The 71,774-nt window shown below is 41.3% G+C and overlaps 1 protein-coding gene across 3 annotated transcripts; it reads left to right on the top strand.

The window, feature by feature from the left end:
- The first annotated feature begins 32,872 nt into the window (after positions 1 to 32,872).
- SP3 (Sp3 transcription factor) lies at positions 32,873 to 68,427 on the top strand. Of its 3 annotated transcripts, XM_062004625.1 has the most exons (8): positions 32,873 to 33,160; positions 33,498 to 33,622; positions 33,801 to 33,917; positions 44,276 to 44,366; positions 44,472 to 45,638; positions 57,554 to 57,746; positions 64,419 to 64,615; positions 66,686 to 68,427. In XM_062004625.1, exons 1-8 carry the CDS (start codon positions 33,154 to 33,156, stop codon positions 67,000 to 67,002), a joined length of 2,214 nt encoding a protein of 737 aa, XP_061860609.1. In that variant the 5' UTR covers positions 32,873 to 33,153; the 3' UTR covers positions 67,003 to 68,427. The 3 variants fall into 3 exon arrangements, with proteins under 3 accessions (XP_061860609.1, XP_061860608.1, XP_061860610.1); XM_062004624.1 differs by having other exon boundaries at positions 44,276 to 45,638; XM_062004626.1 differs by lacking the exons at positions 32,873 to 33,160; positions 33,498 to 33,622; positions 33,801 to 33,917 and adding an exon at positions 44,035 to 44,073 and having other exon boundaries at positions 44,276 to 45,638.
- The last annotated feature ends 3,347 nt before the right edge of the window (positions 68,428 to 71,774 follow it).

The raw sequence follows: 71,774 nt of genomic DNA, 5'->3' as shown, positions 1-71,774 counted from the left end.
GCCATTTGGGTCTTAAATAGGCTTCACCTTGTCTGTCTGTGGAGTGTGGTGATGGGGGAAGGGGGGTGGGAATCCTTCTGGAGAAAGGCTGGGAAGCCTGTTGCAGTTTTTAGACTTTTTCACATAGACACCTTGCATCCCATGACTGAGGAACCAAATGCAATAGTCTGCAATGGCTATGCAAACAGGTACACCATGAAGTAAGCAAGGATAGAGACTGATGAACCTTAAAATTATTTTTGAAGTCCCTCTTGTCATATTAGGGCGAAAAAGTTTATACGAAGATGTTTCTACTTTGTGACTGGCAGACAAACCCTGACATCTCCTTTGCTCACCAGTCTTCAGGCAGGTCCCTGGGTGGTGACGTCCAACTTCTGGTCCCCCAGTGGGTCATGGGGCTGATCCCTCAGGGCTGCCCGGACTCTGGGGTCATGCCTTCGAAGTGCCTGAGAGCAGCAGAGTGTCCTGCAGAGACCACAAGGAGGACTGTTCTCTGTAGGGAACAGTGTCTGTATTTCCCCTCCTGCCAGCCATGGCTCCCATCCCTCCTCCCACAGCCTGGGAGCATGTAGCAGGTGAGAGAGCCACGAGGATGCTCGGGAAAAGGGAACTGAAAGTCTGTGCAAGGCATAAGTAGGGTTTTCAAGTTCCTACTAAGGGATGGCTGCTATTTAAGCCCAACTGTTGACATCTTTCTATTTTTCATAAATAACAGTGAGATCCTACCCTTAATGTTTGGGGAGATTTTTACAGAGCTTGTCAGTTCTTCCCCAAGATGGGTTCCCTCACTCATCGAGAGGACTAATGGTGCACTAGTTTTCATCCAAAGATATATAGAAGAGATGGAAACATAACTGGTATAAAATGCTATGCGTGAGTTACGTCTTCTGCATTAAGCATCGCCGCCTGCATGCAATATCTCTCTCTCTTTGCAGGCAGCTTGGCTTTTGAAGGCTTGTTTGAGTTTTCTGCAGTTCCTGCCACCAACCCGGTGCTATGGTCACCCTGTGCTCAAGAACTTGCTACCAGGTAAGGATGCTCCTCCCATTGCAGACTGCCTTGTGACTGCTGTGCTGGAGGGAACCCTTTACCTTGGGAAGGTTCCTCTCTAAACCCAGTGTGCTGGTTTAGGACCCAAGGCTAGAAAGTGCTCGAGGCCAGCCCCAGCTTCTGGCTGATGATGTTCTGGGAAAGGAAGAGAAATGTTTAATTTATATTTACTATTAAGGAAAAAAAGCTGTAAGTGTGCTCTTTTATTCCAAAATAAAAATGCATTAATGATTGGAGTGTTTAGCCCATTGGGGATGTCATTGTTTTCAATTACTTGCCATTCTGATGGGAGAGCACAGATTCTTGGGCTGAATGGAGATGTGTGCTGCAGCTATTTGTGCCTTTTAAAACATTTTTCTTTACTACTTTAAGAGAAAACTGTAAAACGGCAATAATGACATATTATTACAAGTAAATTACACTGTAAAATAGCATTAATATTGCAGTTGAAACCTAGAATTTGAAATAAGATGGAAATGTTCATTTCCACACAGCTTTTGTTCTTATCAAAAGCGATTTGGATTAGGAGTGAGATTTACATAGTGCTTGCACTCGCGGGTGAGCTAATGCTCAGTCACCTGCCTGTGGCACAGGCTGTCAGGCTCATCTGTCGTGGGCTGCCAGAGCAGCCTTAGGCAAAGCCTGGCACACCCCGTGCTGGCACAGAGCACCTCACGCCTGTTGGTCTGTCTGTCCATCCCAGGGGAAGTGGAGATGCTGCAAATGCAGCTGGGCAAGGCCTGGCCTGTGCAGCAGCGCCTGGGGCTGGTGCGAGGGGAGTGAGCTGGGTAGCCACAGCTCCCGCTGGGGCAGGGGTGGCTTCTGCTGTGTCCTTGTGGCAGAGGTGGATCTGTGGCGCAGCGTGTGATACCCACTCTGCTCCCATCTGATGAGCAAAGGCTAATAGGAATTAGAAATTAATACAAAGTAGGTGTGGGATAGCAATTGGGGACCTTGTGCTCAGGCACAAGTAGAGTATTGAGCTCTGAACTCAACTCTACTCTACTTCAACTCTATTAAGCTGAACTGCTCAATACTCTACTTCATGGAAATTTTCCCTTGAATTTGACAAGCCCGTTCTCTAAAGGTCAAGGATTTTGGTCTTATTTTTCCCCTCTTCCCTTCACCCATGGACAACTGTCAAACTCTTAAAGAGTCACTTCTGTACAGAGAAATTTTGCACTGGTGAGGTCTGCAGAAACACTCCTCCAGAGAGCTAGTAGGGACTCTGAGTGTATTCTTTTCTGCTCTGTGTTGATATTAAAGAGTAAGGAAGCAGAGAAACAACTAGCCTCTTTAAGTAGACTGCTCTGATAGTAGACCTGCATTTCCAAAGGCCTTTGCTTGCCTCTTACATATCCTGCAGCAATGTTTACCTCTATTCATCACCTACCTTTCAAGTAGGACATGCTGTGGTACATTTAATTGAGACCACCAGCAAGGTCCTATGAACTCTCTGTGGCAATAGGCCTTAAATCCTCCCTCTTCTCCAAACAGAAGGAACCTCTCCTTCCTCCAATCTCAGGCAGGGCAGACAGCTCACAGTTTGATGGTCCCAGGGTTAAAGGGGAAATCACCTTTTTATTGCAACTTTTATTAATCTGTATTCCCATGAGGACAAAAGAAAAGAGAGTAACAATTGTACAACTGAACCTTCAGGCGTCTTCAGTTCAATGATACCCTTCTAGCACTTCTTATCTCTGCCACACTGAGTGTTTCAACGGAAGCACAAAATCTCTATATGTGAAATGGAGAGTCTCCAGTATTTCAATGCTTCTTTGCAGCAGTGACATGTCTCTGTTTTCTGTCTTTGCAGTAATTTTGCTGTGGTGCAGAGAAAATGAACTATCAGTTACTGAATGCTGTCTTATGCCTCTCATGACCCCATATAGGGGGTTTGGGCCACTTGCAGTGTCCAAGGGAAATAGAGGATGGCAGAGCAGGCCTGAAAGCATTGCAGTGCTACTGGCTCTGAAAGGAAAGACCCAGGTAAACTTCCTTCTCTACTGGATAAGTGGAGCTGTAGGGAGGCCTGTGCTGTGGCTGCCAGACTGTTTCTGCAAACAGTCTGTTTTCTCCTGACGCATAAGGGGAGCTGGGATAAACCAGTGTATCCTCATTGGAAACACTCTCATTCAGTAATTCCTAGGCTATGAAGAAGTTCATTTGGTAAAGGATGGGGAAGCACTTTGGCTAGCAACCTCTTGTAGCTGCATCCCAGTCCCCAGCCCAATGTCTGGATAGGAACTATGAGCATGGTGCATCTGTACTCCTTCCTACCTCCCCCCTTCTGCAGTGAGGAGGAGGTGTTCCCGTGACAAATCAGGCAGTATTAGCTTTTAGCATGAGTTTTAGAAGACAGGAGCACCTTGAAATTACATCTGAGACATTAAAAAAACCCCACAAAACCATAAAAGAAAATAGGAGAGGGATGGGAGCTGGAGAAAGCAATCTGAAGGGTTGCCTACAGCTGCTCAGGGAGCTTGCAGGGTGCTCCTGCTGCTGTGGCATTGCCTTCCTCCCTGGATACTGGCATCAGCTGTGCTAAACTTGCTGTGAGTATCCTGAGTGCTCCTGGGAGCACAGTCCCAGTGCCAACAGATTAGCAAAGTGAGGCTCAGCCGTGCATGTACTTGGCTGCTGAGCCACTGTTCCCGCAGGATCAGGTGTGTTTCTGATGGGCAAACTCTGCATTTTGAGACATTTTTCATCTGTTTTATGAGGAATAACATGAGATATCATGTAAGACAGCCTCATAAAACATGTTTGTTTCCTAAGTGAGCTCCTGGAGTGGTTTGGAAGGGAATTGGCATTGTGGCCCCTCTGGGGTAGGTATATTCACTCTGAAATTATCAGTTTTATTTTTCAAAGGCAATGGGGGACTATTTGCATGACTCTTGTGTTTTAATATTATGTCAAATTCTATCTTAGAAGTATTCACATATTATATCTAGTGACTGGTAAAAGAATACACATGATTTGTATTCTACTTGATGCCTTTACTTGGAAGGAAATATCTTTATGTACATTAGAAATAAAGATGTATCATACCCCTGAGAGCCAAAATGGGCACCTTTTAAATAAGAAAGTACAACTCTTTCTGGGGCCCAAAGACCAGTCCATGAGCCCAAAGGCATTTGGTGCCTGAACCTGGCTGTGGGCCCTAGTGTCTTCCCAAGTCTGTTGTTCCCACCAAGCATCCACACCTGGAAAACATCTATCTCTGTTTTCTTGTTTTTATACATGACCTAGTGAGCAGAAACACCCATCAGTCACACTGTTGGTTTCACATGTCTCCCTTGGATGTAGGAAGTGTCAACTGGGAATTGATTTGGGTGTGTGGGGTGTAAGAATAAGTGTCCTTCATTTGATGCTATTGGAAAAAACTCAGACCTCATCTAGTTAGTCAGTTTTTGACAATGTCTCTCATTTTAAAGCACTTTGACAAAGTTACCTCATTATAACAATGAGCAAATAAGGAAAAACAAGGAAGAGAGGTCCTGAGGTAGCAGAGAGAAAAGTCTGTCTGGGTCTTCCATGCCAACAGAAGAGTTTTTATGCTTCATATCTGAAATAATTGAAAAGGAAGGAAATGTCACAGACTGGTTCTGTTACAGTTTGCAGGCAAATGCAACTTTAACCATAATAATGCCACTGTATTCAGGGAAACTGCTCTGTGCTTAGAATTACAGTTGCACCTAAGTCTTTGCCTAAAGACTAATGTGTTTTTAATAAGCAAATGAAGGATATTGATGCTTTAAATCTTGGTTGTCCTGGTTAGTTAAATTGCTTTTCTGGGTCAGAATCAGAATAGACACGTATCTTAATTACTTAAATATATCTTAAACAATTCAATATTTACCAGTGGCCAAACAATGAGTGGTTCTGTGGGAAATGCAGTGAAACAGTCAAACATTTGTGACACATTCTTGCATATTTAAAGGTGTAGGGGTTTTGTTCATCAGCTGGGTTTATGAGCCTGCAGTACCAACTGTGCATTTGTGCTTTCACTTCTTCATAAATCCATGGAAACTTTTCAGAAAAGTTTTAACTACAATGTGTCAATGAACTACAAAGAAAAGGTTTATTTTGTATATACCCTCTTTACCTGAGGTCCGTGGTTAGACTCTGCATTAGAGCTTCTGGCTGTCATGTGCTCAGTTTGTGCTTTTGATCATGTCACTCTTTGCACAAAGCTGAGAGAATTTCTACTTCATAAAGAGGAAAATACAGACACGTTTTGATGTCTATAGAAATGCATGTTTGCTCTTATTTTTGAGGCAGGGGAACTTAGGGTTTAACATCTCTGCAGTTCTTCCTAGGTCTCTATGCAATCAAAGTTTCCAAGGAGGGCTGAATAGCGAACAGAAATCATTTGGTTGTGGTGGTGATGGTGTTCTTGATACATTTTCCTTTAAAGGTTGTACACTGATAAAAATAGTAAGTAACCTAGTCTACTCAAAACTGCTTCATCTTTAAGTTCATGCAAGTTTAGGGAGCTGTAAGTGACTAAAAAGATGAGTGGCTTAAGATTCACTGAGTGATACTACAAATACAAGGACTGAAATACCAAAGGAGTAAAGGATGTATAGACCTTTGCCCATTACATCAAGAAAATGAAAAAGTTAGGAAGGGGGAGGGGGGATTCCTATGCTACATTTTTCAAGTCCTACTCCAAAAGGGGTAACCAGCCTATTAGTATAGGTGCCAGGAAGCTCGCTTTTGTGACATCTCACCAAACACACCTACTTTCACTGGACCATAGAAAGATCAATCCTGTCTGAAAACCACCCATTACCTAAGACACCTAATTTATATTAGAAGCTCACTAAAAGGCACTGTCTGGCCCCCAACCTTCACTTCCAATGATAAAGAGGATGTTTTACACCGTATGTGACACTTAATCAAAACCGATATTCTTTAACAAACCCTTAACCTCTAGCTCACAGGAGTCATATGAGGCCAAGGGACAAGACACAGATCCAGCTCAGGGTGGCATATCCTTTGATTAAGATGATACAGATTTCCTATTTTTATCAGGGTTACAGATTCTGGATATATCCCTTTTTGATTTGTCAGCATTAAATTTCAGTAGAGGTTCAAGCCAGAGAGACCAAGACTAGTTCTGTCTTCAACTGCATATTAGGAGATAATTTCTCCGAATCCTCTGCAGTAATGATCCTCAGATCTTCTGATCTTTCTGTAAGCAAGTTTTCCTGGGAACCTGGATTTAAACTATGGCACAAACCTTGCTTGCATCTGGGTCCTTTCTTAAGGAGGAGTATCTAAATACACTTATTCTGCGAGCCCTGAAATGGACCTTTTTTCCTTTCCTCAGGTCTTTTTCAAAGAGGCAAACCTTCAAGTGAGTTCTTTCACCCTCCCTTGGATTTCTGGGGCAGGAGGTTTTACTTATGGAGTATACAGTACTTTAGACAAGGCTTGCAAACTTCAGGGGGTTAGACAATTTTCGCTGCCTGCAGTACATTGGAATCTCAGTATAGTTGACTTTACTCCTGGGCGATTTCCTCCCCCTCACCTCACTTTTTTAGGTAACCCCTTGTTCTAGCATTTGTATGTGGCTGATTTGGACATGAGAAAGTCTCTCAAATTCCCCAACACAGGTGGAAGTTTTCCATCTTTTTAGTAAAATTTTTAAGTTGGAGGTTTAGATTTTGTTAGGTACAGGTTTCTGCAGAAGTTACTTCTAGTCATTATTCCTTGAAAATAACACGCAGGTTGATTATTAGTGTGTAAAGAAGATCTTCAGAAGAGTTTTGGTTTTCAGTGGTATGTTTTTAAGCAGCAAAATGGCAAATCTGCTCCATGAGGCTCTGTGTCCGACTGGAGAGAGGCTGGTAAGGGCTCACCTCTGCCGAGTGCATGATACCTTCATTCACTACGCAGAAATGTTTCTTATTTAGACTGTTTTAATTTTTATGTTCATTACTAAAACAGTTACAAGACAAGCTCTTTGTGAGGAACTGCCCCTCTCCTACTTTTCCATAGGAGCAAAGAAGCCCCTCTTCCCTTGCGGAGAATCACGGATCATCTACAAATTTCTCTAACAAAAAAGGGAAGGACAAGATTTTGCATGACTTCAAGATGCCAGGAAAACAAAACAAGGAGGAAGAAGTATTGGCTCTCAAACCTTTCAGGCACATTTTTTTCTTAAAAAAAAACCAAACCCAAAACACTCTAAAGAAAGAAGGAGCAATGCATATAGGTTACTTTTAAGAGAGAGCTTTAGTCACAGAGAGAGACCTGTAATCATGTTACATTATCTTTAATGCAACTTCTGTTTAGTAAATGCAGAGCTGACAAGCAAAAATCTGGAGGGCTGGTTCTAGTTTATGGCATATCACATACATCAAAGGTCAGCCTTTTACTCTCCTGTACCTTTGTTTTTAAAACTTCATTAATAAACAGAAGCATGATCAAGGAAAAAGACTGGCAACTCAGCTGCTGCTCTCAGTTCCTTACTCATCTTGACTTCTTAATCAGAAAATTAATTGAGCCTTGAAATCTTATTTTCTCTTAAATATCTTCAGACTTAATCAGAGTGTTCTGCTGGAAGCAATCTTTCACTTAAGATTTCATAGCAGTATAGCTCGAGAAACCATGTCATTTCCTGCATCGAATACATCAAAGTTGTGTGTGCTGGGTTTTTTTAACTAAGTACGTCCCATACTCTGGTTTTAGTCTCTTTGCTCTAAGGAATGAGTATGTTTTATTCCTTATTTCTACTGGGTATAAATAGATACTCTAATAATAATAAATTATTATTTATAGATAGTCTAATAATAATAAATTCTCTACTGTAGTAGAGAATCTGCTCTACTACAATGTGGTCTAAAGTTAATCAGTTCCCAGAGAAGAAGGAGCAGAGCCCCCCTTCTGTGCAGTGTGCTTGGATGGGAGCTGAGAGCAGTATCAAGGATGCTTTCTACAACCAATGTCTTTTCTGTTGCATGTGATACCAAGAAGAGCCTCTTCATATTGGCATCTCATCAAAAAGGCAGACTCTGCCCTGACAGAGTGCTATCGCTAGTAACTAACAACACTTTCTGAACGTGAGTGCTTTATGGGAGAAAGGAAGTTTGTGAGGAGCTTGAGCTGGGCTCAGTTTTACCTGAGGTGGAGAGATGAGGTACGATCATGTAGCAAAGCTCAGCTGGTTTGATATGGTCCTCCTGCAAGGAAGGCTGCAGAGACACGTAGTCTGCCTTATCGCTAACTTGGGCATTTGGTTTATACCTTGTTGTGCCTTGGCAAATACATTTATTCTCTAATGAGATGGAAGGATAGTGAATGTTTCCAGACTTAAAGCTTTCTGTGGCGGAGATTTGGTTCCGGAGTTCACTGGAGGCACTCTCTCCAGTGGATGCAAGAGTTGAACTCTACATGCGGTGTGCAGTGCCCATTAAAAGCTGTGCAGTCCTGAGGCAAGGTGCCAGGTTTGTGCTTCATTTTAAAATGAAGCTTTTTAAAGATGCTCACAAGGAGTTTTCTTTTTGGCTTTGTTTTAAACCCAAGATTTGGCCCCAAAGTTAAAGGCACGTGAGGAGAGAAATCTTGCTTGGCTTCACTGCATGGGTACAAACCCCAGTTCCCACCCCTCCCCATGCTGTGATTGCTGACCCACAACTCAGTGGGGTGGGGGGCAGGGAACCAAGGGGAGCTCCTGGAGGCATTGTTCCTCTGAGACTTTGTTAACCCTGATTTCAACCCAGCTGAGTATATATGGGTGTGCTGAGGGTCCCAGGGTATCCACACCCAGGGGAGTGCCTCTTGCAATTAACCTCCTGTCCTTTTATGTGCTGGCTGATGGCCCCAGGGGCTAGTGGCTCTGAAATGTACCCTAGATAAGAGAAGACTGAGGGGAGACATCATCAACACTTGTAAGTACCTAAAGAGTGGATGTCAAGAGGATGGGGTAACATTTTATTCTGTAGCATTTAGTGACAGGATTAGAGGTAATGGGCACAAGCTGGAACACAAAAAGTTCCACTTAAACACAAGGAAAAGCTTCTTTGCTGTGAGGGTGAGGGAGCCCTGGCTCAGTCTGCCCAGGGAGGATGTAGAGTCTCCTTCTCTGCGGGTTTTAAAAACCCGCCTGAATATGTTCCTGTGTGACCTGAACCTTCTTTAGCAGGGGATTGGACTAGGTGATTTCTAGAGTTCCTTTTGAACCCCTATCATTCTGTGATTCTTTGTGGGGCATCACCATTTTTGGGGCATCCACTTCACCCCAACTGCCTTTATCCTGTGCCTGAAGGAAGCGCTGGGTACTGAGTGGCTGGAAGTCACCCTGTGCTCTGTGACTGCAGAGCTGCTGTGAGATAGATGTTTGGACTCGAGCCCCCTTTCTCTGCTCTTGCCCCAACAGGAGCTGGCAGCTGCTGCCCTTTTGTTCTTTGCAGCTTCTCTCCTTGCTGACTTTATGAACCCCTCTGCTACTGGAATACTCAAATTCCTGCATGTGCCCTCTGCTTTGCAAGGCACAAATTAGGAAATAAGTAAAACACCGCCTGTCTGTTCCAGTGATCACAATAGCATCCACAAAGCATGGACTTTTGTCCATGTTCACAAATACTAATAAAAAAGCCCTCTTTCATATTTGCCCAGAAAGCAAGCTGGAGATCATTATAGCTGCATGCTTTATGGGAGCTTTAGAAGTGGTGAGTACAAGATACCTGGTAAAATTTTAACAATTAGATCTGAGTTGCCTATTTTCTGGAAAAAGATACTGAATTATTTGCCAGTTTTGGCCCTGGGATTAAGCTGTAATACAAAATGCTGTGAGTTTCAGAAAATTCAGCAATGAAAACACAAAACAGCTTGACACAAACTAATAGAAGGGAAAAAAAATCTATCTTAAATGCTGGTGGCAGGCCAGCATTAGTATTTTGAAATGAAATCCCAAATCTGATTTGTGGACTAGCAATGGTTTGTGATGAGTGCTGCTGGAGGCGAAGGGCGGCTCTGGGGTCCCTGCAGGGTCCTGACTCTCTGCCAGCTATGTAGGTGCCCTCCATGGGCTGTCTCTGCCAGCAACTGCCCCAGTACTGTGGGCCAGGCAGGGGAGCTCAAGGAGGGCTACTCTGCCCTCTTTGCTCCAAACCTCCCTGCAGACTAGACAAATGGTGAGAAAACCAAGAAAAGCGTGTCCATGCAGCTACAGCTCTGTTTTCCGAGGGGCTGAGGCCCTGCTCCAAGGGCTGCACCTCGCTCCATGGCTAGCGGGCACGCAGGCCCACAGGCTTCCGTGCATCAGAGGAGGATGAAGACCTTGGGTCTTGTAAAATCGACATGGAAAACAATTTAGAGCACTCCTGAAATGTACCCTGAGCCCATCTGTGGCTGGTTGACAGGTACAAATACTGAGAGGACAGCTGTCTCGTTCCGTGCTAGAGATGGGCTGCAGCAGATGTCGGGCTGTGAAGGACAGAGTGGCCATGGCAGTGCCCAGTGGGCCCAGCACACCTGCCCGCCCGCAGGCCCAGGCTGCCACATTCCCTGACTCTCCATCACACGTCTCCTTTCACTTCCACCGCTAATTGGCACTTTTTACCCATTTTTTGCATGTGGAGTGTGTTAGTGCAGGATAGGATTATTATCAAATTAATTAGGAGCTCCCTCCAATTATTCCTGCTGTGCCTGACGGGCTCTCCCTGTTCCCCCCGATGGGCTGATTGGCTACTATAAACTCTCTGGCTTTAAACGATGACTATAAACTCTCGGTCTTTTGATGGGGAGCAGTGCCTCTGGCTCCTTCTTGATGCTGCCTCACTGTACTGCCCCAGCCCATCCCTGCTGGCTTGTCTCACTGGTGCCAGTGGCGTGCCCGGGACCCAGTGAGCCCCAGAGCCCAACTCCAGTTCAGATGCTGCTCCAACAGGTGTGGGCAGCTGCCCTGGCACAGTCCTGGGGAGCTCAGGGATGGCACCGGCCAGTGAGTGACCCTTCTCCTGGCCCAGAAAAGCATGGGTCTTCAGAGTGGTCCTGCAGGACTACTGGCAGGGCAGGGCAGGGCTGGCTGAGCAGCACAGCTTTAGATAGGGGATGCGCTGGAAGGGATGGCAGGAGACAAGCGGAGCAGAGAGGTTTCTCCTAGCACCAGCATCAATGCCAGTAAGGGCAAAGCTGCAGTACCTGCTGTCAGAAGCAGCCAGCTGAGGCTCTTGGGCAGCAGACAGGGATTTATATACTGCATCTTGCAATGTAGGAAACCACAACAGCAGCTCAAGCCAACCAGGGTGTGGAGATTTGCTTAATTGAGAAATAAGCACATAGTTGTGGGTCAGTGATTACACAGCTGATTGGCTGAGACTATTTTATTTTGGAATAATTTACAGTTGTTAAATGGATTTGGAAAAGCCTTAATAGTGGTTATTAAACTATTGACTTAGCCTGACGTGTTCAGTGTAGTAATCCATGTTTGTGTTTGTCGCTGTGCCGAGGCTGTGGGAGCCCAGAAAGGTACTGGAGTGTGGTCAGCCCCAGGCAGGGCACCGGGCAGCTCTTGGGCCAGGTCTGCTGAACTCCTCCTGCCAGCCAGGGAGGGCACTGGCAAAGCACATCAGACTTTGCTGGGGTCAGAAGCCATGCTTTGCTTCCCAGCAGTTGCAAATTTATTATGTGCATCTTCATCTTCCTCTACTGAACCTAATTTAATGTCTAAAAACCCTCCCATACAGAGAGTGATTTGTTTGGTTTTCTTTTTTCAGAAGCAGACTCATTTTAACTCTTTGCAATGAGTAACTTTAAGTGCAGTACTTGTCAAGTGGCCTTCTGCCCAATTCACAATGTTACACATTCCTTTATACCTCTCATCAGGATATGTTAACTAAAGACTACAGCCCACAATGTGGTTTACAATGCACAGAAGAAATCCCTGCAAATGAACTAAATATCTCCAATTCAGCATGTCTGTTGTTCACAGGTGATTTACAGAGCAATTCCTATTTTCTTTTTCTTGTTTTCTTTCCAATAACGATTAAAAAGGCAGTGGACAGATATTTAAAAAACAAATCCCCCCCTTTTTTTTGGCTTTGTTTAGTAAATGTTGGTCTTGCCTGAAGCACCATTCTGGGGCCTGGCAGCTGTGTGTTTAGTAGAAAGGCTTTGCTAGGAGGAGTGGAGCTCTTGGATGTTTGAAACACAGCTTGTTACTCCAAAATGTCAGTTGATAACTGAACTCCAGTAGATGTTAACTAGGAAGGAAGAATGCTAAGCAGTCAGATTAGAAACAAAAAAGAAATTATAAAAGCATTTTCCCCTCTAGACTTTCACTCCCTCTTCTCAGGCAATATTATTGTTTCGTTAGTAGCCAGAACACCTTCTGGGAGGGACTGGAACTACATTTTGAAAGGAAAAGAAACAAATAAACAAACCATCCTGCAGAACCTCTCATCTATCCCTGCTTGTTTTAAAGAAAAAAAAAATCAAGACTCCTTTAAAATATGACAAAAGGGCAGGAGGAGGGTCAGAGGCTCGCAGGATGCCTTTGGAGGTCACCTTTGATGGCTGCTGTGCTCCAGCCGAGGGCTGCAATGTTTTTGTTCTCTGTCCTCTCATAAGGTCACTGCTTTGGAAATGCACCTTCAGTGGGAATGACTCACTGGACTGAAAGGGGATTTTTAGGTTGCACGGGAGAAGGCTAAAAAACACCTCCTTAGTAACAATTACAGAAATGGTGTGAAGTCCATTATCATGAGCACTGGTGTGAAGTGCCTGTATATGGCATGTTTCCAGCTTCAGCAAACCCTGACCAGCAGTGGGAGCAATGGGAAATGCCCTATGGTGGCCCACGTACAGTCAGGATTCCTACATCAGCCTAGGCTGCCTGGCTTACTTGTTGGCATACCAGCAATCACGTTCCTGCTATTCCAGCCATTTCATAGCTGCAAGGTCAGATCAAAAGGCTCCTTTTTGGTGGTGTTCCCAAGCTTTTGCCTGTGCTTAGTGATGCAAACTTGAGTAACAGCAGCAGTGAAGCTGGCCACATCCCCACCTGGCTGTTACACCTAAGGGAGCAAGGTCTCCATATCATAGAATCATGGAATGGTAGGGGTTGGAACGGACCTTTGGAGATCATCTAGTCCAACCCCCCTGCAGAAGCAGGTTCACCTAGATCAGGTCGCACAGAAACATGTCCAGGTGGGTCTTGAAGACCTCCAAGGAAGGAGACTCCACAACCCCTCTGGGCAGCCTGTGCCAGGGCTCCGTCACCCTCACAGTGAAATAGTTTTTTCTTATGTTTAAGTGGAACTTTTTGTGTTCCAGCTTCATCCCATTACCCCTTGTCCTGTTACTATCTACTATATAAAAGAGGGATGTCCCAACCTCCTGACACCCACCCTTTAGATATTTACAAATGTTAATAAGATCTCCCCTCAGTCTCCTCTTCTCCAGACTAAACAGCCCCAGTTCCCGCAGCCTTTTCTCGTATGAAAGATGTTCTATACCCTTGATCATCTTGGTGGCCCTGCACTGCACTCTCTCCAGCAGTTCTCTGTCCCTCTTGAGATGAGGAGCCCAGAACTGGACACAGTACTCCAGATGAGGCCTCACCAGGGCAGAGGAGAGGGGGAGAAGAACCTCCCTTAACCTGCTGGCCACACTATTCTTGATGCATCCCAGGATGCCATTGGCCTTCTTGGCCACAAGGGCCCATTGCTGGCTCATATTTAGCTTATTATCAATCAGCACTCCCAGGACTCTCTCTGTAGAGCTGCTCTCCAGCAGTTCGACCCCCAGCCTGTCCTGGTGCATGGGGTTGTTCCTTCCCAGATGCAGGACTCTGCACTTGCCCTTGCTGAACCTCATGAGGTTCCTCTCTGCCCAACTCTCAAGCCGGTTGAGATAACACTGAATGGCAGCACAGCCTTCTGGTGAATCAGCCAGTTCTCCCAGTTTGGTGTCATCAGCAAACTTGCTGAGGGTACACTCTGCCCCCTCATCCAGGTTGTTGATGAAGATGTTGAACAAGAGTGGCCCCAGAACCGATCCCTGTGGGACCCCACTGGCCTCCAACTCGACTCTGTGCCATTGATCACCACCCTCTGGGCTCTGTCATTCAGCCAGTTCTGAATCCACCTCACTGTCCACTCATCCAAGCCACACTGCCTGAGCTTTCTGATGAGGATGTTATGGGAGACAGTGTTAGAAGCCTTGCTGAAGTCAAGGTAGATGACATCTGCTGCTCTCCCCTCATCTAGCCAGCCAGTTATACACTCATAGAAGGCGATCAGGTTGGTCAAACAGGATTTCCCCTTGGTGAAACCATGTTGACTTCCCCTGATAACCATCTTTTCCTTCATACGTTCAGCAATAACAACATTGAGGATGAGTTTTTCTGTCACCTTTCCAGGGATAGAGGTGAGGTTGACTGGCCTGTAGTTTCCTGGGTTGTCCTTCCTGCCCTTTTTGAAAACTGGTGTGACATTGGCCTTTCTCCAGTCCTCAGGCACTTTGCCTGTCCTCCATGATTGTTCAAAAATGATGGAGAGAGGCTGAGCAATCACATCAGCCAGCTCTCTCAGCACTCTGGGATGCATCCCGTTAGGACCCATTGGCTTATGAGCCTTAAGCTTGGCCAACAAATCTTTAACCTCTTCCTATACTACCCAGGGCAAGTCCTCTACTGTCCAGGCCATCCTGTTATCCTTGCCAGACTGGGCTTCCTGAGGGTCAGCCTTAGCTGTAAAGACTGAAGCAAAGAAGACATTCAGTACTTTGGCCTTCTCTGCATCCTCAGACACCAGGGCACCCTCAGCATTTAGCAGGGGGCCCACATTACCCCTCACCATCCTTCTGCTGCTGATGTACTTGAAAAGTGGCTTATTGCTGTCCTTAACATCCCTGGCTAAATTTAATTCTCGAAGGGCTCTAGTCTTCCTAGTTGCACCCCTGCATGCCCTGGCAATGTTCCTATACTCTTCCCATGCTCTGGGGATGCAGGAGCACACCTGCCACGTGCAGCCAGGTAAGAGCTGGGCACTTTCTGCAGTAGTTTCTGGAACATCAACATTTCTTGAGCAGCAAAAAAAGTGAGGAAAAGGTGTTTAGTTAGTTGGCAGCAAAAGCATGCATTTCTTCAGCTCACGTCCTCTCTTTTCTTAGTTATCTTCTGATAGCTTAGATGAGAACTGAAACTGTGGGCTTTGTGAATGGAGCCAATCAAACTTTGGTTTTGTTTTGGGTTTTTTTTTAATGTATCTTGACAGTTTTAATTCCTTTTGCCTCACTAGTCATTCGTATTTCTACTTTAAAAAGGCCTTGCTCTCATTTAAATTACTCTATAATCGTGTTTTAGTTTTTGAGTTGAAAGATATTTGTGGATTTTATATCTATATCCTATATACATAGACAACTACACTCTATAGACTCCTGTAAATGGGAGTTGCTGCTTTTCATACATATTTAGCTGTTTAATAGTGAAGAGCAACGTGACTGTTTTCTCTTATGAAAAGGAAAACACAGACAAATTTAGGGGCTCCATGTATTTCAGAGCTGTGTAATGTCATTGTAACTACCATCAAGTACTCTGTGAAGTATCCCCTGTGAGGGCACTAATCTAGATAGTTTACTTAAGATTGGAAATTCAGTTTTGGAAACAAACCTTTGCAACTCTAGGAACAGCTGGAGAGGCTCAGGTCTACTCATCCTGCTCAGAATGGACATGAGGAATTTGGATTAGATGCAGATGGAGTGGGGATTTTGTTAATGACAGAAAAAGGAGCAAACGTGTTGAGGCACAACTGCCTGAATACAAATGTGTAATATCTGTGTATGTATTTCTGACTTGAAACTACAAACACCATAAATATGCTATCATGCAAGAGGCAAAGCATATGCAAACGTAACAATATCCCATTATCTCTCCAGCAAAAAAGAATTTTCATAACTCATTCATACCCCATTGAATAAATGCTAAGATTCACTGCTGGCTCTTAATTATCCTCTACAAAGACCTGGATATTGTGTTCAATCTTAGTAAAAGCGCGGTTGTTATTGTAGTTTACATAGAGGAAATGGTACCTGAGGGAATGGGGAGGAAATATGCTTGTGCAGAATTTTAACAAGGAGAGCTCTGTTGCACAGAAGGGATTCATAGGTTGGGATTTTGATATATGCTTCAGGAAATTAAGCTTTTTCAAGACAAAAAAATCTTGCTGTGACTCTTCAAATACATGATATCACTTGGTATTTGAAAAACACCAGTCACTTTAAAATTGCTTGCTGTTAATAAAAGGAATTTCTAAGACTACTTTGATTGAAGAGGTAGAAGGGAGGAACTGGTTCTGTGTTTCTCCTGAAGTCTATGACCCCATAATCATATCAAGTTAGATGTATGCAAAAGCTCACAAGGCTTATTCACCTCCCTGGTGTTTTTGAGGAACACATGGAGACTACTGGCTAATGTCAGCATCCTGCTTGCCCCATGCCAGCATGATGGAGGAACTGGGACCTCACATGGGAGCTCTTCCCCACGGGTCCTCCACCATCTGAATGTCAGGCAGGAGGAGGTAAAGCCCTGTGACATCTGTGTTGCTCAAGGCATTGCTTTCGGTGTGAAGTGGGTAGGCTGATGTGGGAGGACTAGCATTGCTCAGAGGCAGCACAGCAGCTGCAAGGAAGTCAACCTCTCCCCCTATTTCTTTTTCTCACTTCTACTCCTTCTTTTCTCATTCTTTTTCTTGTTCTCCTCAGTTCCGAAGGGACAAGTACAGAGCTCACACAGCCATGCTGCTTGTTCCAAACGTGCATGCTGAGTGAACAAAGCATGTAGCTCCAAGTGGAAATACTGAGAACAACAAAGAAATAGAATAAACAAAGCTGAAGAAGAGAAAAGTAAAATTTCTATAAATACCAAGCATAGCTAAGGATAAAGTGAACGGAAAAAAAGATCTTGTAGGTCAGGAAAGTAAAGCAAGAACTTTGGGGAGAAACCATCACATGATGATCCACTGTTGGTCCAGTTTACTGTGATGCTGGCTATAGCACAGCCCCTTTGCAGTGCCCTTCTCTGAGAGGCCATTTGGATATGACTCTGACAGTCCTGCCATTGTCTGCTTGACCAGACTTGAACAGAATGGGACACTTTCCTTTGTAGTCCCTAGTTAGCTAATCCAATATAGCAGTTAAAAAAGCAATGCCACAGTTCCCTTAGGAGATACTTGGGTCTTGGCCTTGCATTGAAAAGCAGAGACCTGTGTAGGCTTCCCCAGAATTCCAAACTTCATTTGACTGTAACAATGAAATAGATTGATTATATCTTTTGCTCATCTGTTACCACTACAATCATCATTAAATCCTCTCTGACCTTTAAGCAGATACTGGTTTTCTTTGTGCCACTGTAGTTGAGAAGACTAGTCCATGCTCAGAGACTTCCAACTTACAGCAGCTAGAAAGAGTCATCAGCTAGAAACAGATTATTAATAAGAGTCTAGAGAGTGTGATGTTGTTTTATTTGCTTAAGCTCTTTTAGACTAAGCTGGGTGATGCCTGCTGCTGGATGGCAGCAGGAGCTGTGGAGCATCTCTCCTATGGTGAGACCTGACATTTAAACCTGACGTTCACTGCTGAAATGGAATTATGTGAACAAGCAGGATCTCAATGCATTTCCACTATTCACAGCTTGGGAAATGTTGCAAGATAATTTTGTCTGTAAGTCTTCTTGTTATCAGATTTTTTTTTGGGTTTTTTTTTTCATTTTGGCACACTACTGAGCTCGAAGGGAAGATGGTAAACACTTTGGGGTTTTTAACATTACTGCAAACCGTGTAGTATTCCTACAGCTCCTTCCAAAGTTCTTGTTTATTTTGGAGTCACTTGTATCACATCTGTATCACTTTTAATGTTTAATATTAAAACATATTGAGAGGGTTTTACAGATTTTTTTTCTTCTGTTGCTTTTTGTGATGAGTCAGAAAATAGTTTTGATGCCCCTTCTGCCTCTGATTTTCTTGACCCCCAGCTGTTGTCCTGCAGCTGTTAGAGATGCACATCACACCTCCTGGAGTGTCACTGGCAGCACAGGGGGAAATAGCCCTCAGCAAAATTCCATGCGAGGTGCGCAGTGCTCCATGTGTAAAGCTGGTGGATCAAAGATGAAACAGGGGTAAGGCTTGCCTTAACTAGATTTACCTTCTAGGACTGCAGTGTCGGTGTGGAAGAATTCTGGGCCTTCCCTCTTCCTCAATATCTGGATTGTATTTAGCCGTATAATAAAAGGATACTGAAATTAATATGCAGAGCACTGCAAGGTGGAAGCGATCAGTTGACCAGAATCTAAGGGATATATTTGTATTCATGTCTTGGAGGCACAAGTGTGATAATGTTCAGGTGTTCAAGCAGAGCAACAGAGCGGACAGACTATCAGGGCTCCGACCCAAGGAACAGTGACAGTTTGCTTTCCCTCCTCCCCTCGATTTTTTTCCTTCATTCAACCAAGCAGCATAACCACCTAGTGCTGCAGCGTTAACTGCTGTTTTGCAACAGATACAGACAACCCAGAGCCCAGGCTTCTCCAGTATATACACTGAGTCTTGTTATTGTGACCCTCCTAATCTATTTCAAAGTGTGTTACTCCTAGTGAATGGTTGCCATTTTCTTAAAGCTCAACTCATATCATGGTTAAATGTTACACAGCAGATGAACAGTTGATTTGGTTCCATAACCTTCAGTTCTTAGCCTGAATAGTGGCTTACATATTGTTAGTGTTTACATGTGAGGGAAATGATCATCAAGGCAAATGTTGTCTGCGAGTTTGAGAGCTGCTGAGAGGAACTGGGTTCTCTGTTCAACAAAATGTGCGTCAAAATGCAGAATACTTTATGGAAATGGCATTTGTGATCTTGCTTTACACACCCTGTGTTGCAACAGCAGAGAGTATTTGCTTGGGGGCTGCTGTTTCCTGGTCAATGTGTGCCTCAACATGATTCAGGGCAGCACTGGTGGGAAGGATCAGAGTAGTCCTGCTAGGACTGCCAGTTCTGAAGGGTTTGAGTCCCCACAGCAAAGCCTGGATCTGTCCAAAACACCTGGCTCTGCTCCCAGAGGAGGCTGGAAGAAAAGCTAGAAGGAACTGTAGAAGATGAAAGGGTGCTGATGACACACCTGAAAAAAGCCTAAGCATGGCCAACACACAAGGTAGGTGACCGCAGCTTCGGGCACCTTATATGCAGCTGGTTTGTGCTGTGTTAACAGAGCTCACTTGGGACTTCAACATGGCTGTGAATGCCTCTGGAAAATGTGTGTCACATACACAGGTGATGGATGGAGTGAGTAATCTCACAAGATGTGTGAGAAAAACATGGAGATGACATCAGCCAAAGGGGAAGTACAGCAGAGACTGGGTAAAAGCAGGAAAGAAACAAAGGGAAAGAGTGTTATCCCTCCTTTTTAAACAGTTTTGGGGACTAAACCAGCTATCCATGTAAGCACTGCAATAGAGTATTTTTTAGATCAAGAGCTGCTACTAAAACGCGAATCCGCTTCTCAGAATGGAAAAAGGAAACTTACACTGCAAGAAGGTTAAAAAGTAGCGGGAGGAAGAACTTCATCCTTCTCCTGCTCATCCTTAACCTTTTCCTGGGAACTACCTTTCCTGATGGAAGGATACGTCATATAAACATGCAAGTCAGCTTTTTTAGATAGTGATTTCACTTCAAATGTAAACCTAAGTATGCTGCTCCAGGCTTTCTTGGGCAAGTGTGTGTGCACAAGGCATACACCAGTGCCATAGCCACTGACCTGCAGCGTTTGGCATTGCAAGAGCAACCAGAGAGCAACTGGGCAGAAAGTTAAGGGTGCATCAGGTGCCTGGGGCTGGAGCCCTGGGAGTAGGGGAGCTGGTAATGCTATTTTCTGTGTGATGGGAGGCAAAATACTGGGACAGACCATTTCTGTGATGGCTAGATATGATGACAGCAGGGGCAGCAACTCAGAGACCCCAAGTGCATCTGGACAAGGGGATGTTACGTGTTTGTTTGGGTCACTTTTACTATCTTTTTCGTATTAACAGTGCTTCTGCTGAATGGCCCTTCCTACATGCAAAGACGCTGCTTGGCCACTGGCACGCCAGCCCAGTCAGGCACATAGCTGGTGGTGTGCAGGGAGCCCAGGCCCTGGCCATGTGCCACACCTCAGTGCCCTTCAGCACTCTACTTGTGTCCTGCACATCTACCCAGATGAGTAACGTGAAAGTTCGTACGGCCACCAGGTCAGGCTGTGGGGGCATTTGGATTTAATCGTATCTCATTTATAGCAAGCGCTATCATTGTATTTTTCAGCTTTGCTTTTGCCAACAGTTTTAGATACCTCATGTGGGGAAAGTAGTATCTTTTAAAGAATACATTCTATATTTGGTAATGATTTGAGGTATGAATGTGTCTGAAGGAAAAAGGCTTTTCAAGCAGCACGCTGCTGGCTCAAAGGTTCCTCAACAAATTCTGCTGGGCTCTGCCTCTGAGCCGTGCTGCCCTCTCACCAGCTTGAGCCTTGAGGGATCAATTCAGGAACTGCTTGAGACTCTGCGTGATATTCTTCAATGGCCTCTTTTTTCTCTTGTAGAAAGATACAGAGAAATGTCAGAGAGAATTAACAACTTGGATGGGCGGGTGGCAAGGCTTGAAAATGGTGCACAGATGACTGAGAAGCACTGTCCCACAAGGAAGCAGTTACTAATACCACACAGGTGGACTGGGAAAAATTGGTTTTAGGTGTTTTTTTTAAGTACAGCACAACCTTAAAAAAAAAAAAAAGAAAAAATGGAAACCCAGATCTAACTAGTCTTCAGTATCTTGGAAATAGCACTAACTGACAAAATGTTGGGAACAGCTTCTATTAAAATCCAGGTTGAAGAGCTCAAGTTGTCTGTAACACCCAGGGGCCATAATGACACATTTTCTATGTATCAGCATGGGTAAAATGGTCCAAAGCTGAGTGCTCGGGCCAGGCAGTGGCAGGATCTGTGTGTGGTTTGGAGGAGTCCCCACTTGGATGGTGAAGCACCCAAGAAGACACTGAGCTGCTGATGAATTCAGAGCCACTTTTTCCAAATTAAAGACTGGAGCAGTAGTCAAATATCTAGGCTCTTACTCGAAAGTGAGGACAAGGAAGAACATTGCTTCATTTTTCATCTTTGAAGTGGAAGGATAGTGAAAGGCAGGATGGGTTTGGATTAAAAAATGAGTTTATTTCTCAATTCTGCCTTGAGTCTTCATGTGTGACCTCTGGAAAGGCTCTTGATACTCCTGCATATTTCACACATCTGTGAAACTGAGATAATCTCTTCAATGATCAACAGGTTTTCTGAGGGGAACATCCTCATTGAACTGAATCCTCAGACAGGGAGGTAGAGTGGTATCATAGGGAGTTCTCCGGTTTCCTTCTATAATGGGCACTGCTGAATTAGATAAGCAACAGGCCAGGATTTCAAACAGTTTTGGAGTTGAACAGTGTTGGTATCCAACAAAGAGCAAATGTTTTATATCAGAAGATAGGGATATTTTGTTTCTCACAGTATAAACATTAAAATATTTGTCTTTGTAGATTAGCTGCAGCAATACTTTGCATAGTCACTGGTTGGGAGTTCTCAGATTCTGTTAATATATCCCTAACAGTCTGGTGTATGAGGACTTGAATTAAACACAAGATACTGGGCCGGCTGAGGCTTTTTCACTCAGGATACAGCAGGTTATGTTCTCTGTGAAGTCAATTCTCTACTTAAAATCATCATACTGATGACCTGCACATCAAACGTGGAAAAAATGAAGAGGAAATGGGACAAAAGAGCATTAGATCACTTCTGTTGGGCTGCCACTCATTTTTGATGTGTGAGTGGCTGCCTCTCTGCCCCTGTGGGAAGTCATTAACATACTTGGATTCCTATTGATTCATATTTGACACAAGTAATATCTAATCCGCACTTTTTACAGAAGCCAGATTCTTAATGCTGACTTTGACCAGTAAGTTTCTTCTCCTCATGGAAAGCCCAGAGATGGATTACAGATCTTCACAGACTATTTGGAAACCCCCAAAATAGCAGTTTGGTGGGTTTTGATTTTTTCTATGGCTTTTAGAAACCTGCTTCCTAGCCTGCTTTCTTTATTGCCTGAAAATCATGGGAATAAAGAAATGCTTCCGACTACAGCACTTCCAACTAGGAGCATTGCAGTCAAATCACAGAACTATGAGGATCTGAGTTCCAGAAACACAGAAATCAAGCGTGTGTTTAGCTCCTAGTTTGTGCAGAGTCCTATTGCCCTGGGGCCTTAGGATGAGGTAAATAAGGCAGTTTTCTCCCTCTGGGCTAGAATTAACTTGAAGATTTCATTGACCTGTTTTACTGCAGATGTTTATGTTGACTTGTCCTACTCCAGGAATTATCATTAATCCAGGCAATAAAATCACTCCAGTGACTAACATGAGTGTTACATAAAAAAAGATAACGAGTACTGCCAAATTTCCACAGCTTTATGATACTGTTCCCTTAGACTGTTACAATGAAAGTCACTTTGTTAAATATTTACTTATTTGACTAGCATGCTGTTATAACTTCCTCTCTGTATCTTTACCTAATGAATGACAAAAAGAAGGCTACTTAACTTATTTTACAATAGTGTAGGAAAAACAGGGACTGACAGGTATAACACATTGAAGAGAATGGGTATTTATTTTCCCATAAAATTGCAATATGTGGCCAGTGTAAAAGACTGTAACTCGATTTTATTGCTTCAAGCCTTGCAGATTCTTATTACTGTGGCAAGTCATTATTATTCTCTTAGCAACAAAAGATTTTAAAAAAGTTAATTAAAAACATCTCAGGCTAACCTCACACACGTGTAGCAGTAAGAATAATAATACCACCACATACATCCATTTGTCACCCTGTGACAAGAATGGGCACTTCTGTTTTTCTTGGAGTTAACCTTTTTGGGGAAGAAGAGTGGAATAGAAAGATTTGGCTCCTGAATTATTTCATTATCTCTCCTTTCTTTGTGTAGGGTATGAAGGACTGTGAATCAGAGCACTGCTAGATATGATTACAGGCATCCAAGGCAGCCTGGGTGCATTGATTGCCTCGGCACCTACAAGCAAAATTGCTGAGCTTGAGAACCAAGTTTCCTTGCTACACAACATCAAGAAGAATAAGAAGTCCCTGGATTGTATTTTTAGAGTTGTACCCAGCAAAGCAGAGTCTGAAGCATACAGTGCAGAAGAGAGGCACAGATGAAAGACTGTGACTAGGACATAAAATCACAGTCAGTCACCTAGAAGGGATGGTGAATGTTGGAGTACTAGAGTTTGTCCCTGGATATGTGACTGGCAGTTAATGAACACGCAGCCCTGGTATGAAGTCAACAAGCCTTGTCCAACACACCCCAGCTATGAACAGGGAGGAAATGTGCCTGAGACACGCACTACAGTGGGTGTCTTGAAGACGATGTGTTTGCTGCTACATTATGCAGCACTCAGTTTAGACCCTCTCTTGCTTTCAGTTCTCCTTTGGCATCCAAGCGAGATGCCCAAGTTGCGTGGCTCTCTCATGTGTGTCTCCAGCAGACCAGGGGAGCCTATGCTGCACCAGCTAGGGATGACAGTGCCAAGAAGCCTGACTTACTCCTTCCTCCAGCCACGTCTTCTGCATGCATACCACAACTCTACTACTGAAAAAATAGGAAAGCTGATAGACCTGTGTCCCCCTCAGTAAACTTTTGAGAATGGTTAGACCCGTGGACACCAGTGATGCAACAGGTTAGAATGTGGTGTGAATGGCTTTTTAACAGTGCTGTCTCTTGCTCACTTAAATAAGACCAAAGTCCAGGACGCCAGAGCATCAAGTTTTCCTTCAGTCTCCAGGACATGAGAACCTGAAGATGCTATTTTCTCTTTGTCCAGTGTGCTGCACATGGAGACTCTGGTGAGAATATCCCATGCGATCTTGAGGGAAAAATTCTGGTCCTTCCTTTCATCTTGGGTGTCAGCTCATGAGGGCTGAGAAAGCTCTATGAAAAAAAAAAAATTATTTTCTTTCCCAAAGTCAAAGGGGAAAACTTGAGAATCTCACATTCAGAGGTGGACAGCGATGGATTACAAATCCAGCACTAACCAGTAGTCCCATGAGCTACAGATCTGATAGGGCTTGGTTTCCTTTGGGTGATCTCGTTTGGATTCTCCTAGGTCTACATAGCTGGAAGCTCTGACTGCAGCTTCTCCTGTGGATGGATATTCATAACATCTTTCATCTTTGCAGTTTTCTTGGTGTTTAATAAGAGTTTAGCTCAAGCTGCAGTGTGTCTCTCTTTTACTTAGCAGACTGTTTTTATGAAATGTATAGGAATGTAACATTTCTAGCCTTTTATTGCTCTGCCAGATGTGGTTAAAATTGGCTACTGTTTGTTCTTCCTCCCTCTCTTTCTCTTGCACAACGTGCAAGTATGTACATGCACGTGTGCGTGCACACACGCGTGCACACCCACACACACAGATTTATTATATATATGAAGAGACAGTGACCTCAAAACCCTTTTAATTTCTTTAGGAATCCAGGCTAGGAAAAAAATAAAAGTATTGTTATGCTTTTTCTTTGGCAGAGGAAAAAAAAAAGATGAACTATTTTTTTTCCTCTGCAGCAGACAGACTATTCAGTTGGCACTTTGTTTAAACATGACATGTGTTGTTGAAAATCTGGCACCACGAGTGCAAAACAAAAGACGTAGTGGGATCCTTGTCCTGGAACTGCATACTCGTGCTTATGCACAGCACACACGCTTCGCCTCCAGTGCTTGAGTGGTTCTGCCGAGACCGGAGGAATGCGCAAGGAACGCGGACTTGCTGTGAGATCCTCTCTCCGTTACATCTTCTGGAGTATTGCCACCAAAAGGAAGGCATTTTACCCTTCACTTGTAAGTAATTGAGATGATAGTGGAGTTCCTGAGGTTTCCAACTTTGTGAGAACAAACTAATAGCACGGATCCACTTCAATAATTCAGATATTAATTGACACAAGCGAGAGAAACAATACATTAAAAAATAATTAACTTTTGTTAATTAATTTTTAGAAATAGGAATGACACCTGCAGCAACTGCAGACGTTTGCAAGTGTCATTAGACTGACAGGCTGTGCAGTAGTTCTGAAATGAAAACAGGTCAAAAGGACCAGGAGCGATCTGCGTCAGGGTCTGAATAGCATGGAGTTTGTGATTGCTAGTGAGCTGCAAAAAAAGTGACGATATGCAATTTTTGAAGATGTCTATAGAAGACAAAGGTTAATTAGCAGTTAAAAATGTCTATTGGTGTTTTATGTCAGCACCATCAGTGTGTTGTTACTGCCATGTTCAAGCCTCAAAGGTGCCTTTTTCAGACTTAAGCTGAAATAGATTGATGATTCTTTTACTGAGGCATTTCTTAGATAAATTTTAATTAGTATCTTTTTCTCCCCCTAAAACCAGGTTTTTTTCTTTGGCCAGAACTGGAATTTCCAATCTCACTCAGCTTTCATGTCCTCAGTATGTGATGCAATTCCACTTGTTTGTGGTACTGCAGGAAGGTGAAGTGAATGCATCTATTACCATGCTCTTGGTCAAACTTTCAATTTTGACTTCTCTACAATGTAGAAACAGAATAAACCTGAAATGAACTCTAGAACTTTCTACCTCCTCTTTCAAAGTTAATAAGCAGAAAGGCACAAACCTTCAGGGGCCCCAACCCCAGGAAGCCGCTGCCCACAACTCCTCTTTTAAAGATCCTGTCAAGGATTTTTTTGTTTGTTTTTGGGCAAGAAACAAATAAAAAAATTCCCTAACCTAAAAAGATGTAAGAGCTTAGAGCTGTCATCCAGGGTTAGAAATCTCCTGAAGTGGACATTCACTTGATCACTGATCAGGCCACCTTAACCCCGTGGCCTTTAGGCTGCTGGAACTGCAACTTGCCAGAGAGAGCACGGGATGTGGTTTGGACTGTAGTCCCAGATTTCCTTCTCCCAGGACTCTCCAGGGTCCTGCTTACTTTTGCTCTAGGAAAGCAACTTCTGACTGAGGTGCCTAAAAGTAAGTCACTTTATCCCTCTAAAAATATTTCCTTTCAGAATACATAACTCCTGCTATTAAGTTTTCCATTTTTCTCTAAACATATGTGCACGTATATAATTTATCAGTCTCTTTCATTTCCACAACGGCCTACTTTCCTATCAGTACTATTAAAAGCAAAATGCTAAACTGAGAGAGTGGTAGAATTATGTTAGACAAGAAGTACATAACAAGACACTTTTTTTTTTTCTTCCTGGTGAATTTCTCTATGTATCTATTTATTTATTTCCATTCCAATTTTGCGACAGGTTATGGATAAACATCCATAGGTGCCCTATTACTGCAAGTCATGGTTATAGACTTCTTCCTCTGAAAAAATTTTCTACTACCTAAAGGATCTATGTTTCAATTATTTCTATAATTAAATTGTATCTGTTGTGATGACCTTGAAGGGTAGGAATTAAGCATAAACAAACAGGGTAATGATGAGGCCCAAGGGTAGGAACTTCTAGGAAGCTTGAGAAAAGAGACATATTTCTCATTTATGTGAGGTGAAACAAGAAATGGTGAAACAAAATGGGAGAGAGATTAGATGAATGTTTCCTTTTTGTAAGAAATACATTTTGTTAATGAAAAAAGATTCTTACTTAGATGGAATAAGCTACCAATTGAACAAAAACCACTTCAGATTTTACAGAGAAGATATAACTAATATACTCTTTATTTATTTGTATACACAAACAAAACCAAGACAATACAATTAATGGGAAAAAAAACCCTCTCATGCAAGTACACTGATATTCTTCTCCTGTCTTAGTCACATAGTTTAACACAAGAAAGAAAAAAACCAGCAGAATTAGTTTTCTTTAACGTGTTACTAAGGACAGAGCCTGTATGCAACTCTTAACATTTGATGTCCCCTTGGAATTTATCACTTTGAAAAATAGACACAAAATATATCACCCAGGGAGAGCTGCAGCTGTAATAAACCAGGAAGAACTTCTGACTAAAAGGGAACAAGACTTATTTTGTCCTAATTGCTCAAAAAAAATCATAAATACAATGACTAGGCTAGAAACAATGTTCCAGAGGACTGTCCTCACACATTGGCATGTGTAGAGCTTGGACAGACTTTCTGTTGGCCCCATTCTTAGAAGATCTGTCATCTATGTTGGTGAAGTCACAGCCTGTAGATTTGGGTGCAGACTAGGTTGTTAGGCTGCTTATTCACAGGTTCTTCATCTTACTGTGGCTAGGTTATGTGTCTCAGACCTCCAGCCAAGTGCAGAAAGTGTCTGGAGCTGGCAGGCTCCTGCTGTGAATGCTGTGCTGTCCATCAGTTTGCTAGGCCTTTCTTTAACCCCTCAACAGCTTCCACTGAACATGAGCAGATCAGTGGAATCAAATGTCTCCCCTGCTAACAGCTAGATCCAGGTACCGCAGATTTCTCTTTGACCTCTTCAATGGAGTTAAAGGCAGAAATTAGTATTGTTAGAATTGCTTTCCTGTTTGAAAGAGAAAAGTTGCTCTTCAAAAAAATAAGCCTGGCTTTTAATAGATATTACTTGTCTTTTATATGGTTCTGCTTGGATACCACACTTGCATAGCAGACTACACAAATGCCTTGATACTTCAGATGCTCTCCAGCACTGTCTGTACTCCTCCAGAGGTTAGAAATCCCAAGCTATTGTCAGGCACTTTACACAGATAGCCCAACCCAAGCTCCTGTGCAGTCTAGCAAGCTTGACACCCTGAATTAATCTACTTGCTGCTACTGAAGGGAGGCTCACCTCTCCTCACCTGCTTGCCCCTATGGAGCCTTGTCCCCCACTGTGTCTAGCTTGACTCAATTAGGTTGCAATGTGGGAAGCAATATTTTTGCAGGGCTTGTTTTCTGGCACTTGTCTAAGATGATTAAATTATGAGGAGGTCAATGAGTTATTAGGTTGTCTCAGCTTCTTCTGGTCAAACCACACCTACTGCTCAAGCCTGCTCCTGCCTTGCAAAATCTGGGCTCTCGTAGCCACTCATCTGAGGGTAGAGAGGTGCGTGTTGGAAGATGACACCAGCCAACACCTTTCTCTGACCACTGCTGCTTCCTTGCTGATTTTACACCAGCGAAGGACTCATTTCTCTGACAATTTCTAAAGGGATGAGCTCAAGTCGTGGAACCATCTCCAACTAACATGTGCTGGCTCAAGGAACCTCACAAGTCGACCTCCAGTCAGGTCTGCTGGCAGCCCTATGTAAAGCTCTCCCAATGCTCTTAAGCAAATGGCCCCATATGTGATGCAGAAATTAAGAGTGTGATGTCTAGGACTAGTAGCTAGATTCTTTTTCCTGTTTGCAAAGACTTAAACACATTGGAAGGGAAGGCTGAAATTCTGAATCAAGTCGAATTCTAGTAAGTTAATAGGTCTGATTCAGAAGCTTGTAATTGTTTTCATTTTTGTAGTACCGAATGAATGTTTGGCACTCAGAAACCAAAACATATGGCCCTCCAGATCCTACTGAAATTTTGAACAGATGACTGAAGTAAAAGAAGGTAATTCAACTTCAAAAGGACACCTCCTCTGAATTGTTTTTGTCCTAGCTACTTTTTCAGGCATGAGATTTACAGATAATTTTGCTTACTGTCCCTTCAGCAAAAGCTGCATTTTAAGGCAGCTTGTTGAATCGAACCCCTACTGATTCTTCAATGTCATTTTAAACCCAGTCTTTCAAACTAAAGTCACCCGAGACCAAGTTGTCCCAGTGCGGTGGAACACACCACAGCAGAATGCATTCCTGCCCGCCTTGTCCAGTTACAGTCTAGGCTTCGGCATGGCAAAACCACCACTTGACAGAGGAATGAGTATGGGCATGGAAACCGAAGAGGACCACATGCCAATGACCCTTGAATAACATGCTCCTTTAATAAATAGGAGGACTAAAGACAGAAATAAACCACTCAGAAGTTCCAAAGGACCATACAGACAGAAAAGACATTTCCGAGTGCAGTGGGCAGTTTACTGGATGGAAGCTGTGTTAGGTAGTGCACTGCCTTCTGAATTTGGTACTGAACTGATACCCTCACAGAGACTGTGCTCCAACACTTAAAACAGTGGCATGTAAGTTGCAGCTGCTAAACACAGCATTGAGCTCACAACCCAATAACAGGGTAGATGCTAAGTTTTAGCATTCCTTCCAATTTGCATCTTCTTAGATCTTTCAAAATCTTCCCTGAAGTTTCATCAGAACCTGGTAGGCATCACTTCCTCTCCTCGACTCTAATGCTGCTTACTGCAAAAGCTGCATCTCACTTCGGAAGTAAGTAGCTGCATTTTGGTATCTGGTGGAGGTATTCTCCTTACCTACAGACCTGTGCTGCTTCCACTGTACCTACATAGCTCAAATTACAACACATCATTTTCAGCAAATGGATTGCCAACTCATCCCAGGACCTGCAGTTTATCACAAGCAGCCTAGATGCAGGAGGCAAGGCTCTTTAATAATATACTGGTCATGGTTAGTTTATCCAGATCACATATTGATACAGTACATCTGGTGGATAATCTCAAGAAAGATGAAACAATGGCTCTTCTAATTAGGCATGGAGCTCAGTCTCTGTGGGGATATCGGCACAGTGCTAACTCAGCAGGAAGACCACTACCTAACAGAACTTCCAGCCCCAACAAATACAGTGATCTCCCTGATATATCCAGGATTTTTCCGGTGAACATCTTGATGCTAGTATGTTGGTAAAGCAGGAAACTAAAATAATGTCTTTTCTAATTTCCTTTTTCCCTGGATTTTTTTTGCTTCTCCTGTGTTCCTTATCTCCACTGGGAAGCAGTAAATAAACACACTTTATTTTTATTACCAGTTTCTACTTAACATTCCTGACAGTCTCCTCTTCACATGCTATTTTCCACAATAGCACACTTTATTTGCAGTCTTCTTGCAATTTATCTTGTTTTTAATAGTCAACTTTAAATTGTCTATTGTCTATTATGTTTTGCGCTTTTTTAAATCTGAATTTTAGGTACCTTAATTTTAGGTACTGTACTAGAACAAGCCAATCTTCAACTAGTGTTGTGAAGCCAATTTACATCTGAGTTTTACTGCACCGTAAAACGCTTTAATATATGAAAGCAATCCCACTACTGGTATTTCAAATCCTTACGTGCTAAAGCATTGCATTTAGTCCCAATCAGATCCATACAAGTAAACTACTCTATTGATGAAGTTCCATTGACGTTATGGAGCTCTTGACATACATCCAATTGTAGAATACAGACTGACTTTCAGATTTGGTTTAAGTCCTAGACAACATAACCTTCCTAAAGCAAAATGCCATTGATAATGTTTGGCTATAAGCTGCTAACCAGCACCATTCCCCACTTCCCAGCACATGAACGGGAATTACTTCTCTTACATCAATCTTTAAATGAAACACTTCACGGGTTATCAGAATTCCAAAGTCATCTCTGATAGTTCTGGTTCCAAGATGACAGGTTATCATACCTTTCACTAACAACTTCTAATATTAGAAAGCAAATTGCAGATTTTTATACCAGCTGGAAGCTTTTTTTTTCAGATACTGAAGTAGACTTATGTATCATATAATCATGCAGTTTCATTTTCTCCTAAAATTTGCTTATGTGTGTGTATATATATACATATATATATATACTGACTTAACTTGTAAAGGTTGTGTATTTTAGCTTTTACTGGCTAAAAATTTCTGACATCATATTACATCAAAATAACTGTGACTTCTGTTCCTAGTTACAACTTTCCTGCTCAGTGTTCTGAAAATAAAAAACACAAAGTGCAAAAAAGTTTCCTCTCCTTTACAGCTCTGTTATTCAACTTGCCAACAACTGATCCTAAAGTAGAATCACAAGAGATTGTGTAAACAAATATAGACATTTTAAAAACAGAAGAGTTTTTTTTTGTTTTTTAAAAACTACCCCTGAAAAAATGAATTGTAACAAACAGCTCTGAGATTCATTTACAACTCACTAATAAAAGTCACCCAAAAGCACTCTCAACATACCAGCAAAAGTAAATGGGCTTAAAATAAGATTACACATGACACAGCAAGAGCAAGATCCTAGTGACAGGAAAAATACTGCTGTCTTCCTTCATCATAAGTTCCTGATATTTAAGTTCACATTTTCTCAGTGCATATATTTTCTTCCTCTGTAATAGTTTGCAGGCTAATGCTTGGGCAGTTACTACAAGGTCATAGTGCTGGACTAGTTAAAAAGCAATGTTTATTCTCTATTCTGAGAGGCTGCTGAAAGTCTTAACTGTACTTCTGTGTTTCCTAGTTACTGACTTCTCCATGGGTTTGTCTGGGCAGCCTGTCACATCAAATACTAAGCACAACTACAGCCTGGTAAAACTATGCTTACTCTATCTCTTAGGTAATTCTCAGTGATAATTATATTAAATACTGTAACTGGAAAGCAGATTTCAATTATTCAGCCCAGTGCTTTTCAGCCTTGTTCACAGACTCCCTGGGATACCATATAAAAGGTAACTAACAAAAATTCTTTTGTCAGGGGAGTTTACGAGCCAAGGGTCAAAATCACTGCCTTAGCGTCCTTCCGCCCTGCGCGAGCATTAGGACAGGAGTAAAGGCCAAGGTGAAGTCATTCCCCTCTAGAGGAACCCTTCCCCAGCTACACACTGTTAGCAGAGAAACAGGCCCCACTAATAACCATTTCTGTATCATTATATACTTATATAATGCTTTAAACATATTTCCTGCCTTAGTTTAGCAACCCAAGAGCTGCTTCCTTTGTGTTGCGTAACATGACGGACTAAGCTGCAAAGCGACACTTAAGGGAATCTTATTAATTCCCCTTATCATGACTGAAATAAAACCTGCTGCCATGCACTTGCTCTGTGCAAGGGCTCGGCTCCCCAACTCTGCGCTGAACGTGCCCGAAGGCCATGCCGCGTTAAAACCTTACTGGCTGCCTCATCCTCGATAGGTTTTACTTCACAGAAACGGCAAAGGAGCTGCTTAGATTTAGCCTGGCCGGGTCAGGCAGGTGTGAGCCCGTCACGGCCAGAAAGCTTATGCAACGGCCCACAGGGCCGGCTGGTGACGTGCGGCCACCAGGGCCGCGCCGCTGCCGGCCCGAGGCCGCCGCTGCCCCAGACCCCCCGTCCCTGCGGGCCCCGGCGGCGGCGCAGGCCAGGCCTGCCTGGGCGGGCCGGCTCCCCTGGGGCCGGCGCGCCGACATTTTAGCGCGGCGGTGGCGGCACTGGCTGCTGTCTGGGCGTAGCTCGGCAGCTTCCCCGGAGCCGCGGCTGCCGCCGGCCGTGAGTGGTACCCCCGCCGGGGAGAGTTCAAACGGGCGCGGCTCCAGCCCGGCGCCTCCCGGGCACACGCGCACCGCGCCGCCTGCGCGGCGGGGGATTTGGGGGGGGGGGGGGGGTGCCGCGCCGCCGTGCAGCTGTGCCTCAGCGCTGACCCCTGCAGCGAGGGCGGGCGGGTGGCCAGGTCCCGCGGGCCGCGTCGCCCCGGCTCGGGAGCGCGGCGGCAGCGGCGGGGCCACCTCCCTGCGGCGCAGGGCCCGCGCGGGCTCGGCCCGGAGCAGGCCGCGAGCTCCCGGCTGGTCGCGCTCATTGTTCCCCGCACAAGCCCCGGCAAACAGGAAGCCGCCTCGGCATGGGGCGCCCCCCCGCCCCTGGCGGGTGACTGGCAGCCCGCGCGGCCAGTACGAGCCGCGGCGGCGGCGAGGCGCAGCCAATGAGCGCGCGTGCGCGGGCGTAGGCGGGAGTTCCGGGCTGGCAGGCGGGCGGGCGGGCGGCGGTGTCGGCCGGGCCCCCTCTCCCGCTGCAAGCCCCACCTTTCGGCTTTCCCGCACCGTCAATCAAAATAGGAAAAAAAACCCCGGAGTAGGCTCGGGCCGCCGCCGCCGCTTCAGCCCGTGAGCACAATAAGCATGTCCCCGGCGGCAGCCGCCTAGCCCCAGCCAGCAGGGCCTGTGTGCGAGCCAGCCAGCCTGCCTGCCTGCCTCCCGCCCAGCCAGCCAGCCAGCCGGCCGCTCGCACTCACACCATGACCGGTACGTACGCAGCGACCGAGCCGCCCCGCGGGGCTCCCTGCTCCTGCTCCGGCCCTGCGCGTCCCCCGCTCCGGCCCCGGAGCGTCCGTGTGCGAGCGAGGCGAGAGCGGCACTGAGAGCAGCAGCAGGAGGAGCAGGGGGAGGAGGGAGAAGAGGGGCAGGGGCAGCAGCACGGGGAGGAGGAGGAGGAGGAGGAGGAGGGCTCCGTGCGGGAGGGCGGGGGGAGCGCTGGGGTTAGGGGGGGGGGAGAGGGAGGGAGGGAAGGAGAGAGAGGGAGGGAGGGGGGTGATCGCTCCCGTCAGTGACTCTCCCCTCCCCCTCCCCGCTGTGCCCGCAGCTCCCGAGAAGCCCGTGAAACAAGAGGAAATGGCTGCCTTAGACGTGGACAGCAGCAGCCACAGCGAGTATCTCCAGCACGGCAACGGCGCCGCCTCGGCCTCCACCGGGGCGGCCGCCCCCCAGGTAAACGCAGGCCCGGCCGGGCCCCTTCCCCCCCTCCCCCGGGTGACACGTTGTGAGCGGGTGCGGGAGCCGGTGCCGCCGCCGCCGCTTCCTGTGCGCGCGTCTATGAGGAGCCCGGTCGCTGTCCCGCACTAACCGCCACCCACTTTCTCTCCCTGAACCCGCCCATTGTGGGTAGGACGCTCAGCCGTCACCGCTCGCTCTGCTGGCGGCCACCTGCAGCAAGATCGGCCCGCCGTCGCCGGAGGAGGATGAGGCCGCCGCCGCCGCCGCCGCCTCTCACTCTGCCGGTGCGGTGAGTGCCCGCCCCGCCGCTCTCGCACGGCCTGCCGGGGGGAGAGACAGCACAGCCAGCCAGCCCGCCCGCCCGGGGGGAGGGACGGGACACACGGCACTGCCCGCCCGGGGGGAGGGACGATAGCAGGGCCGACCTGCCAGGAGAGGGGTCCCCGGGCTCCCCTGCCTCTCCAGGAGGAGCCGGGCTCCAGGGAGGAGGAGGGAGCCTAGCTCCCCCCTCCCCCGCCATTACTGGGCGAGCGGCGCCTTTCTTTTACTTTCAAAAACGGGGGGAGGCGGGAAACATCCCTCCCCCGGCCCTGGCACTGGAGCGGCTCTCTCGGCACCCGGCGAGGCTGGGAGGCATCTCACCTACACCTGAGCGCACCCCGGGTATCCTCTCCTTAGCTGTCAGCCTGGAGCCGCGCACCCAGGCAGGCGCACAAAATGAAGGCTGCCTGTAGGGAAGGATGTAGTTAGAAGTAAAATGGCTGTTTAGAAGCGAACGCGGTGGTGGAAAGCTGCTTCCTGTATCGACGCTGTTTTTTCTAGGTGCACTTATCCTGCAGTCTCTTGTACTGCAAACTGAATTTCTGTCCTTATCTCTCATGCGCTGGCGGCTCTGAAAGGAGCCTCGATGACCTTGGGACCTTGTATGATGAGATGGATCTTGCCGACTAGAAATGTATTCTTGGTGAAGCTATAGCTTAACAATCTCTGTGTAACAAAAGCCTAATGGAAGCTGTGCTCGTTAATTGTTCTAGCTGAACTGTCTTGTTGGCATGCGCTCATAAAGTTAAAAGAGATGGTGCATTTCTAAATAGCTGATACCTAAAAATATCACTATTTTAAAAGGGAGTTCCAAAATATCTTTTAAAATTACATGGCGAAGTCTTTTTTTTTGGTTTGACCTTCAGCCTTGGGAAATGTGTTACTCCTGACTTTTTATTTCTTCTTTACAAAAAAAGTTTTAAAACAAGTGAAAAAAACCTTCTGCTTTTAAAGCAAGTCTTGTTTTTTAAAACTTACTGTACAACAGCCTTGTATGGTTTTAGGATTCTGCAAACAGGAAGAAAAACTGCAAACCATTGCACTGGTGGGCAAAGTGGCTTTGGCAAGCTTTTAATAAATGTCAAAATATTAATGATAATGTCGTTTGCTAAATACCCGAGTGCTAAGCTCTGAAATACTTTTCATCTGTATATTTCATTTAATTTTACATGAAGGGAAACTGAAGCAAAATAGTTGGCTGAGGTCACGCAGCAGGTTGTAGACTAATGACAAAGCTTGAAAATATATTAAGATTCTGACTGCCTTTCAAGTATCCTTTCTGCTGAACCTGTTTATTTTCTGAAGCAGCATGTACTTAAAAATCTTCCTAGATCTTAAGTGCCTGGTACCTCTAAGATTTGTTGCGTAATAGCAGATGTGTACAGTCCGGTAGAGTGGAATGTGGATCTCTCTTACATGAGACGTACCTATTGAAAAATGAATGAAGCTTAAATGTCATAGGCCCACCTTAAGGTTGTTCTCGACGTAAAGCTGGAATTGTACATCTTGAGGAGGATGGGTTGATTGCTTAGCATGAGCAGTGCTAGGTCTGACAGGACACTAGAGAGCTACTACAGGACAAATCATTCCTCGCAGTTGAAAATGGGCAAAGCAATTTCAAAATAGTACTTCTTGATTGATTCCTGTTGAATTAATCTGCTGTTATGTTTACGTGTAAGGGGCTTTTCAGGGCAAGATGGAAACAATTCAAGAGAAGCCAAAATCTTAGAACTAAAGATGAATATAAACTCACTCGCTACTTTTCATACATGCAGCTAGGCCCCACCTACATATCTGCTGTGAGTTAGGTTAGAGCATGCATTCTGGTAATTTTTACACTCCTACAACATAGCTCTTGAATGATTCAGAATATTTTGGGTGGAAACTAAATATAAATTGGAGGAGATACCTACAATAGCTGAACTAGACACTGGAGTTAATTAAGATGACCTTAATAAAGAGAGGGGAGGGACTAGAGTCTATGAAGTGTATTCCTTGTGAAAAACAGAATGCCAAAAGCGATTTAGTACAACAGATTTTTTTCTTTTTCTGAGTGTATCTTTTTTGGGGAGTTGGAAGAGAGGGAGGAACTAAAAAGGCTTGAATTGTAGGTACCTCAGTAGTCATATGGAAAATGAAATCTATATTCATGGATATAGATGTATTATCTTCCTGGAGTTTGTGATGCTTTTGTCTTTCCCAGGAGTATAGATGAATCAGTTTGATACTGGTGCCTAATGTAGCACCAAGGAGGCAGCCAGTATCTTCTTTACCTGGAGTGCAGTTCTGAATGTCTGGCAGAACTCTCAAGCCTTATAAACTGATACTAGGAGTTAAACTAGGCATTCCTGTCAGAAGCATTTGAAGAACTTGCATGCTTAAGGACAGTGGTGCTGTGTTTTTGGGGTTATTTTGTTAATGCTTTACTGACGCTTATGCTGGTAGGAACTGGCAAGAACTGGCAGGGCTGGAGCCAGTATACTAGGCTAGCCAGTATTGCACACTGCTTTCCAGACTGAAATGGTATGCTGCAGCTGCTCCCCAAGAGACCAGCAGTATGATTTAAAAGCAACAGTAACAAGGAAACTCCCACAGGAACGCATGGAATATTGTGTGTCTGGGATTCAGGGAAGAGCTGGAGCAAATGTCATCGTGTTTTCTGCAATCTAGTTGGTCCTGCTTTGAGTGCAGGGATTGGGCCAGATGACCTTCAAAGGTCCTTTTCATCTGAAATTATTCCATGATTCTATGTTGGTATCTGAATCCAAGCCCACTCTTTGAGCGGGCTGCCACTTTTATGGCGCTGAAAGGTAATCTTTTTGGACTTAAATGTAGAAAGTTAAAATAAAATTGTGTGAAATAAAAGTGTGGAAATAGAAAGACTAATGAAAGTGGCAACTGCTTGATGTGGAAGGCAAGTGAGGAAGACAATTGACAGAACTAAACTCAACCTTCTTCTCCCTTCCATCCTGGCAGTGAACTGGGCAGACTGTCTCTAGTCCACAAGGCAAGTCCACCTAGCTTGGCTCAGGATTCTGGTTAGACCTATAGTTGCTTCTGGATAATAAATTGCTAGCAGGCATTACTGCTGATCTTGTCTTTGTGCGTTGATGGAGACTGTAGTCTTTTAGCTTAGGCTTTGACACCATAATTTATTCTGCCTATAGTTGTCTGACAGCAGTGCTTTGTGTTTTGTCTGCTGGTTTTAACACAGATGGGCTTGAGTTTGTGGCTTGCTTACCTAAGAGTCTTTTCCTTGGTTGCCACATGACTGCATCCATGGTTGGTTTAAACTCTTGCCATGGAAACTTCTCTTGAATATTGCTGCCTGCTGGTATATGTGATGAAAGCCTCGCTAGGATGATACGCAGTACCACCTGTTTTAGAATGATAGCTCATATATTTTGACCTCTGGATGTCTTTTCCTTCTCTTGGGAAGGCAAAGTCTGAGAAATTTTAGTTTGGGTCTTTCACTGTTTATTGTTGATTAATAATTCTACTTCAAACTTTCATATTTAGGATTCTTTTTCATGTAGCTGTAAATACCCTAGTTTCATTCCTGTTTAAACATATGCAAAAATGTTAGTGTTAGGTGGAAAGGGGTAGCAGAGCCCTGCGTAGGGAAGAAAGCAAAAGATGAAAGAGATTCCAAAATTAGTTGCAACAAAGTCTTGATGGCCAGTTGTATGGTTGCCATATGATCAGATGATTGTTTAAGAAGCTACAAAGGCTGACCAGGGGATAACCGGTTGTTTATTTTCTCTTACTTAGTTGCAATACAAAGCTAAAGACACTCTCTTGAACCCCCAAGGGCCATTCTTATGGTTATGCTGATCATGACTGGGATAGGTGAGGTTGGAGCACAAGTCTACTGGGAGTGTGGGATGGGAGGGCTGAAGGTGAGTGAATTGAGAGAAGTGGTGGGCTGGCTGAGAAGGCTGCTGGCACTGACAGGTGCTGAAGAATAGGAGCTGTCAGAGATGACTGCCCCAATTGTGGTGTGTTGCTGCATCCAGTGCACTGCAGGCTGCACTGATTCTTTAGTCTTTACAACAAAAAAAAAAGCAGAAGGGAATGATTTATTTGTGTTGTTGCCTACCAACAATATGTGGAAAACATTTGGAGAGGTTAATAATTAGCAATGTTGGGAATATCAGTATTGTTTCTTTTTTGTAGACAAAGCATTTATTTGTATCTGTTGCAAATAAAGATTGAAGTGCTATAAGACTGCTTTGGCAAATCTTGAGTTTTAGAATTGACTGTCAGTGCTTCACAGAACTTAACGAGAATCTGGAATTCCAGTTTGTTTATGCCTCATAATATTACTTCAACTATCTGAGATGCAACTAGCTTAACCACAGTCTAGGTGGAAATAGTAATAATACTGATAGGATAGAGAAATATGAAGGCATTTTAGATTTCTTTTTTTTCACTAGGCAAAACTATGGATGAATGCCCTGTGTCAGAGTTATCCATACTTTTCAGTTCTCTGTCCTGTATGATGGTTTTGAGCAAGCTCAAAGTTATTCTGACACCCATTTTCTCCTTTGAGTGCTATACTTCTGGATGTGAACAAATGCACCAGAGTGTGTTCAGCCACCACAGAAAAAGTCTGCCTGGGATTGTCTTGATTCTATTTTCTACTTGTGCAAAATACAGAAGTTCCGGAAAGAATGTAGTACCTAACTGTATGTTTCCTGTGCTGCTATCCAGAAGCTCACCTTTTAAAATGTTCTTGGATTTTTGCAGTCTAGTTGTGTCTTCTAGTGCTGGATCAGAACCAAGTGTAGAAATTATTTTACAAATGCTTCAAGGATGTTCTTAAAATATGTTATTTCTCTTTACAGTTTTAGAGAAAGCAAGAAAATATATGTTTTAAAACACTTATTTCAAGACAGCAAAACCCCCAAATTTCTCCTCTGATATTTAAATGATAGTAAGAAGTATAAGATTTCATAGAACAGTTGAGACTGGTAAGGATCTCTGGAGATTATCTGGTCCACCCCCCTTGTTCAAAGCATGGTCAATGAGAGCAGGTTGCTCAGGACTATGTCCAGTGAGTTTTGAGTATCTCTAAGAATGGCAACTCCACAGCTTCTCTGGGCTGCCTGTTTGAGTGTTTGATCACTCTTACAGTGAAAAAAAAAAAAAAGTTTTTTCTTCTGAAGTGGGGGACAGAGTTAAAAGCCTGACTAAAGTAGTGGTAAGTAATATCCCCTCACTAACACCATCTGCCAGGCCAGTTGTCTCATCCTAGAAGGTTATCAGGTTAGTTAATTAAACATAATTTCCCCTTCTTAAGTCTAGGCTGAGTACCTCTAATCACCTGCCCTCATCCCCTGGTTATTTGAAAATTTTGGGATTGACTTGGTTTTTGTTATGTTTGTGGGGTTTTTTTTTTTCAAGGTTACTTTCAAGGTTATTTGCTCCATTGCCTTCCCAAAGATCAAGTTAAGGCTGACTGTCCCCAGATCCTCCTTCTTGCCGTTCTTGATGATTTGGTAGAGCCTTCAGTACCTAAGTTGAAGGCATAAGGAAAATGAACCATTTCACACAAGCATCTATGCAAATTCTAGTTTGGCATACAGTTTAATACAGATATAATACACATACAGATTAATACACATATGGATCCACATATATGGATTAATATTTAATAAACAAATTAAGTTATAAACAAAAAGGCTCCTTGTTGCTATGTCTAATTCCTTATTACTGTAGCTTTCTTGTTTCTGCTAATGTCAGGGACATACTGTCTTAATTTAAACAGGTTCTGAACTTCTGCTGATTAAAATCAAGCTATTAAAGTTTTGGGTCCAGTTGTCCATCTCAAGAAAAAAGGTGTAGATATTCCTTAAAGGAGACACAATTAAATGTTAAGAATGTTTCACCGGATTGGAATTGTCGTTTAAAACAACATTTTAAGCAGCCCCAGATAGCTCTTTTTCCCCGAAACATTCTTTGATTCTCTAAAGCTTTGATTTGGGCAGTCTGAATTGAGTGGCTTCACTGACAGAGGGCTGAAACGTGCAACAGAATTAATTTGCCTTAACAATCAGCTTTGTGTCAGGTGAACCACAGTGACTGACGTTGAACATGTTTTTAACCTGTGGTAAATACAAGATAGAATGTATTAGCTCATACCTTAATGAAAGAGTTGAAGCAAGTGCATTTTATCTTTCATTTGTAATGACCTAAGAATGCACAGATAGTTTACTGTAGCTTGGTAAACACATGGTATTAAACTCATGCATTAGAGCCCTAACTCTTTAATAAAACAGCAATTTGGATGAGACAGTGGCCAATCTTCTTCATTAGGTATGTGTTTTTTAAGTGTTTAGGAGCTCGTGACTCATTATCTGTCCACCTCTGCTCGTTTTGCTGATGCTTTTACTCCAGGACTAAATGGGGCAAAAGTGACTTTTGGAAAAGTGCAGCAAAAAGCAGTCTACAATAGACTGTCACAGATAAATGTTTGGTAGTTCTTTGGCAATAAAATACTGCTAGTGGCACACATTCAGTTGGTCACATTGGACATAATGAAATTCAGGTGCCTATAACATATGCCAGTTCTTACAAGGATATTTCTCCCCGTTCCAGTTTTACTTTGGTGAGGGATGTTTGGAGGTTTTTTAACCCAAGTCCCATCCCTCAACATGGTTTAGATCACTTTTTAAAGTATATCTTCTGTATATGTTTGTCATCTCTTCTTCCACATTTGACTTAATGTTGCTTTAATTTTCTCTAAACAAATTGAACAAGACAGTTATTAGATTTTCATTTATCATGACCATTCTTCAGGGATGAGAATTTTGGCTCAGAAAGTCTTTTTGTTCTGCCTGCTGGACATTCTACAAGGCTTGTTAAAGAACAAAAGACAGACTGAACAGCAGTTGTTGCTTCCACTCTTTGGTGGAACTTGACCTTTCTTCAGGTGTACATATCATTTGATTTTAATTCTTCCCATGCCTTGTGCCAACTACTCTCTTTGCCCTGTTCCTGTCTCTTTCTCTTGTTTCCTGATGCTGTTTCCAGTGAACTGCCCGTTGCTTCCTGTTCTCTCCTCCTTGGCGGAGCAGTGCTAATGCTGAACTTTCCTCAGATCTTTGTCCCTTCCTGTTGGTACAGAGCCCTCGGATTGCAACGGTCCAGCCCTCTTTTAAAGGAGCAGCTTCCAAAAAACGTCTGTCTGAGTATCAGTTGATAAGGAAAAGAACTGTTGCTTTATCTCTGCCCTCTGAAGTATTTTTCACAAGTGGCTGAGAGACAGCAAACAAACTTTGTTCTGACTGCACTGTTAGAGATCAGAAAGTAAGTGGGCTGTAGATGTTGCTACTCATACATCAGTGGTAGAACTTTGAGTTACTACAACAATGCTTAATTGCTTGAGGATGCAGTGAAAGGTCTTTTCTTGGACTCATTTTCCTACTAAAATGTCGTACTAGCTCAGCTAACTTTGGAAAGAGTGTAACAGTCAAGCTTTTAATGACATGTTGATGACCAGCTGAGGTGAGAGATCATCCGCAAATACTCTTTTCCTTATGGGTTTTTTCATATTTTAATACTAGTAATTTTGATAGCTACCAGATAGCTTCTTGAAAGCCTCACCCTCTTTTTGCCCCTCCCTCCTCATGATTCATCTGGTGGTGTCTGATATAGCCAGCTGTAAGAGCAACATGTGAATAACAGGCATTTCATCTACTATATGTAGCAATAGCTTCATATCAACCTGCATGGCTACCCAAACTTCTCCATGCACTGACAAATACATCTACTAAAATAGTAGCTCTACTGAGCTACCCATACAGAGCAGGATTTGAGGGAAGATTTCACTGCTTCACAAAAAGGTAAGTAGACATGTGTGCCCAACATGAAAAGGGCAAAGGGCATTGAATGGTGATTTAAAAATTGACGTGTGTTTGGGGAGGAGAATAAGAATGTAGGTCATTTCTGTATCACGAAGGAGAGAGGTTCCCTTTGAACTATTTCTGTGGAGGATACTCACGTGTATTACATATGACATACTGTTGCCTATGAGGTCAATCCAGTTATAGCCTAATCATTTAATGTTTGCTTCTACATAGTCTTAAACCACTGAGGGATTATATCAGACTGGTAATGTTTTCCATTACTTTTTCTTTCTCTCTCGTTCTAACAGATGCTATCAGTACATTGCATTATACATTTATTTTATAATGACACACATTAAACATGTAACAGTTATTGTTGCTTGTGGTATTTTCTGACTGATGCATACCTATGGCTTTTATGGGTCTTTTGATACAGTATAAACCCTTCACTTAACAAGTATTTATATATACTAGTGAACTGAGTAGTTATGAAGAATCTTAGCAGTATTTCAGCCACATGTACCTGGGTGTAAGCAACATTAAACACAAGAGTATCAAGCTAATGTGGTAGCAGAGGAAAACAAAGTTTCTTGCCTCTTTTTAGATAAGATGTTGTGATATGGAATACTGTGTATTTTTTTTTCTAATCTCATAAATTTTAAGATTGAAAGAGTAAAGAATTTAAATATGTTCTTTGAATGAAAGGCTAATCAGTATAAGAGGAAAAGAAAACAATAACATGGAATTACCAATACTCCTTTTTTTGATCCTTGAAACATTAAGGCCATAAAATTATTGTTGTTGTGATGATGCTGTATCTGTTTACTGGCAAACTATCTGAAATGTTACATTTATATCTTTGAGGGCAAAAGAAGGCTAGCATTTTTCTTTTTCTACTCAAAATTATTATTTGTGCAGTATTTGAGAGGAATTTAGAACTAAGATGTGTGTTTTCTTATTGGAAATGAGGTGTGCCAAGCGCAGTAAAACTATTTTTTTAATAAGTACTGAAACTTAAATAGACCTATTTTTCTTGCACATGTAAACCTTTTAGTGTTACAGCTTGGAATAGGATAAGAATGTGAAACTAGCAAGGTCCCAGCCTACACTGTGGACTAAATTCAAATGTATGCCACAGGACTCATTCATGCTGGCTAAGTCTCAGTGCAATGTTAGAGAAGAATAAACTGTATGCTGTATTTTGCATATCCAGGTTTTATTCTAACAGATATCAAGAATGCAGCATCAGAAGGAAAGTATAATAATGCTCCTGTAACTTCCCTACCAGGACTGATCACAGAATCAGTGCACAGGGACAAAGAGTTTTTCTTTGTGTCCTGTGGACTATACCAAATAGGAAAAATTTGTTTCTCAGAGCTAATTCAGTTGTAAGACAAGTTACTTGTTGTTAAATAGTAAGTTATTCCATTGGTTTGCTGTAGTACCGTAAAATGGATAAAGAGAAATTTAACTACATCTTTTTTAGGTTGATGATTATTTACAATCCCAAGTTGGCTGACTACACCAATCTGTACTAAGCATTGCAGGGTATTAAATATGATTCTTAATACTCAGTTCTGAAGAAGCTTGCTTTGGTAAAGAAAGATGAATCCAATTTACTTTTACTGAATAAGAATCAAAAGTGCATACTACATCAGTCATTAGGTTCTTTAATCTTTCACCATCTGGAGGTCTGTTCTGAAACATTGACCCTTTCTATTGTTTCAACTTAATGAAGATAGATTTTTTTGTCCCCGCCCCGATGGATACACATGACTAATCCAACTGATTTCAGTGTAAAAGTCATTAGTTTAGAGGCCTTCCTTCCTGGTGAAACAGTAACTCAGACCAGCTTATAAATGCTAGGACTTTGTATTTTCTGTAACTTAAAACTGAGGTGATCCAGTCTTTCCAACCGTGTGACCAAGTCCCCTCTTAACACTCTCTGTACTGCTGGGAGTCACAACATGCACATCAATACCGAACACTCCTCGGAGTCAAGAGGCAATGGAGCTCCAGGTGACACTGGCTCCAGGGTGCTTCCTCTACTTCTGTGCTGGGCTAGGGATAGAGCATAGCTGAGCCCCAGGGTAACCTGCTGATGAGAGCTCCAGCAGCCCCTGCCTGCTCCCTTCTTCCCACAGCCAGGGATTTGGATTACCCAGCAGCCCCCACACCAGAATAACCCTGCTGCTGGTCATCTGACACAGCCATGGCACAGGAGCTGCATTTGACCTGCTCGCGAGCAACATGCAGCTCACGACCCACACTCAGGTTGGTTACCCTGACTTAGGCACTAGCTCACGTAAAAATCTGTATTTCATAGTTCTAATCCAGTTGCTGTTGTTTATACAGACTGCACTGCATGTTTTCCAGTAGTGTATCAATCTGTAGTGTTGAATTGCATGACTACTCTGGCATATAGTTTGTATGTCTTGTGTTTTAATTTTCTCTTCTCTTTTTTCTTTTTATTCAGACAGGGGATTTGACTTCTGTGCAATTAACAGGAACCCCAAATAGATGGGAGGTCTTGTCTGCAGCTCCTGCCACTATAAAGGATGAAGCTGGTAATATAGTACAGATTCCAGGTGCTGCCACAGTAACTTCAAGTGGGCAGTATGTCCTTCCTATTCAGAGTTTGCAAAATCAACAAATCTTTTCTGTTGCACCAGGATCAGATTCGTCGAACGGTACAGTGTCTAACGTACAATACCAAGTAATACCCCAGATCCAGACAGCGGATGGTCAGCAGGTTCAACTTGGCTTTGCAGCCTCTTCTGATAATAGCAGCATAAATCAAGAAACTGGTCAAATTCAGATCATTCCTGGCTCTAATCAAACCATCATTGCCTCTGGAACACCTTCAACTAATATTCAGAATATCTTATCACAGTCTGGTCAAGTCCAGGTTCAGGGAGTTGCAATTGGTGGTTCATCTTTCCCTGGCCAGACACAAGTAGTTGCTAATGTCCCTCTTGGACTGCCAGGAAATATTACTTTTGTACCCATCAATAGTGTTGATCTAGATTCTCTGGGACTTGGCAGTGGTTCTCAAACCATGACAGCAGGCATTAATGCAGATGGGCACTTGATAAATACTGGACAGGCCATGGATAGTTCAGATACTTCTGAAAGGACTGGTGAGCAAGTTTCTCCTGAAATTACAGAAACCGCCACTGACAATGACTTATTTGTGCCAACATCATCTTCATCACAATTGCCCGTTACCATAGACAGTTCGAGTATATTGGAACAAAATGCAAACAACTTGACCACAACTAGTGGTCAAGTTCACAGTTCTGATCTTCAGGGAAATTACATCCAGACATCAGTCTCTGATGACACACAGGCTCAGAATATTCAGGTCTCCACAGCACAGCCAATTGTACAACACATACAACTTCAAGAGTCTCAGCAGCCAACCAGTCAAGCCCAGATTGTACAAGGTATTGCGCAACAGACAATCCACGGTGTGCAAGCAAGTCAAAGTATATCTCAGCAGGCTCTTCAAAATCTTCAACTTCAGCTGAATCCTGGAACTTTTTTAATTCAGGCACAAACAGTGACCCCTTCTGGGCAGATAACCTGGCAGACATTTCAAGTGCAAGGAGTTCAGAACTTGCAGAACTTGCAAATTCAGAATGCACCTGGTCAACAAATAACTCTGACCCCTGTGCAGACTCTCACTCTTGGTCAAGTTGCAGCAGGTGGGGCGTTGACGTCAACTCCAGTTAGTCTAAGCACTGCTCAATTGCCAAACCTACAGACAGTTACAGTAAACTCTATAGATTCTGCTGGTATTCAGCTGCATCAAGGAGAAAATGCTGGCAGTCCTGCAGGTATTTGTTTTACTCTTTTTGCAGAAAATTGTTTTTTTGTTATTGCATGTGGTTGGTTTAAACGGTGATAATCATAGCGTTATTGTCTTGCTGCAGAAGCCTACAAAATACAGTGGGTTAAGCATAGTGATAATAGATTTTATTTGAAACTGCTGTTCCATTAGAAACTACTGTAATGATAGAACACAGTTCTGTCTCACTTCTTTTGGTATAAACTCCTTTAACTCCCAACTCATAGTATTAACAACACTTCTAATACAATGCTTACTGGTGCTTGTAAGTCATACCATGCAGAAGATCTCTGTATTAAATTGTGAGGGGAGGAAACAACTACCACTCTTCCAAGACAGTAGTATCATTAACATACTCCATTCTTCCCAGTCCTGAATGGGTGATGTTTTCATGGAAAATTGAATTATTTCTCTTGATACATTGTTTTTTTCCTCCCTGAAAATTTTCAGGCCCCCTGAGGTGCTGTTACTCCTCCCCTGTTTCATTAAATTTATTTCCTGCTGGTTTTAGTGTACAATATATGCATAAGAAGAAGTAAAATGAGCATGTAAATATAAAAATGGAGAACATGAGTAAATTTCCAGTACTGCTTATTTGCATTGTGTTTCAGAATGTACAATTGTTAATGATCAACATCAGCAGTGTGATTTATCTCTGTAAGCACAGAAGAAAGGCTATTTTCTTAAAATAGCTGTTTCTTAATGTGAGGGAAAAATTAATTTTTTTGTTAAATTCAATACAAATTTCACAGTGTAGCAACCAAAGAGGTTCAAGACATTTTGCTGTACCAGAAGCTGTTTAATCTTATCCTGGGATTGTGCCCAGGCTAGTTTATGAGGAGCAAAGCGTGAGCAGAGGTAATCATGGAGAGAACTGTTGCACAAAGTAGCTTGGGAATTGCTGTTTTACTCTAATCATGTGTCCCAAGGCTTTGGTTCATTAAGATACTGAAGCATAAATATTTAAGTAAAACACAAAATGTTTTGTGTTGTATGACTATTTAAGTATGTAAGAAGAATCCAATGTGAAAAATGCCTAGAAGAGCTGCTGAATTTGTTTTATTTCAAAAGCCTACTGAGTATAATAGTTATTGATGTCACTATAGTCTACATCATGAGGCTTGCTTTTCCTTTGGAATCTAAAATTTGAAGTGAAAATAGTAAGCTGAAATGTTGTTTTAGTTCATTTTGGTTTTGAAAGTGTCTTTTATATTATGGACTTGTCAAGGCAAAGTTACCCAGATCTAGATATGCCTGCTCTTCATTGGCTTTTAGGCAACAGCACCAAACAGATGAGTGTGCTTCTCACAGCATTTGCTTTGCTGGGTAATCTTAAGTTTTCTGTTTCCAATGACTGCAGAAAGCCTTGGTTTGTCTTCATCATACCTTGTTACCTATGAAGACATGGCGTATAGATATCGGTAACAAAGGCATGTATCGTGCCTGATAATACAGCCAAACTCAGAAGTCAGAATGTGTCTCTTGGAAAAAGGGCCCTGTGGCTAACACAAAGTCACAAAGTACAAGGAGGACAAGCACTGCTTTATTTTTGAGATTTATCATTGTTATAGGATCATGTAGCTACAGTTACTGCTTCTGGAGTAACATAGCAGAAATTTGAGAAAAAAGATAGAAAGGAAAAGTAGAGAAGAATCAAAAGACACATGAAACAGAAGTTGAGTCTGCTGTGTATTAGTTTGCCTGTTGACAGTCCCTGAGAGTGTATTCATGACACTTCATCATAAAATAAAAGGGAATTCCATTAAGCATTCCTTAACTGTGTTTTTCTGTGCAGACTTTCATATGGGACGAGAAGAAATGGGATATATGAAATGTGATTAAATAGAAGCAGCAGATGAATAGCAGAAACTATTGCCTGAGGTGAATAGCTATAAACACCTGGTTATATTAAAGACAGGGAGGAGATTTATAGTGACATTTTCCCTACTTGTCTGGGAATAGTAAATGGACTGGAAGGTATTAAAACCTCTATAGCCTAAATTTGAGGAGAATTTAATTGTTCCATCCTTTATGTTACAAGAAACTCACTTTTCCAAAGTACTGAAACTGTTTCTAACTAACAGAACCATACTGAACTGCCTTGGTTGACCTTCAGGGTCTTTTCCATATGCATCTGTGGTTTGGTCTATATTGAAGTTGTCGGAGAGAATATTTTTCAGTGATATTCCTCTCCTTCTTGTTTATACCCCTTACAGTATGGTGTGGCACCTTTTCCTCAGGCTAAAGAAGCTTATAATGAAATAATATTTTATTTCAGTCAAAAGTATATTACTCTTCTGATCTGCAAATGAGGAAAGCCAGTTTAGTTTTAAATTGAAAGAGGAAGGTATATGGGAGGGACAGCAGAATGAGAGAAGTTAAAGCTGAAGAGTCAAAGGCTACTTAATTCCTCTTTTCTGCAAACTACTAAGCCTTGAGGCAAGATAAGAAGGATTTCCCTGTGTTTTCTCCCTGGATCCCAGATAATGCATTTCCATACCAAATACAAGCAGTCTGTATTTTCTATTTTGATTTAGCAAAACTTTTATACCTGAGGCAAAAGTGAAAAAGAACATATTCCTAGTTTTGTGTCAGAGATGGTAATTATCTGAAGCCCAAATAACATAGATTGCTCTGTTAGTGGTGTAGCTGTGAAAACAGTTGTTTAGTTAGGTTCTGGTTTTGGCAACTGCAGCCCATTGGGTGAGAGATGTTCTCCCAAGCCTCAATTCCCAGGTCAGCAGCAGAGGACATCTTTATTGTTCCTAGGTGTGAGTGGAAAAAATATCTTTACCTGGGTCCTGCATTTTATTTACATAATGTCTCAGAGTGTTTATTAGAGCTCAGATTTCCCCTCCAAGTTGTCCTGTGGTAGAGAAGGGAAGGGTATTGCTTAGTCATGGCTGAAACTTTCTTCAGCATTGCTTTTCAAAACAGAAAGCTGTATCAAATAGTAGCTGGCAAAGAGATACCTTTCTCACCTCTGTCCTGGCATCAGTCTTCTGTTCTTGAGAGGAGGTTAAACCTGAGAAAGCTCTCTAGTAGTCTACTCCTTTTGTTGGCAGTTAGTAATAAAATACTGCATTGTGTATCACAAAAAGAACCATTACACACACACAGTTCACATTACTCTTTAGCAACTTGCCTGTTCATGAAAGGTATTCATTTTTATTAGCATATTTATAGATTTCTTCAAACATTTAATATAAAATAGCATTCCTTTTAGAAAAATACAGAATACCGAAATGTAACAACTTTTCGTGTTTTTAATCCTGTAAGTTTTGTCAATTTGAAAGAATTTTTAAGTTACTGTTTTTTTTTTTCCCTAAAGCTATCATTCAGACAAAAGAGACTTAACAGTGTTGATCAAAATCTAATAGTAAGTTAGCTGAGACACTATCACAAATGTACTGAATCACATTTTCGCACCCTCATTAAGTTTGCAGATGATACCAAGTTAGGTAGGAGTGCAGATCTGCTTGAGGGCAGGAAGGCTCTTCAGAGGGACCTGGACAGGGTGGAGTGATGGGCCGAGGTCAATTGTATGAGGTTCAACAAGACCAAGTGCCAGGTCCTGCACTTGGGCCACAACAACCCCATGCAACGCTACAGGCTTGGGACAGAGTGACTGGAAAGCTGCCTGGCAGAAATTGACCTGGGGATGTTGGTCAGCAGCCATCTCAATGTGAGACATCCATGTGCCCAGGTGGCCAAGAATGCAAATGGCACCCTGACTTGTATTGGAAATAGTGTGTCCAGCAGGACCAGGGAAGTGATTGTCCTCCTGGCGTTGGTGCTGTTGAGACTGCACGTTGAATATTGTGTTCAGTTCTGAGCTCCTCACTACAAGAAGACTGAGGTGCTGGAATGTGTCCATAGAGGAGCAACAAAGCTGGTGAAGGGTTTGGAGAACAAGTCTGATGAGGAGTTGCTGAAGGGACTGAGTTTGTTTAGCCTGGAGGAGACATGATCACGCTCTACAACTACCTGAATGAGAGTTGTGGCAAGGTGGAGGTTGGTCTCTTCTCCCAAGTAATGAATAATATGGCAAGAGGAAGTGAGCTCAAGTTGCATCAGGGGAGGTTTAGATTGGATTTTAGTCAAAATTGCTTCACTGAAATGGTTCTCAAGCATTGGAATAGGCTGCCAAGGGAGATGGTTCGGTCACCACCCTTAGATATGTGGTGCTTAGGTGTGGCTTAGTGGTGGATGTGGCATTGCCAGGTTCACAAGTTGGACTTGATCATCGTAAAGGTCTTTTCCAACCCAAACAATTCTGTGATTCTTTGTAAAACAGTATAAACCCCCAAACAAACAAAACTGAAAGTGAAAGTTATTCATTTTTACTTGCGGGGATGATTATTTCAATGCTTTAATCCTCTGGTGAAGTAGTGCAGAATGCTACTTAAAGCATAACTTTCTTCTGGCATCTAGAACTTTATGAAAAGTTTTGGCTGGTTTTCAGTATTTACACAACTTTCTCTTTGTTTTTAAGTTCCATTTTTAAACTTTATTAATTTTACTTTCAGTTAGGCATTTTTCCTTCTAAGACATTCTTTATATTACACTTTTGAGAGAAAGGCATGGTGTTATTATGAAATGGAATATGATTATTAAAAAAACCCATATGAAATGCATGAAGTAAACTGAAGCAATGATGTTAAGTAAATATTTTTATCTGACAACATCTGTTTTGGATTATCCCATTTATATTTAAGGCATTTAGTTTGCATGTTGTAAAATCAAAATAATTAAAAACAATTCCCCCACTGTTTTATTTTTAATAGAAAAAAATAAATTGGAAACTCTGACAAATTTAAGTTAGTGCATGAATTAGAGCTATCTATGTACCGGTCTTGTGTAAATAGTTTGCTTTCAGCATGTATAAATTACATTCTTTACTTTCTCATAATTTTCAAAGGAAATTAATAAATTGTGGAAGAATTAGACAATCATGCTGGTATGCATTTCACAGTCTTGCTTGTAACACCATATAGTATAACTTTAGTTAGTCTGATTATTTTTTAATGCAGTTTCTACTGCTGTGGAATAGAATTGCATTTTTTCTTCCAGTTCTTGAAAAAATTGAATCGTCACATCCTTCCTCTGTGTCTGTACTTCACGCGCTTTTCTGTTCTGTGTTCTGAGTTCTGAAACAGCTCAGATTCTAGTTCATTTTTTTTTACAGCACATGGTGTTGAGGCGAAACTTTATTTTATGTATGTTACACTTAAGTGAATTTTCTTGTCACGTATGCTGAATGTCTGGTGATGCAACTTGGGTTCTCAAGGTTAAGGAGGTTAGCATGAGTTATCTTAGGCTCAGATATTCTCAGGATGTTCACAAAAGAATACATTACACAGTTTCAGGTACTCATTCAGTTTCCATTTTTCAAATACCCTTTTTACAAGATACTCCTGAAGCAAAAGGAAAACTTGCACCTGTGGAGATGTATGGCAAGTATCCCTGAAGTGAAAGGGAATTTATTTCCAGTACAACTGGAACTTCAACTTAAAAAGAGATCTGGAAACTCATCTTTGTCTTTTTGTAGTCTTGGCACTTTAGGTCCATTGTTTCAGGTTCTATGCAGTTTTCTTGCCTTTTGAACCTCCTGGCAGGATCACATACTTTGGTTCTGGTCTCTCAAGCTAACTTGTCAGTGCCATCTCATGAAAACTATCTGAAGTTTTTACTAAGGATGACAATATTCTTTTCATAATGCCAAGAATGCTCTCCAGGATCCTAGCTGCGATTGCCTTCTTGAAGATAAGTCTGGTTTGTAGATGGATGGTATGTCACTGCTTGTAGAAGACAATTTGTTTTCAAAAGGTAGTAACTTTTAAGGACAAAAGGGGAACATGTCAGTGTCGTGTCCTTATTAGTTATTATACAGAAATTATAGTTCTTAATTGACATTTAAACTTTAATCCAATTTTTAATCCATATATTCCGTATGTGTTTTGTACTTCGTCTTAATCCAAATGTTTTACTGTATCCTAAGAAGTCACTTGCTGTGCAGAACTCTTAAGTATATCAAAGATGTCATCACTGATTAAAAAAATTATTCCTTTTTAATCTAACAGTTCCCATAGTGTAATTTTGAGTGGCATTGATTCTTTCCCTGCTTCTTTGAACCTTTGTTTACCCTCTTCCAGTATTATCACAGTGCTAGCTTTTTTCTGACCCACAGGAGCATTCACATGGTCAAAAGGCTCGCAGCATTAAACCACAGAGAGCTCTTCAACCTTCTCTTAAAATTATTGAGTGAAAATGATCCTAATCTGTTGATTTATTAGGTGTTTATTTCAGTAGCTGTCTTTACATCTTCTTGACTTACTGTCAGTGGGAATCTTTTTTATTCTCATCTAGTGATAGGACCATTATTTGGTTTTTACCTAAATATAAACCAGAAATATTTATTGAACAGCTCTGCCTTCCTGAATTACTGCTGACAATTCAGTTGTTTGACCCTAGCAGCATTCTAATACTGTAGGAATATTCCTATTATGTAGGAATACTTTACTCTGCTGCTCACAGAATTCTCCATGTCCTCCTACTTTCCTTTCCTATTTCTGCTTCTTCTGTATCAAACATCATCAACTCTTCTTCCTCCTTTATAGTTATCCTTTCTTATATTTTCAACTATGGGCAAAAACGAAAAAATAAGGGAATGCTGTAGCAGGCATTACTGTCTGTAAGAATCAAAAATACTGAGAATCTGTAGACAGCACATCTCAACTGCAGTTAGGGTAAGTAACTGCTCTTTGATAAATAAATAGTATGTGTTATGACAGCAGTAGCTTAAGTACTTTCATGATTCAAATTTTTAAATAATTGGCTTAGAATAATGCATAGGATCACTTGGAAATACAATATGTGGCATTTGTTGAAAGAAATCTATAACTCTCTTTTTAATAATTTTGCTGGCGCTGCTTAAATATTTAGTACTATGAGGTTCTGCTCTTAGACTTGCACACAGCATTTGTTTTCCTTAAAAACTTCAGATCTGATACACAGCTATTGAAAAACTAGACGACAAACTTTCTTCTGAGTTGAGGTTCACAGGTATTTCAAGAGGACATCCTGTGGTCTGTTTCCTTGTAATTTTTTGTAACAAAGAAGCCTAAATTCACACTTAAGTGTTGGGAGGCAAATCAGACTAGAAATCATTTACCATGTTGAATTTCCTTTCTGAAAGACTTGCAGTGCTAGCCAGCTAACAGGGAGAATTTAATTTAGATCATTTAGCTTAGGAACTTTAGTTTAAATGGAAAGGAACAAGGACAGTGTCTTAAGAAATTTGAACTTCTTTGTTAAAGCTTCCTCACATCCTGCTATTAAGGCAAGATGAGTCAAGATATGGAGGGAATGTGGGTTGGACTGTAGAGAAAACTGAAAACAAAATTATGAAGAGAAGATGGGAAGGAGATGGGAATTCACATCTGTTTTCTTGGGAGGCCTGAGAAGGGAAACATCTATTTGGAAAAATAAATGAATAGACATGGCTGATTATAAGACGTTGAAACTGCAGACAGTTTGTGATGCTGTGAGGAAACTGGTGTGAAAGTATGTGCAGTGCTGCTGCAAATCTGTTTTCAGTTGAAAGACCACGTTTCTGCTTTTAGATGGGGAACTTGTAAGGCTTAGCTGAGTCAAAGGCAGGGTGACTTTCAGCGTCTAGGAAAAGCAGCTGTTGTGTAAACTAATAACTTTGCTCATAGATGAAGAAAACAGCCTTTTCTTAAAGTCTGTTGAAACAGACCAAGGTAGAATGTGAAGCTTAATTTGATGCATTCATCTAATACATGATGAACTAGGTGAATGGCTCTATCAGTGGACAGCAGTAATTCCTTCCACACTAGATTAGATTATAGTTGAAATGTACTCAAGAAGAGTTTAAGCTTCATTTACATCTGCGTAGTGTCATCCTGTCAATTTAGTTATTCTTTTCTGAAGCACTTTAAACAACTCTCTTAGTTATTGTTTTTATTTGCCAAATAAGCTTAAACTTGCTTCATATTGTTGCCAGCTCTGGGCTTCTGTGATAATGAAATACCGACTTTGGAACAAATTCATACACCAAGATTCCAATTTCCATTCTTCAGAGGAAATCAAAACCTAAAACAAATACAGCTTGCTGAATAAAGAGAAGAGCTTGAGCAGAATATGTGGTTTTCAGAATCTGTAGATAGCTTGGAACAGTATCTTTGTCTGAATTTCCTCTTCATGCTTACCTTGTACTAGATCTTGAACTTAAGTAACGCATATAGACATTTGAAAGGATGGAAATAAAATAGTAGCAAAGAAAGTGCAACCTTCATTTAGCCAATGTTTAATTGCCTCACATTTACCAGTGCTTGTCATTGATTTACCATCAGCTTGTCATGACTTTAAGGATTCTATATATTTTTTTTAGGCCCATATTTTTCAGAGTATGTGTAAAACCTAGTATTCTGTCATTCATTTGAGACTGAACTGGAATGGAATACTTCCAGAGGAACACCAAGGGAGTCATTGGTATCTACGTGAATTTGCATAGTCTCCAGTTCCATTGTATTGCAGAAGACCAATCTTTTGCAATTCTCGGTGGTTTGTGTCTTCATTTTGTTGCTGTTGTCTGAATTATAATGGTACCCTCTCTTCCCCCATAAAACAGTGCTTGAATTTGCCCTCATCTCTTGCAATAATGTAAAACCTGCTTGGGAGGGACGTATTGGTTTTAAGGGCCTTGTTAAGGTGATCAGATTCACTACAGGATGTGATACAATCCACTGTCCATTATAATACATCCTGGAGAGGCTAGATAAACACGTCACCTTTTGATATTTTGATATATTTGTTTTATTTAAAGTGTAATCTACATAATTGAGTATTAAATAGTTCTGTCTGTGAATTGGCAGTTTACATTATATTTTTCTGTGTGCCTACAGTAGATGATGGTTCTTCTGAGGAATAGCTAAAGCAATAGGTACACTTTCTGCCTTACCCAGATAACCAGGAAACACAGCACAAAATTACACACGCAGCACTACTTTAACTTCATTTCAGTTTTACATTTAAAAAAGTAATACTATAAACTATTGTATGTCCATGTAAACTGATATTTTCTCCAGTATCCTCAACTCTTAAGAGTGATTTGTTCCTTTTTTTTTTCTTTCCCAAATACTTTTCTCATTTATTCCTTCACCATTATAGAATTATTACGAGCCTTTGTGCTACTGCAGTAATGGTAGTGATTGGGAGAGACCTGGGAGTAGAGAGATACTGATGAAAAATTGGAAGGAAGTCCTGATGAAAGTTTGTGAATGAGTGAAAGGTAGAAAGTCCTGGATACTGGCATGTAGAAATGAACATTCTGGACATGGTTACATTATTAGGTGTATCTCTGTTATTACAGTATAACTTTGGGGTGTCAGTGCAACAGAAGTCAGATGTTATATGGAATGTTTCACTTCTCATCCATACCCTAATTTGATCCGTTCATCTTTGCTAGGACATGTTGATATCTCTTTTGAGGTACATCTGTGCAGTGCTAACTGGATTCAGCTACTGACTTTACAAACTCATTATATACCACTGTCTAGTGTTAGATCCTAATGAATTATCTTATTGATACAGTGGTTTATTTTATTAACGTTAATTCTTCTTTTAAATAAAAGCATAATTTATGCAATGTTCTTTTTGTGGAACATTTGGTTGGTAAATGAATTCTGAGTATTGGTGCATAACATCTCCAGTCCTAAAGAACTGCTTAGAGGCTTGGAATTGGCCTGTGCTGGCAGCCTTGCCACTTAGCTATGTTTAAATTCCTATTATGTGCCCTGTTGCATCAGTTAGACTTTAACCATTTTCAAAAGTTTCTGTAAGCGAAGGTATTAGAATACCTAAAAAGTATCCACTTTGAAAGAACAATTCCATGAACTCTTTATACATGGTATAGTGTTTTAATCTTTGCTTTTGTAAAATGAACTTTATATAAAACATCTATTTACAGATTATTACGGATAATAAAATGATTTCATAAATGAACTTTGGAAAATTACTTAATTTGGTAGGAAAGATAGTTTGGTGGCAACTGCAGAAGAGTAGAAATCAGCACAGAGGTTTTCTAGGTCTTCACATGAAAGTGACTTGTTATGTTGCTGTCGGAAATTGTGAACTGCTTATAGTGACAGTGAAGCTCAGTGTGCAGGTTACTCTGGACAGGCTTACCACAGGAAGCATGGTAGCTCTGCTGGATGCTACCACATGTGTAAAGAGTTAGCAAGAGTGAGCGTGCCGACTCCTGGACTCACACAGCCCAGAGCCTGTCATATTCACGCAAACTTAATTCCTGGCAATAGCTTTTGCAACCCAACCAGGTAAATATTCTAGCCTTCCTTGTTTCTGACCTGTAATCCTCTATTCCCAGTGGTTTCCTAGACAGTTATTTTAACTGTAGTTAAATCAGTGATGTAGTTCACAACACAGTCTTGCAAATGGTTACATATGTGCAAGTTAAAAGGCAGGCAAACTGATTTTGGGAAAGACTGAACTGAGTATTAGCACTAAGCAAGATTTTATATGTAGCTACATTCTTTGTCTCTAAACAGATGAGTGCTGGAGACAATTCAGAAGGTAGATCAGGTGACTTTTTATATGTTTTATCATTAGTTTATTTCCTGATCTCCACTGGGATAGGATGCTGTTTAAGAGCCAGCACAGCTTTTCTTATGTTTTGTCGTGCAATTTGTTCAGCTTTGTTATCATTATAGAGACAATGGCTGATGCAGTGACCCCCAGAAAAATTTAGAATAGCTACAGTGCTCACTTAAGGTTTAAGTGTTTGAGTGGGGTTTGAGTTAAGGATAAAAATCCACACGGTAACTGAGTTTGTTCTGGAGACAAAACAGTCTCTTAAATACATAGCTTTTGGTTCAAAGGTTCAACAAAAGAAAAAAAAAAACTTTGGTTTGCTTACCAGTGCTAGTCACTAGTCATTTTCAGGGACCAAAAAATACCAAATAAACTACTGTGCTGAACCAAAGAAGGGGCTGGGGTCCAGCTTTCTAAAATGACATCTAGAAACTGTCTTTTTTTGAAATCCAAATTTAACAGACTTTCAGCTCATTGGGAATCCAGAATAGTGACTGAGAGGGAAAATGTTTCTATTAAAATGTAAATTTGTTAAAATTTTTTGGCTGCTTTTTTGCATCCATGAAACTGTAAAGACCTGTTTTTGACCACCAGCTCATCAAAATGGTGAAGTGGCTTATGTGTTGCTTACCTCTCTCTAGTGCTGAATAATATTCTCCCCTAAATGTTTTCTTCTTTATATGTAGTGGAAAAGGCATAAATTTGAGGTGAGAAGGGGAAAATGAAACAAAGGCATGATTTTTTTTGTTTGTTTTCTTTGGATATCTTGGTCTTTTCTAGGTCAAAACCTTTTGTTTAATTGATTTCTTAAATTACTTCATATATGACTGTGCATGCTAAAAACTTCTGAAGATTGTTGAGAAAGCCACTTGTGAATCCATGAGATTTCTCAAATAGTGTGACATGGTAGAAATGGCCTTACTCGGGATCATTTGATGTATGCGTTCATGTTTTTTTTCCCCAACCTCTTGTTCCTCACTTTCCCCCCAAGTTTCAACAAAGTAATGTCATCCTGGTGACAGCATTCCATAGCAAGAAGAGTTCAGACTTAAACTTTAATACTTTGTTTCAACTTTGGAATATATAGTAAGATAAACTTTTTAAATACGTTACAGGTTAGGAGGGCACAGAAGCAATGTCAGTATGCACTAAAGGATGTTGACTTTTGACTCACGTAGTGCTCTCAACAGTAAAAAGATTTGATCATTATGGTTTCTTTCTCTGTATTTAATGGGCTACTTATGGATCTGTGTTTGTTCTTTTCCTCAGATATTAGGATTAAAGAAGAGGAACCTGATCCAGAAGAGTGGCAGCTCAGTGGTGATTCTACACTGAATACCAATGATCTAACACATTTGAGAGTACAGGTGGTAGATGAGGAAGGGGACCAACCACATCAAGAGGGAAAAAGACTGCGACGAGTAGCTTGCACATGTCCCAACTGTAAAGAAGGTGGTGGAAGGTATGTCATATAATGGACGTAATGATGAAAACAAATAATGAGTGAGGGGAAAAAGGAGCCTTAGTTAACAGTAGGTGTCTACAGTGAAAGACACCTATGGAAAAGAGCTTATGCAATAAAGGACTGGCACCTTTATTTCTGGTTTTGGAGATGGACACACAGATTATTCCATCCTCTCTGAGTTACTCCATTGAGATTAATTGGAAAAATCTGGAGTTAGATGCCACCTAGTACAAGTGAGTGGGATAGAACATTGCCCTAAATAATATGAAAATGAAATATTTTGGAATATGCACATATTGGCTTCCGTGATTGGCTTCCTATCATGTGTCAAGGACTTGATTAAATCCTGTGTTCCTGCATTTCCTCACTGATTGAGCATATTTTTTTCCACAGTTTTGATTGCTTTAGAGTGTTGTAAAAATACAGTTATCCTGGTTTTCTTATTCACTGGCTTCCTAAGAAGGACAAGAGTTGTGTAATAACTTTAAATACCAAATTTTGAATTGATTGATAGTTTTCAGTTAAAGTTAGTGGAGATTTGGCTAACAAAAAGGTGGGAAGTTCCAATTCAAATAAAACTTCAGGGCTACATAGGAGGCTATGTTTTATTATTCTACATTTCATGAAAGTATTCTTCAGGTTTTTGTTTTTATAAAGATTTTATTCTCTTTCAAAACAATTTTAAACAACTATGGATGTAAGAGATGAAGAGGGAATAACAGGCTGCCTTTTACAGGTGAAAACATTTAAATGTGTTTATGCTTGATTATAATTGTGCAAAGACTTCTTTCCGTTATACTAAAATTAATCCATTTTGCTAATAGTTTCTTCTCTAAAATGTGATCTTTATTTGTGTGAGAACTATAGTGTCAATTACTCTTTAGAGAACCTCTGAGTGTCCTATGATTCTAAGAGTTCTATTAGTACTGACAGTATATGTCTATTGTCAAGTTTCTTGTGCTTTTTTTGCTGTAAATTCTAAGATACCTTCTTTGCAAGCACACAGAGGTGCTATCTTTGGCAGCCATGCCAAGCAGATATTAAGGGTTTAAAACAAAAGCACTTTCATACATTAACATCATCACTGAAGCAAGTGATAATATCGGCAGTTAAGGTTATACAGCATCTTTCTCCATCAGCTTCCTCTTGTTAAATTCTTACATAGTTCACTGAAACCTGGCACAGGCCGTTTCTAAGTTCTTGGTGAACCTTGGTTCTGCTGTGAAGGTACACCCAAAGTACACCCTGAGTTGAGGTTCAGTTGGGCTTGAGTCTGGGAGAAAACTATGAAAATGTGATTGCATTGTCCATACTCTTAGGAAGCATTGAGATTTCACATGTGCTCTAAACTATGGTGTCTTTAATTCAGAGACATCTTTACTTGAAAATCCTCCTCCTCTTAAGTGGAGTTGCCATAACACCAAATTTTAAAGTTGAAGCCCAAGATAAACTCTTTTAGAGATGGTTTTGATGAAGTCTGAAGAAGGGTGTAGTCTCGGTGAAGGGAAGGAGATAAGAGCTAGGACAGAGTTTAGGTAGGTGAGAATCTGAAATCCACTGTAAAGGAAGTACAGGACAAAGCAGTACCAAGTAAGTAGGAAAAGTAGGACAGCAAGTCAGGATGTGAGAGGAATTAGAACTGGAATAGAAACAGAATAATGAAGGAGACAATGGTGGGGAAACAAAAAAAGAGTAAAAGTGCCTACAGTTGCTAGAGCAACTTTCCCACCGGAATGTATAATTCCTTCAGAGGCTAGCAAAAAGGAATAAGCTTACTTGGAAGAATATTTTCCTTCTCCCTCTGATACACATTGATCATGCTCCATAGCTGCTACAGTTACTTGTTTATATCTAGTGCTATAGTTCTGAATTTTGATTTATCTTTCAGCTTTGCTGATGAATTGTGGAATTTCAAATAATAGGACACTTGCTTTTATAGATTTCTTCAGATAGCATCCACAATTCTTAAAATGATGTTAAGGTTGCAAAATGGAAGACTTGGAAGTTGACAGATGCTGAAGTTAAGATAAGCTGGCAATTTTTAATTTAGTCCCTTGTGCATAGGCATTATCATTTGGTTTCTAATTACATGACTGCATACTGACCCCAGTGCCATTCAGTGGATGGGATGGTTGATGCACGGGGAGTGAATCAGGGCTGTGTAATGATTGACCTGTTTCATTGAAAGACATTTAGGGAATGAGAGACGGGACTGCAGCAACAGTCTGAAGTTTTGCTATCCACCTTTCCCACTGCAGAAATACTGAGTTAATTCCTGTAAAGTTGATTGAGCTGAATTGTGAACATCTACAGTACTCTCAGAAAATATGCTTCTGTACTGAACTCAACACCTCAAGCTGATGAACGTTTGACAATTTTGGCCTTAATCTCTTTCTGTCTCATATTTGGATGTATGAAATGATTGTGCCAGTTCAAGTTCATTACACAAGCATGTTGCAAGGTGATAAATTCATTAATGTTTGTGAGTTGTTTAAAGTGAGTGTTCTGAGTGCCCATGATCAAGAAAAAAGACTCTGCAGAAAGGAATAGTTCTGTATTTAAGATAGTACTTAAGCTGGTAAAAAAAGAAAAGCCATTAAATCAGTATGAAAAAGTCAAGTGGCATTTTACTCAATGAATACTATCCCTCCTGTCTACTGAGTAGGGGAGCGAAAGATAGCAGATGGTTTCATATATGCAGACTTCATCATAATTTCCACATATGTGTAGTCTTATTCTGTTTTGTGGATACAAAGGGGAGTTGAGGGGTTCTTTCTGGTTTTTGGTGTTGGTTTTCGTTGTTGTTTTGGACTCTTGATATAGAATTAGACTACGTTGCAGTCTTCAAAGGATTTCTATTTGTACTGGTCCTATGAAGCAGAAAGCTATTATTGTCATTACCTTACTTAGCAGGGAGGTAGGTAGAAAAGAAAGAATAATGTGTTAGATAAATACATTAAAACCTTATAGGCTTGAACTTATATAGTAAATGAGGGAGACAAGCAAGCTAATAGGGGAGTGTGATAGGTATGTACCTCAAAGGACGGTGCTAATGCCAAGCAGACTGTATTAGACTTCTAGTTAGGATGTCTGAAGTTAGATGAAAAGTTCACCCTCCTCTCAGTTATGTCTGGAGATTTCACCCTCTTCTCAATTACATCTGGAATTATATTGAAGTGTAACTACTATTGTCTAGATCTATAAAGGCGTAGTGATTCTGAGTACCACTAAAGTACACATTTTTAACATAACTAGTAAGTATAAATTTTACTCTTGATATACTTTATATTCCTCCTGGAAGTACTGCTGGACTGCAAGTGCAGTTTTTTAGTGGAGGAAGGGGGTTTCCTGCTGAAACCATTACATTCTGCACAGTTTCCAATCTTTATACAGCTAAAATGTGCTATGAAAAAATTTAAATATTAATTAATTTTAAGAATCCCATGAAGCAGTAAACCTGAATCATATCCTTTTGCTCAGTGATAATGGGTATTGGCCAGTGCAGCAAGAAAGACCTCTTAGCATGATGTGTTAGGGCATAGTGCCAGATTGTCACAGCTGCAAAGCATCCAGATAGAATTTGGCTCATATCCAGTCAGTTTAGAGCACACATGAAGCAAACATGCAGATGTCTATACCAAGCTATGTAGAATGAATATAGTTAGTTACACATTCACAGCAGCCTCGTAGATTTCACTCTGTGAATCCCTAACTTTCCTCTTTCTTTGAACTTTGGAGACTGCTAAGGAATTCTGTCACCAGGTAGGTGAAGTGCTTAGAGTTATCTACACTACGCCACCTACACACCATAGGGTGACTGTGACTTGAACCTTGGTTTCCTTCAGTCTAGGTGTAATTAAGCAACTTCTAATGATTGACTTAGGAATCTTAAAATTATTCTGAGAGAATTTTGATATGATTCAATGTCATTTGTGTCACATTAATGTACTGTACCCTGCAAAGTTACAAAATATTTGTACTGATTATTGTGGAGGGGAAGACTATATTATATTTAGAGAAGGTGGGAGGATGATATACCAAATAAAAAAGAGATCTGTACACAGAAATACATTTTCAAATGCAGAAATACATTTTGTTATAATAAGCACAAGCTGAGTACTTCTTAGGGTTACATGGAGTTGGACGGACAGTTAATGACACAGGATAGTGTGATCCTGTGGAGAATTCTTTGTTACCAAGACTGTATAAAGAGAAGAGTCATAGATGTTCCTTTTCCTTGCACCACAATTGCTAGGTGCCTTGAGCCACCAAACAAGAGAATCTGAAAAGGAACTGTCTAGAACTGACTCATTAGATGAAAGAGAATGTAGACCCCGAGAACTGTGTAACTGGTTGCAGTAAAGCAAAAGGAAGAATACAGAAAACGTTCCTTGGAGTTTGTGGAGCTGGCCATCTTGGGCTGATAGATAAACGGCACTGAAACTGTTATAGGTACAGTGAGTTTTGTGTGGTGGCCTAGCTGTCTGCAGAGTCTGAGAAACTAGAAAAGAAAGGGGCCATTCTAAATACATTTCACTAAATGTCTTTGAGATTGGCTGAATGCTCAGAACTTGTGAATATTGAGCATTTGTGTAGGTGGCATCATACAGACTTAAAAGCCTGACATTACAGTTAATTTTGCATTTTAATCTTGACTTGAGAGAAGGCCATGGAAGAGTGTCAACCTGACAGTTTAAAGGTAGAAAAGGTTGCCAAAAATGGATGTTTCAGCTGAGGTAGAAGATGTAAAAAAAGGCAATGTTTGTCCTGGTCCAAAGAAGTGATTTTCTTTTGGGACATTTCAAAAAGGAAAATTAAGTCAAAAGAATTCTTGCCAAGACTAATAGTGATGGAAGAGCTGAAGAAGTCAGGTCAGATGTCAGAAAATTGCTTGCCTGAAATTTATAAACAAGCTGGATAAAATAGGCAGGTGAACATTTGGTGAGGTGAAACATTCAGAAGTGGCAATAAAATAAATAAAGTTGGACAGGTAAGCAGAATTTCTTCTGTCAGCCATATCCACAGATTCATATGAGTCTACTGCTACTGCAGCAGAGTCAAAAGCCTTATGGATTGTCTAATTCTATTGCTGTTGAATTCACTCTGAAGTAAAAAACTCTGTTGTCGTGACAAATAATTAGTATGTAAAAATGAGAGTTTTCTGAGGCAAAGTGGCTAATGAAGCACCATAAAGATCACTTGATATTGACAATTCTTAGAAACATTTTCCAGGACTCAATTAGATTTTATCTCCTTCTCTGAACTGTCTGGAATGCTTTAAGTGTGGATGTCCTTAGGTTGGAATTTCTTATAGATGCTGTGAGTTCTTAGAATGAGTTAATTTCTGTGCCTGTTCAGAAATGCTTACTCCAATTGCTGGCTGCTTAAAGCATGTAAGCATTTTATCCTGAACCCTCATTAGTGTAAACCGGGGTTGTTCTGAGTGCAGGAATGAGCATCTAGGTCTAATAGTTGCTTGGCAAATCCTTCAGCCACTTGAAGCAGAAATTGAGCAGAAGTTGAGCGCCTAATTTCCATAGGGTGGCAAATGAAAATTGTATAATCAGTCCTGGAGGATGGAGTGCCCAAGACTGTGATTTCAGAATCCACTTAAGCTGTTCTAACTTTACCTTGCTGAAGAATTAGGTGGCCTGTTGCTCGGTTTCATTTTCCAGTCTCCTCCCTTGTACCAGCATTTACCATTCGTATAGCTGCATTGTCAGCTAGATCTGTTCTCTGCAGGGATCCTTTCAGCAGTAGCAAACACTTAAATTGGCTAAAATAAATCATGGTGCCTTGCATTGTCCAGGCTGTTCTCTTTCTCTGGGTCTTGAGAGGCTTTGATCTCTCTGATGGCTTTTTTTTGTTTATTTTTTTTTTTAAAGTGGAAAAAAAGAAGTTAAGGCTTCTGTGTTGGGTACTTCCCTTGAATCAGTCATCTGCTATTTCAGTGAGGTAGCATCTTAAAATGGGCATCACGCTCAGTAGTCTGTATTATACAATCTGGGAATTATCTGCTCATTTTGATAGAATTTTTTTTCCTGAACTACCAAGAAAATAATTTACATGTCAGCAAAATCAGTTATTTCACACTGTCACTCCTTTAAATGGAAATATTCAGGTTAGTATGCTTGTCTTCCAACCCCAGACTGCTTCTCAAGTTTTCCCAAGATGCCAAAAGTCCCATCTGTTCTCTTCCCATTTGCCAAAATCTCTGGTTTCTGTTTCGGCAGTTGCAGTCATTTGTGTTTTTCTTTGCCAAAAGTGTCTTTGGTGTGGTAAAAACTGAAACTGTGAGAAATTTAAAATATGGGTGCTTCAGCCTCAAAGTAGTACAAACTGCTGTAATGTCTGCATTTCCATACTTCCAACTCCATACACATGTATACTTGCTAGATAGAAGATTACACTTCTGTCATTTAAATTTCACATGCTGTTACATTTATAGTTTGTTGTAGAATCAAGATAACGTCATAGAATTTAGTTCTAGCTTCAAATCTAGTCCAGAGTGTACTGGACTCTGTGTTAGAATCAAAAATGGGTACTGCTCAGGTTTGTTTTCAGATCTGTTGGTATATGTAACCTCACTATATGAATTATCAGTATTTAGGACGAATGTATTGGAATTAATAACTCTTCTGTTTGTTTGTTTGTTTGTTCTTTTAACAGGGGCTCCAACTTGGGGAAAAAGAAGCAACACATTTGTCACATACCAGGGTGTGGCAAAGTATATGGGAAAACTTCACATTTGAGAGCTCATCTCCGCTGGCATTCTGGAGAGCGCCCGTTCGTCTGTACTTGGATGTTCTGTGGCAAAAGGTTCACTCGCAGCGATGAGCTTCAGCGGCACCGAAGAACACACACAGGTTTTCAGCCTTTGATTCTGGTGCCTTTAACTAGAGAAGTGACATGGAGGGGGCTAGGATAAATAACTTTTAAGAGGAGAACAGATCTTTGTGTTGGATCGATTTTAATGTAATGTGACTTTCTGAAGATTGGATAATATTTAGAGCTACGTATACGCTTTAGTTTCTTTGATAAGTCTGAGGAGGAAAACCAGCTACTTTTGCTTCGGAACTGAGGTTTAAGATAATATTTAATATGACTTATATAGAATACCCGATTCGGGTATTCAACAGTGCTTATCATTTCTTTAAACTGGATTAGAACTGTAGTTCCAGCTTAAAACATCAATAATTTTGTCTCTCGTTTGAAAAAATAAAAATGCTCAAAAGATTAGAAGTCATTCACAAAATCAAGGAAGAGCATGTGATGATGCATCATTCTACATCTTCTAGTTTTGTGGTTAGACCACCCATTAGGGCTGCAGGTTCACATTCCTCCTTTTTGTCTAATATAAGAAAAGATGTTAGTCTAGATCTTCCACTTTTTCAAGGAGCAGTTTGTTCCAAATGTGTAGTCTATATAATTCATTTTTCTACAAACTGAATGCATAATTACATTCTCAGAATACCTACCTTTTAAAATTAGACAATTTGAAAAACCCAATGGCAGTAGATAAATCATTTATGTGCCTATCAGCATTTACATTGCTTAGAAAATGTCTTTGCAATGTCTATGAAAAATATTTAATGTTTCGTACCTAATGATGTGCATGTGTTGCACATGATGGAGGCTTGAACCCCAGCTGGGATGTTACAGTCTGTTTGGATGAACAGCCAGATAGATATTAAAAAAAAGAGGCAGTTTGAATGATCCAGCTCAGAGGGTATGGTCAATGGCTCCTAGTACACCTGCATCCTAGTAAAAAGTAGAGAACTGCAGGGATCTATCCTTTGACCTGTTCTAACATCTTTATCACTGACCTGGAGGACCAAAGTCATCCATTCTCCTTAGGTTTGCAGATGACACCAAACTGGGGCGGCCAGTCAATGCATTGGAGGGCATGGCTGCTGTTCAGAGAGATTTGGACTGCAGGAATGGGCTGACGAGAACTGTATCAAATTCAGCAAAGAGAGAAGCAAAGTACTGCACCTGGGATAGAATTAATCCCTGCAGGAACATGAGCTAAGCATTGACTAGTTGGGGAAGCAGCTCTACTAAAAAGTACCTGGGAGTCTTGATAGACAAGCAGAACGTGAAGAAGAGCCATGAACAAGATGTATCGACAGCAGACACACTGGTTCTAAGGAAGTGATTATCGTCTTCTTCTCAGAGCTGGTTAGACTGCATCTAGAGTACTGCATCTGCTCTTCAGGCCCCAGTATAAGACAGACATTGATCAACAGGATTGAGTTCGCTAAAGGCTGAACAAGATGATCAGGAAGCTGGAGCATTTGCTTATGAGGAGAGGCTGCAGAAACAGGGCTTATTTAGCTGCACAAAGAGAACAGTAAGGGCTGGAGGGAGCTTAATAATGATCTCCTGTAAGGCCACCATTAAGAAGATAAAGACAGCCTTCCCATGGTGGTGAGAGGGTGAGAGACAATAAACATGAGTTGAAAGGAGAGAGGTTCAGACCAGACATAAATAAGAATATTTTCATCCAGAGGACAGCCAAACACTGGAACAAGATGCCCAGAGAGATTCTGCAGTCTTCATCCTTTAAGGTTTTCAAGACCTTCCCTGTCCATCATTTGGCAGGTTTTGTTTTCCTCTTAAAAGTTATTTGTTGGTAATAATTGCAAGTGAAACTGAGCAGCCTGAGGATACGAGATGACGATATTCTTTAGCTTGCCTGAAAGATATCCTCAAACTCGGTGAGACGCAGAAAAAACCGCCAATTCTTTTACAGGATTTGTATAGGTGTCTATACATTTAACGTACAAGGTCATCTCTCTGAATCACTCTATTCTTCATTAGAGATGTTGTTGGAGTTCTGATTCTTAAAGGCAGTAAGTTATCCTAGGTTTTGGTGTACATGTGATATTTTTAATGATTTTAAAAACATTCTTTTTTCTTATCTTCTGTGACAGGTGAGAAGAAATTTGTCTGTCCAGAATGTTCAAAACGCTTTATGAGAAGTGACCACCTTGCCAAACACATTAAAACACATCAGAATAAAAAAGGTATTCACTCTAGCAGTACAGTGCTGGCATCAGTAGAAGCAACACCTGATGATACTTTGATTACTGCAGGAGGAACAACACTTATCCTTGCAAATATTCAACAAGGTTCTGTTTCAGGAATAGGAACTGTTAATACATCTGGCACCAGCAATCAGGATATTCTTACCAACACTGAAATACCTTTACAGCTTGTCACAGTTTCGGGAAACGAGACAATGGAGTAAATATTACACAAGATACCTATTAATTGTGGTTATTTTTATACAGTAGTGAGAAAAATATTGTTCCTAAGTTCTTAGATATCTTTTTATTGATGTGCAAAAATTTTTGGATTGACAGTAACTTGGTTATACATGACACTGAAATGCCTTACTTTGTATGATATTCCATAGTATATTAAAATGGTAAAATTGCATGGGTTTTGTAGGTACTTTTGGAATCTAGAAGAGATGAAATTTTACCAAGTTATATTAAAAAAAACAAAAAAAAGAATTTAACGATGGAAATGGTAGTCTAACCAAATGCATCAATCCTGTGTGGTTTAGTGTAAAAATATGAGAACATGTTGGTATTTATCTATTGTAAGATAAAAGAAGTTGATGGGTGAAAAGAAATCATGTTATGATAAAAGAAATTTTGTAATTTTCTTGATGACTGGAATTTTTATTATGCATAACTGACAAATCAAGTTTCCAAGCAAATGTTACATAGTGTAGGCTTTACTTAGCTCATCAACTTGTCATTTTGAAGCTAATTATTTTAATTAGGTTAACTATGTACAATATTTTAAGCATTACTCTTGTAAGATTTTGAAAACTACATTTTAACATGGAGCTCTAGGGATAGTCACCTTTTAAATCCTATTGAAAAGCCATGTTTAAGATTTAATTTGCCAAAATGATGTCTTGTTAATATTCTTTCAATAACCAAGGTGGGCAATATAACCAATGTTTAAAAAGCTTAAACTGTTAAAAAAAATATGTATAGGTTGAGGCATTTGGGTGGTAAGGCAAATGTTATAGTGAAGTATATCCCTTCTTTTGAACATTGGAGGACCAAAAATAAGGTGTATTGCGTCTCAGCAGTTATTTTTATCAAATCTTTTTCCAAAAAACATCTGTCTGCCAGGGCCTTAAAAGCCATCATGTAAATTACCAGTAAAATATAACATATGCAAATACAACAGGAAAATCACTTCCATCTTGACAGTACTCCCGAACATAAGGATATAGTCATAGTGAACTAGGGTTTTACGAGGTTTTTATTTGTTTGTTGTTTAGTTTTTGGTTAGTCAATCTGCATTTAAATATCAGCCATCTTTCCTTTTTTGCTTCTTCCCTTAAAAATTGTATGTATCCAGTACATTTAACTGATAAACATATATGTTTTTTATTATGCTGAATTTTCTTTTTATTTTTTAATTACTGTTTATATTTTCAATTATAGAAAAAAAAATGTACAAAATGAAGTTATATAGCCAGTCTGTAAGTGCTATACCATTTTCAAAAAATGTACGACAATAATTACTGCAGTTCACCTATTTACAAACATTTGGAAATCTGTTCATTTGTTATTCTTAAAACCACCTCAAGTTTAAAGGCTACCTTATTGTACGTTTAAAGTGTATTATAACAGTGTGGTAGTTAATAAAACACTATTTTTTTTTTCTTTTGACTTGCGTTTACTGTACTTCTTGTTGATTAACAAGGTCTCATTTCATAATACATCTTGGTAGCCTGAGATGTTTTATTATTTTGCGCTAGGTGGTGGGAAGTGGAAATGATGTTTCCTTTCCTTACAGGCAAGGATCATCTCCTCACTCTCAGAAAGGCTCCGATCTGTATATGCACAGATATGCACGTGCTATATACTATGTTGTTGTAGTGGCAACTTTTTGGCCTTAGGCTGAGCAGGGCATGAAGGAAACATGAACCGTGTCCTATAGAATATGAAGATAAAGTTGTGTTTAAGTCTCCTGACGCTTACATACCACAACACCGTCTTGATAGGGAACTGTGGCTAAAAGCTGTGTTTTAGATGAATAAAGACCAGTGAGAACCGTGAGATTTAAGAGCGTGATGGTTGTATATGATGCTATAATGGAAGTTAAAAGCTTTTATTTATGAAGTCTCAAGTCTTGGAGTATCAAATGGCCAGAGGACAGACCAGAATAATTCAGGATAAGCCAGGTAGAGTTCAGCCTTGGAAAGAGACAACTGGAAAAAGTCGTGAAGAGAAGATATTCCACATCTGCAGTTTAATGAGGAAAAAAAAAATCAATGCAAATCCTGAGATTCAGAGCAACAAGAATTGACAGGTACGGAGAAATGGGAGTTAATTCACCATTAGCTCAATCTTCTGTGTAATAAAATAAGAGAGTGAAATTGGTTGGGAAGTCACAAGAGCCGCAGATGAGAGAGAAGACAGTTCTGCTTAGGCTTGTGAGTCCCCCAGATGTTGTCTATGTTTCAATATACTCTGAATCCAGTTCCTCTAGACAGGTGAATGGGCTCGGTTTCCAAAGGCTGTTTTAGTTCATAGAGCATGGTAAATTACTTCATTTCTAATACCTGGGTTCTGTTTCTAATCTCTCTAGCCATTTGCAGTTACGCTACTACATTATTTTAAGAGAGAGACTAGAGGGCTGTCTTAATGAAACTGCTTTTTCAAAAGTTTTTATGAAATGACACTTTGGGTGATGTCCATCTGTGGATGAAGGTGTTTTGATGCCTCATTGCTGAAGGTGAGGTTGCTTTATTTCTCAGAACTTTAATGCTCAGTACATCAGGTGGTTAATTAATGTTGAGGTGGCACATTTTTTAAAAGGACATCTTGTTGTTAAGAAGCTTCAGAAGTTTTGGAAAAAAGTAACTCTGGAAACTGTAGAAGGAAGTCTGATGCAGCCTAAGGGCCATCTGCCTAATGGCTCACCGACAGAGTGTTTGTGTTATTGGAGAACGCTGCTGCCTGTGTTCACATATTGTGTGACAGTGATTTTTGAAAGGTCTCTGCTGCGCTCCAGGGCAAATGATTCACAAGCCCAAGTGTAAGGTCTTTGGAATATCTAGGATTGTTGCTACCTCATGGCTAGCTTTCATGGTCACTCTAGCAACTGATAGCATACCAAGACAAAATTATGCACTCTGTAGAAGGCTTTCCAAGTTTATCTTGTGATTCAGTTCTTCACGTGCCTCTTGCTCCTTACTGGTACAGTCTGTAGCATTTCATTTATTTGTTTTCATGTCAGGCTTCCTGGCTTGTGTAGTTTCGTGATATGGTAGAAACCTTTAGATCCTTGAATGGTTTGTATCTCTTGGCAGTCTGATGTAATCGCTAATTAAGACCTTAAAACTGGTTCTGCAAGAGAGCATGAGAGCAGCCCATGTTGTCAATTTCAAGTCAGGAGACTTATTTTCACCAAGTACAAGGCCTGCACATAACACTTGACATAATATAAGTATTCTTGGGCTCATTCCTGAATGAACAAATGGTTTGACCCTTGCAAGTTACAAACTACTAGCTGTTCTTGTGGAGAGCAAGAGGTTTTGATCATTGCTACTTACCAAGACAAGGGGCAGTATGACTAAGGAGAATGATACAATCACTGAAATGCTTGTGAGGATTAGGATTTCTGACTTGAAGATTCAGATTTTCCTCTGGGCAGGGACTCCATAGAGCTCTTCTTTCATTTTGTCTGAGCAAGAATCACCAGGCCTTGGTTTGAGGCATTTTGAGGTGCTGGCATCAGTGAGATAACCCTTTCCAATGGCTTCAGGAAAGCTCTGATATGTTCTCTAATGAGTTGTTCTGGGTGTTGACGAGTGTGGGAATGGAGCTAATAGTCATCTGTCAAGTGTCTCTTAGTTCCTTTAAGCAAAGAGCTAATGAGCAGGTGGCTGTCTTTCCTCCAGCTTTTTACCACCACCATTACCACCAGAAGTGTGAAGCATGCACTGTAGAACAGGCAGAAGAAGCTAACGTGGCTGACTCAGATCTTATCTGGCAGATGATATTTTCTATAAAAAGACCACCTGCATTTAGTGCTCCAGAATTGCCATGTGTTACTGCTTCAGTGGATTCTGGTACATCTTTCCTATAACCTGTATCTGTAGGACATCTGCTGAAATCTTGGATATGTAGGTGCTTTATGCAGTCTCAAGTATTGCTCCAAATGGGATCACTAATTTATCACGAGAACCTGTGACTGCACCTTTTCTTGCCAGTGAAGCAGCGCTCTGTGGGAGCCTTCTCAGGAGTAAAAAGCTCGTGTGTAATTTTGAGGTTTTGAAGCAGTCCAAGATTCAAGCTGTCCCTTTGCTTGGACATCCCTCTGCTGTATGCCTTTTTTTTTTTTTGGTTTGCACGGTGTCTCGGCTTTTGTGTTTGGAAAGTAACTATAAAATGTGTACATAATTTATTTTTAGGTACAAATATATGATGTACTGTGTTGCATATAAGGCTTACATACATATTTCTGTGTGTGTGTGTGTGTAGAGGTAATCTGCTATTTGGAGATTACTCATTTTCACCCAGAAGCCTGAAATGTTCCTGCCAGTGAAAAACTGTCCTTCCCTTCACTGGTAAGTCTCCATTATCTCTCACAGACATAGGTAGCTACAAACTATGAACAGTAAATCCTATAGGTTGTTGGTCATTGGAACCTAGAATTGCCCATCCAAGGAGAGTGTAAAGTCTGTGTATTTTGAAATTAAGGAAAACCTAAAACAAAGTCTGCAAAATAATCACATTTCTTCTGTGATCACCCAACAGAGAAAGACCCTGTGCTACTTTTCGTGTTTCTGCTAGGCAGGAATCGTACCCAATTTCCACACCAGTGGAAATACTGGTGGTTTGCGTCAGATTGTTCTGTGCTCCAGTTTCTGAAAGATGATGTCAAAAGGAAACATTTTATACAAGGGGTTTTACATATGATTCCTTCTTTAATCTTGAAAGTAAGAAAAGAAAAGAAGAAAAGAATAGCCACATCTGACTCCAA

Source organism: Colius striatus, chromosome 11 (genome assembly GCF_028858725.1).
Source record: "Colius striatus isolate bColStr4 chromosome 11, bColStr4.1.hap1, whole genome shotgun sequence".
Taxonomy (NCBI): Eukaryota; Metazoa; Chordata; class Aves; order Coliiformes; family Coliidae; genus Colius; species Colius striatus.
This window is presented reverse-complemented; position numbering and strand designations above follow the sequence as displayed.

Bases quoted from the DNA above. Each gene is read 5' to 3' on its own strand.
- SP3 (XM_062004624.1), top strand. The intron at 33,918-44,275 runs GTGAGTGCCCGC...CTTTTTATTCAG, and splicing joins CCTCTCACTCTGCCGGTGCG to ACAGGGGATTTGACTTCTGT. The intron at 64,616-66,685 runs GTTTTCAGCCTT...CTTCTGTGACAG, and splicing joins GCACCGAAGAACACACACAG to GTGAGAAGAAATTTGTCTGT.